Source organism: Mya arenaria, chromosome 8, assembly GCF_026914265.1.
Source record: "Mya arenaria isolate MELC-2E11 chromosome 8, ASM2691426v1".
NCBI classification, from domain to species: Eukaryota; Metazoa; Mollusca; class Bivalvia; order Myida; family Myidae; genus Mya; species Mya arenaria.
In genome coordinates, this window is record NC_069129.1 from 15,494,338 (window position 1) to 15,555,040 (window position 60,703).

Below are 60,703 nucleotides of genomic sequence, written 5' to 3' on the forward strand. Positions count from 1 at the left end.
TTCTGAGGAGAAGATTTTTCCATATAGCAAAAAGTAGCTCCGCACCCTGGAGCAATGTTTTTTATGAATCAATATCCGGTGAAAAAAATTCATACAGGGTATTGAAACATTTTTTTGCTTCAAATGAAGACTTTTAAAAAAGATAACTTAACTAGCTCTTCATCATATTAAATAAAAATTAGCAGTCTATGCCGCACACGGAGCCCCGCATTTGATCTTTTACCATAGTTTGATTGAGAGTTAAGTTTCACATCGACAAGTCTTTACAGGTCTATTAAAGCTGCACTCTCACAGATTGAACGTTTTGAAAAAGGTTATAATTTTTATCTTGGAATGAACCAATGTATGCAAAATGCATGGAAACCTGTGATATAAGACGGCTGACAAAAAATGTCTTTGAATTCCCGTCAAACATGTCCGAACCAAATTCAAACTTTGGATAATCACTGTGATTCACGATGAAATTCAGCACTTCTTGCCCAGTATATATACGTTTACTTTAAGCGGAAGGCAAATTAAAACAAACACATTTGTCCGAAAATTAATCAAACTTTAAATGGTAGTAGAATTGTCATTTGTTCATGTAATTTTCAAGAATCAGGAAGGGAAATAAATGTTCTCATGTTGCCAATTTAGTCTCGATCATCTAGACGCTTGTATCCAGATTTATATCGTTCATTGACTCTAATTAGAGCGGCTTCATGATTGACACTAGCCGGTTCTTTGATAATTGTTACGATCGAACAGTGGTTGAAAATGTAAAGTGAGACCAGTTTTTTACCTATTATTGAACAAACTGTTATGTTGGCAGGACTGTCCTCCTCAGCAATGCAAAGAACAACAATGACTGGCTGGCACTCTGTAAAATGGCGATTAAAACATTATGTCCAATTAAAACTGTCCCATTCTAAACAATCCATCAGCAATATATATAAATGAGCTGCGCCATGTGGAAATGTGTCTTGGGAAGTTGACATCATTCCATGTAATGATGTCATAAAGATGAGCAGAAGACATTACTTACTATGCAGTAAAAGTTCTTACTTTAACAGTAAAGATATCTTTTTTTGAGAAAATTAATCAAAGTGAGCTCTTTTATGTCATGTTTCTACAGTACCGTAGGTCTTGTACACATCTATGTTACATATATAAATAATAAACAGGAATAAAATGAGGAGTTGTGTACACACTAATTCCTCCTTATGTACTGTGTAACTCAAGAAAAACAATTCATAATTCTAGTAAAAACAATCCATAATTCTAGTAAATCTCTAGAATTCCCTTACTTTTCTCGCTGTACAAAAATGAATGAGGAGTTGCAAACAAGCAGGGCCATAAAACTTTTGCCATTTAAACTGTACCACAACAGCAATTTAAAGACAGTGATACTCATTGATGGAATAGGCACTTAGACAGCTACATTTTCTGAGAAATGGAGATCAGACTAAATTCTCCAGAGATAATTTATAGCTTTATTGGAAATAAAGAACATGTTACAGTGTTTATGTTAAACCTGTTACTTATCCCTGATTTAACACAATCATTACCTTCAAAATGGTGATAAAATAAAAACAAATATACCTTATTAAACACTGTTTACTATCACATCTGTACCCCCCCCCCCCCTCCCCCCTTCTTACATACCTAAGCGGCTCTTACCAAAGTAAAGAATGAAAGGTCCACAAGGCCAATTATAAACCATGAACCATGAGAATCCTGTTTACTAATTTGATTTTAAATCACCCAAAAGGCTTTCTACACATAATGGTTCCTTAATTTAAATCTAGCCTCCAAAGTTGTGATTTCATTGAAAGACTTGAGATACCTTATTTAAAAAAATGACGAAAGGAAAGCTTAAACGCAGAAGTCTGGACGGGTATACGAGCCTGGAAATAAATACACAAAAGCTCACCATGCTGCTAAGGATTCTTATATAATTCCAGGCCCAAGTTCAGCTGGAGATGTTGATTCCACACGGCTGGATAACCGGCCCAGTGCACCCAAGCTTGGCAGTATATCTGCAAGAGGAGGGTGTATATCTGGGAAAACGCATTTATAATCAATTTGCGAAAGTTCTTATCCGCCATAAGTAGTGAACATGTATGTGGCTTATAGATCATCTGAAATGAAGTTTAATAAAGGAGACAAGGTTCGGTCTGGGATCTAAACCTGGATTTTGATGCTGAAATTGTAAGTTTTGTTCAAATGAAGTATAAACTTAAAGTGAGTACAGAGATATCTTGAAGCCCAGATTTATCACTTACCTGAAGTTTGTAGGGCTACAATTTGCTGTAAACTGCAGGAACTGTCCCCATGAGCCTTTTGTCTGTTAGGGGAATGGTGGCTTAGGTGATTGGTGGTACCACTCTGCATTTCTTATCCACACACAACACAGTGTATCTGAAAATGACAGAGAATGGCCATGCACTTATGAAAGCTATGCTAGAAATACGCCGTTATGAGTGTATCAGATGACATTTCCACACAGAAATTGTGAGGCCACCAATACAGCAGTACTGACATCAATGACGAAAACATATATATCTGTCATGGAGCTGTGCTGGTTCTGTGGCGTCAAAACCACTGCAACTTGGCAATTCACTAGAAACATCTTTTCAGAAAAAAGAAACAACCAATACTGGGTAGCCTTTGTCACCCAGTGAACACCCAGAGCATCTTGTTACTTTGAGCATCTATTTACTTAGAAGTACAATGTAGCGTCATTAAGATCTCAAATTAACAAAAAAGTGTATCCGAAAGCTTTAAATACTGAACGAAGTGTAACTTTGAGGCGGGCTGCGAGCAAATACTTTAAAGGGCAGAAATCTCCCAGAAGTTTGAAAAGATTATGCAAAGCTCTAGCTTGATGAATTTGGCCCAATTTCAAATTGTTACTCAGTAACACGACGTTGTAAATTTAATCAAACATCAATATAGTTACACAGGAAAATAAGAAATAGCTTTAAACTCTCTCACATTCAAGGCAGAGCGAAACACGAATTGTATTGCGTGTCCAGGGGGGGGGTCCCAAGGATATCTTGACGCAACTTACCATAGCCGCCTTGCGTTTTTGTTCACAAAGCCCGCACACACAGTTCATTCTCAGTTTGCATGTTGTGTACTGAAAAGTTCCAGCTTTCCATGACACTCGCAATAAACCTATCCATGAATTAAAACAAATAAACAAATAACTACCAGGTAATTATGGAAATATAAATGTCATTTTTTACTTAAATTATTGATAAATACAAATTATATTGCAGTCAAACTGGATAAAATATCAGGAAAATGTGTCCTGTTCCAAAAAGTGTGTTTTGAAGTTGCAGACAATAGTCCAAAGACCACGAATTTAAGTGTTCAAACAGGGGCAGGCAAATCTTAAAAAAAAATCAATATTTTAAAACTTAAATAAAACTAAAATTATACAAACCTTATATAAATCATGTGTTAACTTGAAAATACATACAAGAATACAATGTACACATAATCAAATGCTACCTCAGAGAAAAAAATTTTTTCAAGAACTACTTAAAGGGGTACTGCAACCCGCAAGCCTTTCGTTGTGGGCCGACACCTTTAAACCTCTTTCCCGCACATTAATTAAACACGTCTTATGTTTTGTCAGTGCCGGTTTTGATGACCAGTATAAATCCAAAAGCAGTTTTTCCGCCAAAATTTACCCAAATGATTTGGATGAATGCTTAACAACAAAGTGCAGTGTACACAATCAAATAAAGTATTTAGTGTTCCAGAAATAATGAGCAATCTGAAATCTGACCCCTTACATTCCTTAAATATTCACAAAGTGTTAAGTTCTTGTGTTTGTTATCTTTTTATGATTCAAATGGTAAAAAAATGGTGCAAATGTGAGAAGCCCTGAAGAAGAAAACTGTTATTTTAATAGAAATAGTGATGAAACCACTGACATTATGTTTACTTAGCAACTAAAGCAACAGACCAACCAGACCTACCAGTATGCTAATCTATATTTAACTGCTAAATTTTAAAAACCCAAAACATACAGATAAGATCTGTGGCACAGTTGTTTACATTGTGTGATTTAAATGCATATATTTTTGTTGGTGATTAGTTTAAATCCAACTGAAGCAATCTCTTATCAATATAAACCTTAGTTCATCCAACAAATAAAATATTTGAATGTTAGAAGATTTGTTTTCAGAAGATCAGCAATAATGTTTTTTCTTTAATTGTCTCAATGAAAAATGTAATGTTCAAGTTTATAGGCGCTGTTTTATCTGAGAATTTCCCTGGGTGTGAACCGCTTACTGTGTCCAAGTTATCCAAGCTGGATCTAAGACATTACTACAATATGGGCAATTTGCTCTGCCATTTTTATAGATAATACCCGGTAGTGTATTCCAAAGGTATTCTTTTGGTACATTGAACTCACAACAATATTTGAACTTCTGACGTCCAGCACCGCTGTCAGATTATCTAATACAACCACTATGCCATTGCATGCTCTTTACTGAACGAAAGATAAATGAATACTCACAATTTTGAACAGTATTTTTTTGGTCACAGCTCTGATAGCAACCTTTTAACCCCACTTAAACCTGTCTTCCCTATTTGGCAAACAGAGAATTTTTAGAAAATTTGTTATCTGATGATCCTGTAAATTTTGTGTGGATTGACTAAATACTGTTCAAATTTAGCAAATCAAAACTAACATTTTGGGTTTATTCAGTGTAGACCCTAAAATATAAATTTTGATTTATAAGTATGTAGGTTTGTTTAAAAGCTCAGTACAGTTTACTTTACTTGCTAAGTTATCCAATTTCTGTAAAAAAATATTACTAAACTTGACTATAAAATACTGTAGGGGGGCGTGTCGTAAAGTTAAGAAAAAATCCAAATAATGCAACAGTCAATTGCAGCATGGGCCCCCAAGGTCCTGCTAATAGCGGGGACTTGACTTTCGGTCCAGCCAATCCCAGGTAAAATTCCCGCTCTGCACAGACAAACAGCTGGTAAAAGCCCTGTCAAATGAATTATGATCATTTCGTAACCGCTCATTGTTGGTCATTTTGTAACCATTGTGTTAGTCAATTTGTAACCGTTAAGAAATCGAATGGTCATATCTTAACCGTTGACTCCTATAATTATGAGGAATTAATTTAATACCATTTGAATTTACAAAATAAGTTTACTGTAAGTATAAGACATAAAAATAACAACATAAACAAAGTTAAATCTAGTAGTTGTATTCCTTCTTTATTCCTAATAGTGTAGTGTAGTGAAAAAAAATAGGGTGGGTAGGTCGGAATATTTTTTATATTTTTTTATTATTTTTTTTTGATATATTATTGATTTCAGTAACTGTTGACTCAGAAAGTAAACAAAAATAAAAGTCATCAATTTTCAGGTTTATAAGTAGTTTTTAAACATGTTACATGCTTCAAAGGAAACATTCTTTATTTGTCTGGTTAAATACTTTTGACAATGATGGTTGGATTTCAACTAAGTTATGGTACACCACTCTGCTATTATTTGAGACTTTCCAGGAACGGTTTTACTTTTCTTTATGCACCCGTTTGCTTTCAATCACCCTCTGTAGAATACTAACCTCCCTGAAACATAATTACATGAAGAGTGGGACAGCAAATTTACCATATAAGCCATCAGCCAAGGAAACCTCAATGCTGTCAAGAGGACCTGGGGGTTCAGGTTTGAAGAACAAGTAACATGCAGGTTTTATTGCCAAAATTGCACACTTAAGTCTGACATATCAATCCGAAAGTCAGTATCTGACACATTTGTATCTGACAAGAAAATATAGTTCAAGAATTGAAATATACCTGCCACACAAGCACAAACGTAATTCACCTTAAGAGTTCGGACATTCTATAAATTCGGACATCCATTATTATTTTCAAAAATAATTTATTTTAGGTACCTAATTTTCGGACACCCAAAGGACATCGACTGAACTTTTACAGTTACTAAGTCTCACAGACAAAAATTATTGATCTTTATCGTTACAATGCCTGGCTAGATTACCTAACCGTATACATCACTGTGATAAGTTAGTTGGTTACTACCCATCCTAAACGATGTATTGCCTGGTGAAAAGGATGTGTGATATATTCAATGGAGGATTAAAGAAACAACAAGGGCAATGCAGAGATTAAGAAAACACAGACATGACATGTTTGTAAAACGATCTGCCAATTAACTTTGAAACTTGTATCACACTTTAAATATAGACTTTATGAAGCAATAATCGTACAGTAATACTCATTGAAACATCAATCATGCCAAGAAATACCAGCCAATTTTTCCACTTTTCATTTCTACACAAGAGCCAATTTCAGCTACACATTAACCCCTAATTGACCGAGAATCTGACCATGTGTTTAATCATGTTTTCATATCTAGGGAGTTGCTGTAGTTTGGGTCAAGATTTGGAAGAATGTATTTAATTTTGCCCAGAAAGACGTGAAGAAGTATCAAGTGTTAACTACAATTAATTAAAATTACAGAGTACTTAATTTAGTAAAACTTATTATTTACTTATTCTTAAACAAAAATATGATGTTTTTAATGAGTAACATTATCATTTTAGACATATGACAGAAGTTAATGAAAATGGTATGCTTAACCAACCGTTTTATTTGGAATGAAAATGTAACCTATATTACATTATATATGAATCTGGCCGTCTCGTAGGTCGAATTATATTTAAGGGCATGCTTTACTAAGCGTATGGATATTGATTTTAAAATGTCAGATTTATTGGGTTCACATTTTTTAACAAAAACACACACTCTTATTGTTCATTTTTAAAGCTTTGTTGTTGTTTTTTTCACTGTAAAAAATATTGAGTTCGTAAGTATATACGTATACACCATGGAAAATGGGAAATACAAACGAAACTTGAAATATATCACATTGGCGAATCTGAATCTCCGAATGTTAAATTTACTTCAATTTTGTTCATATTATCATGAACACATGAGGCGGTTAAAATGCATTTTCGTATAACTGATTGGGATTTGTTTTTGCAATGTTTCAATCTAAAAAAAAGCTTAGTTTTGTGTTCATCTGGCATTGTCTTCAAACCGTGACCTGTGAAAGAACATGTTTTGACCGACATAAACTCACAACAATGGTCGCTGTCCTTGAGTGACTCCTTTTCATTAAAATATTGACCCACCCCCACCCCAAATAATAACATGACTCAGAACGATCGTTACTGTAAATAGGTATTTAACCCCACCGAACAGAACCGACTATGTTGGTCATTTAATATGTGTGCTCTTAAGTCTTAGTAATACAGGTGGTAATGCTGCAGCTATTGTTGTTGATACTACCACTACTGCTTCTGCTATTGCCAATGTCAACACCACCGCCACAACACCACCGTCAGCACCACCACAACCACCACCACCACCACCGATGATGATGATGATGATGATGATGATAATGATGATGATGATGATGATGATACCCCTAAAACTACTGCCGCTCCTGCTGAATTGTTGTTGTTGCCACTTCTACAACAACAGCTTCTACTATTCCTTCTACTAACTATCATATAACTTCTACTGATGCTGCTCATCTTGCGTTAATCAATTATATGTTGCTGTGAATGAAGGAACTAAGCTTTTTGTATCAATGCGAAGACCCTTCATTTATCTATTTATAATGAGCGCAAAGTACAATGAACCCTTAAAGGGACTGTACACCAGATTCGCACCAAAAAAGTTTTCTTCTGTAACGAATCTCAGGACAATTATCTAATGGACTGTGTTACGCTTTATCATAATTGTAAAAAAAAAGTACCAAAATGTAAAAAAAAACTGTGTCGGAGACCGGGTTCTTCAGTTAGTAAGTTTCAATGCATTGTACACATCGATGCCAAGTTTATGTCAGTTTTCGAAAATTTTCTCTTTTTTCCGCTATTTTATCATACGGAGTATAGCCCCTTTAAGCAGATTTTCAACATCCACAGATAAACAACTCCCCGGTATCATTTTATTAAATATGCATGAGTCATAACATTTTGAGCCGGAAGTTGATAAGTTCGACTGGGGTTTGTGATTCTATTTGTTTCCAAAAACTTCCTCACGCCGGCCAAATCCTAAGAGCCTCTTATAGAACAATACCGTACTCAAGTTGTTAAATTAAACGACTTGATTACGGTATTGTTCTATAAGAGGCTATTAGGATTTGGCCGGCGTGAGGAAAATATTTAGCTGTCGGGGAACTAAGAAATACAGTTAGTACATTTGTACTTGATGTTTTCAATCTTTAAACATAATTAAACATAATAACAAGAGTGTGGTTTAGATAGTTAAATATTGTTATCAAGGAGATTGTTCATAAACAATATCAAAGATGTAATGCTTAGCTTAGTTAATTAATAATTATACTTTTTATAGTTAAGAAAATCATGTCAATACTTAATAATAAACTATTATTGAATTTTTATTTTTATTTTTGACAAGTGTCGTAATAAACACAATGAGAAGAAGCGTTAAATCTAAGAACCATGCACTATAGAAAGATTTTTCCGAAAAATGACCAAAATTATTGCTCCCCTGAATTTCATGCTGGTCGTAATGGCCATTAAATGAAATGAATTAGCTGTAATAGCAGATAACTGATAAAAATTTCATGGAGAACCAAGTCAGTCCTTTAACCCTTAGCACAAAACCACTGAATGGAACATAATGCATATGCTGCTAAAATCCAGGTATATGCTGGCATACAGGGGTTTCCTTCTTAATCGAAAATTGGATAGGATTTCTTGGCATGAAAACAATAAAGTCAACACATTCAATGATACAGGTAACTATTAAATGTGATGAATTAAAGTTATAAATGCAATACTCAAGTTACAATAAAAAAACACCAGACACATTAATCCTGAATAACAATCTCCATGAGATCCTTGTGGGTATAACTGAGTTATGTGACGTCACACAATGGGACTGTTTGATCTGAAGCCGATAAAAGGTGTTTATTCATTTCAATGCATGTATAAAATGGTGTTGAATGGGATTTTAACTATCTTGATGAAGGAGCTACAGTGACTTATAGGCGTAATAACCATTGATAACTACGGATAAATTAATAAGTGGTAAAATGCAGACATGAAGAAAAAAGGCAGGTTTACCATACATGTAAATAAAATGTAAAAATGGTTATTTTCTATGAATTCGTAGAGCGAAAAATTAATTATTTTAAGGTGTCCGAACTCTAAGGTGAAGTACGGTAAATACATTCAAAAAATCCAACTCTAATATTGTCAACTTTACGTACATACATTTCGTAACAAATGCTTTTCGTACCCAAATCACATTCTTTTCAGGGAAAAAAAGGTTAGGGTCGGCGGGAAAAAATAGGGTCGGTCGGGTAACCTGAAACAGACCTATTTTTTTTATTTGGCCTAACTAATAATTTAAGGTTGTTTTTTGTCGGTTTCTGATATAAAGTATGCAGAATATGAATCAATTGAGAAAAAAACAGAACAAAATTTTGTTCGTTTTAAACAATTCAAACAAATATAGTCAATGAAATAGGTCGAGAATGATCATTTGTGTAAATGTAATTTTACTCAAAAATACATCACGATCAGTCTTTAATTATTGTTTATAAGTAAGCAAAATGTAAGAAAATAATTAACATATTTTGGTAGTATAACAAATCATTTCTAATTTAGCATGATATATATATATCTAATAACTATTGAGTAACATAAATTATTGGCTTGTTACTAGTGAGAATTTGAGTAATGTCTCCCAATTGGTGTCTTGGTTGCTGTGCCATATACATCCAGGTTCGAACAATACACTTAACGAGGTGCTAAGTGTACTATTTATCACCTTGTTAACTGGTGGTTATTATATGAGCAATTGATTACTTGACGGTTACGAATTGACTAACAGAATGGTTACCAAATAACCAAGATCAGCAGTTACGAAATGGTAAGGTTACGAAATGACCAGATCCCCGTCAAATGCCCCTGGGGACATCCTAGGTTAGGCCCATTCCCTGTTATCAGCGCAAAAACAATAACACCGCATTCACTCAGCACTGCCGGTCAACCTGGAAGGTAAAAACATGGCCAATTTCCCCTGCTATCCCCGATAACAAGACCTGGGCGCCATTGTTACAATTGACTGGTGCATAACTGTGGCAGAATAAGGGAAATATTTTATTGTTGCATTTATTATCAAATATGAGAATTTAAGACACATGCAAAAAGCCACAATACGAATTGGTGATAGTGTTGACAGTTCGTTCTGTTCTGCTATTCAAAGGTGATGAGAATGACTAATGACATGACATTGACAAACAAAATGTAAGGCATTTGTATCCTTTCGTCTTTTATTTATTAAAATCTGAGATGTTAAGGGAGCAAATCACTTTTTAGATTGGAACATACCAAATAATAATAAGCGACGATGTAGTGGTAAACCAAGTTTGCTAGAAATCAATCGAGTTTCTCCAAAATACAAGCAAAAATTACACCGGATGTTGATACTAGTGATTTAGTTTCGGATGAACAAAATCCGGATAAATCATTTGCTTTACATCCAAAGGGTGGACGATTTATACAACTGTACAAAAGTCATAAAAATAAACGAAAAAACGTTGAATATGTATTTTAAACACTAACCAAGTTACCATATTCTTTCCGTAAGAGATAAACGCCATACTGCATAATTGCACGGAGATGGTACCACGGAGATACCCGAAAATTTCCGTTATATTTCGGAAAGTTAAATTTCTGTAATTATACTTGAAAATTTGGATGCTGATGGTACACGAAATATCGAATTTCCTCATTTCTGTTTTTATGGAATGAAACTCCGGGATAATATACAATGAGCTTTAAATAAAGTAAAACAAATAAAAAATGCTTAGTATATAGCTATTTTTGACAAAAATTATGATTTTTTCCCTGGTCGCCTTAATAGCTATTTTTATGGATACACAAATATACTAACACAAAAGTTTAAGAATATTTTTTTTGATATTAAAAGAGAATAATATTTAAAACAATGAAATGATCTCGTAAATAAACATTCAAGCTTATCAACTTACTGTCAATGGACATTTTTATTGACATTTGATACATCAAATCTTGACTGAAAATATTAAGGAGACCAATTTTTGTCGCCTTAATCCAGCGGTCCCCATAATGCCTAGATTAAAATATATATGGTCACCTTAATATCTGTAGTATATATATATATAAGGGTTATTTATCAAGCACTGTTATAGGTACCGCCTTGGAACGGTCAGTAAAATGTAAATTTACTGGGGGTTTAAACCAGTTTATGTGCATAAACCTGCTTTGATTATCGCTGTACATTACAGGAAATCAATCATATGCGCTGTATATCTTGTCGAATTTGGTAATTGTGTTACTTTTATTTTGCTAGTATATCATTCTAACAATGAACCGCGTCTCCCAAAAAAAAATACTGTATTTTATCAGAAATCCTGTCATCGAAGTGGGTAGTGGATTTCGGATAGTTTCTCGACTTTTCTTTTCCATTTGGATTTTATCGAAATTAATTGAATAATTTTGAGTGAAGCGGGTTTTGTTGTTAAAGAATATGTTAAACACATTTGTTTTATGTACCAAACAATGCCATTCACTACCTTTATCCATGTTTAATTTTACAGCCATGATGCTAGCCTGTACTACATTGCAACGCAGAACCACAAGGCTGCAGGGTGGAATGTTGCAAAATTATTGTAACACTGAATAATCATATTATGCACCGGTGATGTTACCAAGATTTTGCATTTAATTTAGAACCATGACAGATGCATGTATATGAGAAAATGCACTTGCTCAAATCAGCTATTCCGGCAAATGAATAACTTATATAGAATAATAATTTTAATGAATAGCTGGTTAAAAATGATCACTTCTGTTGTTCTGGTTTAACAATGTTTGATCTGTGTGTGATATAAAAAGTTCACTGAAATCTAATGTACTGTTTTTATTTTACTTAAATGTCTAAGTGTGGTTTTTATTTTACTAAAATTATATGTTCTGTAGTTGTTTCTCTGAAATATGTATTTTCGATTACTATTTTACTGTCAGTGCTCCTGTCTGCTCATTGAATTGTCTTGTTGTTTTTTTAAGTTAAAAGTTTTTGATCCTGGATTTGGAATATATATTTATGTGTATGTGGTTCATAGTACCAATTTAAAAAAAATCCCTCATATTCATAATACGTAGTTTTGCTTCTTTTTGAAATTTTGATTAAATATATTTACATGAATTACAACTGTAATCACGATAATGCATTTCAATGTTTTCATGCTGTGCTTATAATAAACTCGTGTTCATATACCTTTTATTTTAGTTCTAAGTAACAATCAATTTTCACTTAAAAAGACTGTGTTGCCAAAGTTCTTTGATACAAGTTCCATTTAAAGTGTTTGTTTTTTGTTTATTTATTATTTGTTTAGAATTCATTTCCAATCGGTTTTATTAATAAATGCATTGGCTATGCATGTTTTTTTTATATGATTTAATGATATCATGAAAAGTGTCAACGCTAAATGGCCCTATGCCAATAAACAAACACAAAGGAAAAAGCTTCTCTGACACCAGTGTTATAAACAGGAGATGCACAGAAGGGGATTATCCTGCCCAACATTCTTTAAACTAGGCCTTTAAATTTATCAATTGCTCTTTCCACATTAATTATTACAGCTGCAATACTTTGGACCCTTTTTCCTTCAATGTCAGTAATTTTGGCAGGTATTTCATCCTAGCACGTTATATGGCTCTCAGGAAAACGACATATATTCTGACAAGGCCCTAACCTGGGTACATTAGGTATTTAAACAACCTATACACACGGAATGTAATGGGTGTTATTCTGTACACGGCCTTGACCTGGGTACATCATGAACTTAAAGAACCTCTAAACAGAGAAATTAAAGGGGTGTAATTTTGTAAAAGGCCCCGACCTTGGTACATCAGGTACTTAATCAACCTGTGAACAGTGAAGATATTTGATGTAAAAAAGAGGAGAGGTAAACCTGACGAACAACTGTTGATATTGCCTAAATAATCCATATACACCAGCGGCGTTAAACCAAACTAGCTATTTGTTTCCCAATGTCAATATCAAATATATTATAATGATGTTTATCAAACACTTATTTCATTAAACAAATAATCAGAGAGCAATTCCTTTCTATTCTTAGTAAGCGTTACGCTCAAAACCAACCCTTGATAGGAAAGTGGCTGTGAGCTGACAATAGCATATATGAAACCTCACCTTTTATAGTAAAGCGTTTGTGAAGTTTTCAATGAAATATATGAAACCTCATTATGTATAGGCAAGTGGCTGTGAGGTAAACACTGACATATATACGGAACATAAACTTTCCTTGGCAAGTTAATGTAAGGTGAAAAATTAGAGACATAAAACGTCACCTTTTCTAGAAAAGCAGCTCTGATGTGAATATTAGCCAATACTTAACTCTACCATTTCTAGGCAAGCAGCTGTGATGTGAACAAAAAACAATACTTAACTCTACCACTTCTAAGCAAGCAGCTGTGATGTGAACAATAGCCAATACTAAACTTTACCATTTCTAAGCAAGCAGCTGTGATGTGAACAATAAAGGATATAGCTGGGCAGTAAACAAACAAATCAATGAAACCTCACCATTTCTAGGCAAGTGACTGAAGGTTGAACAATGTTCTTTTCGAGGAGGATACCACACATTCTACAATAGAATGAAGAAATTTATTGAATGAACAGTTTAGAACCAATCTACATCTTATCGAAACCGATTGATGGGGCCTACTTGATGTCACCCGCTTAATGAAATGGTCAAAATACAGCGATTATATTCGATTTAGCTGAAATAAATGAAACGAAAATTTAGAACTGATGTAATCGGGTAAGCGTGAATGTATTAATCATGAGCACTCGCCTGAGAGAAAATAGTTTCTTTCTAACATTTGTTTACAACTTTTAACTGCTTTCCCATAAATAGTGGTACTCGCTCATGTTTTGGCACCATTTTGTTCCCCGGTAATGCATCTAAAAACAAGTAGATTATAACTGTTCTACTCTTTGATACCGAATTGCAGAAAACAATACCCTTAGAATACAAAACAGTTGAAGAGGGGTGCTTACCAACGCTGGTCCAGTCAAGATTTAGAAAAGTGACAATAAAACCTTTTGCTAACTCGTGTTACTTACGCTAAGTATTCAAAATCGTGGACTTGAAACATAAAATATCTGATCGTAAACACCATTTGTTGAATGATCTTAGTTTCATCACTCCTTATGATTTGCCAAACTTTATTTCGTCATAAAAAGTGCAATTTGCAAAAACATGAGCGAGTCTCTTAAAGGCGTATCTTTGTTGCTTGAATAAAGCTTCTATGTTGACATTGTACATGCATTCGATAGATATACCTTCTACATAGACATGTTTTATAAGCTTAACCTTTCTTGTCGCCTTCAAAATCGATATTCATAATTTACAGAATAGTTTATCAGAATAGATCAATTAACTAAATGAATGAGGCTATCTTTGGGTGTTTGTTTGAAGATATATGCCGCATGCCGTCTGTATGCCAAAATAATAGTTATGGATTCACTTAAAGGATAGATATATAAATTAGAAAAAGGTATGTTTTATTGTGTATCAATTGTTTAATTATTTTTGTTATTTTTAAGTCTTGTAGCGCGTTACAGAAACTGCTTTACTGTTACGACATATTTTTGAACACTTTTAAGCAATATATCGTGTTAGCATTCAATTAACCATTTAACAGAATGTTTTAATAACATTTTAAATGTGAGCAACATTGTTACGAATTAATTAACATTAAGCTTCAAACTTCCAGACCCGGTATTTATAAAACAGCGTATGATACTTAAGTTAAGTATCATACTGCTCATATGATATAATAACTTAAAAAATACTTAATCACTTTATTTTTTATGTATATATATATTTATGTATCACGTTGAACTGTTCTTTAAAATGAACAACTCAGCCAATCGATTTAAGTTAGGAACTCACTCAAGATGTGATATGAATACCGGCCCCGACCTCTTGCATTGTGGTCATAAGGCCACAACAAATTGATCATTTGTTCGTCGGACTTGCCGCACCTAAAATCCGGAAAACGAAAAAAACAATAAAAAAACTTTTTTTTTTTTGCGCCCGCACCTACTTTTTGGCCGCGCATATTATTTTTTTGTTTACTGCTGAATTTCCTCTATTTTCTGAACTTCTTTTACATAGAATTTAAACCTGCAACGTCGACTTCGTCTTTTTTTGAAGGTATTTCCAAGCTTTACATTCTTCGCGAGCAAAATTTCCTCGTGTCAGGACAAAATCAGGTCCGGGTAACCGCAAAACAGCCTATTTGTTGACAGTCTTTTTTGTCGGGAATATTTTGCAGGACGACCTGTTGTTATTTATTTCCGGTATTAATTTTCAGGTTACTGGTTACACACCACCATTGTTATTCCCTATATAATTCAATGTAAAGTTATAATTTTTAGACAACATTTAAAGGCATTTTGAGCGAATGCAGGCTATGATAACCACATATATTCTTAAAGTACAAGCTTTAAATTACCTTTTAAGCCAATAAAAAAGGGGGGTCAAGTTATTCCTAAGAAAAATCACTCCACTTGAAAAACAAACTCTAAAAATTGCACCGTCCGCCATGACAGTTCTTCCAAAATGACCTTTAACTATAGGGCAGCGGTTTATGCTTAAATCTCTACTCTAAATGATAAATCAAGCAAGAATAGATACTTAAGGTATAAAAGTTTCAGGAATAATGATAGTTTTGATTTACAGTGTATTGAGCATGTGAAAACATGTCTATCAATCATAAGAACATTTTTTTTTATTGAGAATTTTCCACACAACGGAAGTACATATGACGTAATGGTGACGTCATTCCTATAACTAAACCCGTCCCTGCATTTTTATGAAAAACACTTTCGATTAGTCCTTCATACATAAATACACCCAAAGCTAGCTCAATCTGATAGTCTGTGTCAGGTTTTCCAGTTTCACTGCCTGTCACCCAAGTGCCTGTGCGTCTGTATTTTCTAAGGCGTTTTGGCCCAAAATGCCATACTTTGAGGTTATTCAACTGAACCTTGACTCAAATGGCATTATAGGCATCAAATGGGGCAGTTCTACACATCTTTGCACACATTTCAAGTTCTCGCAGTCAAATTTTCACCAAATTTGGACATTTTCAGTGCTCGTAAGATTGCAGACGACTCATTTTTAAAAAAAAAAAAAAGGCGAAAGTTGTGAAAACCAGGAAATAGCATATTTTGATCAACCGGACAAGATAAATGCATTTAATTGTGAAAATTTTCCAGAAATAGTGAAGTGCAATACATTTCTTACCAAAAATAACACTTTTTAAACAAAGCAGTTTGGTCCCTTTTAACTAAACCCGTCCCGGCATTTTTTTATGAAAAACGCTTTCGATTAGTCCTTCATACATAAATACACCCAAAGCTAGCTCAATCTGATAGTCTGTGTCAGGTTTTCCAGTTTCACTGCCTGTCACCCAAGTGCCTGTGCGTCTGTATTTTCTAAGGCGTTTTGGCCCAAAATGCCATATTTTGAGGTTATTCAACTGAACCTTGACTCAAATGGCATTATAAGCATCAAATGGGGCAGTTCAACACATCTTTGCACACATTTCAAGTTCTCGCAGTCAAATTTTCACCACATTTGGACATTTTCAGTGCTCGTAAGATTGCAGACGACTCATTTTTTTAAAAAAAAATAGGCGAAAGTTCTGAAAACCAGGAAATAGCATATTTTGATCAACCGGACAAGATAAATGCATTTAATTGTGAAAATTTTCCAGAAATAGTGAAATGCAATACATTTCTTACCAAAAATAACACTTTTTAAACAAAGCAGTTTGGTCCCTTTTAACTAAACCCGTCCCTGCATTTTTTATGAAAAACACTTTCGATTAGTCCTTCATACATAAATACAACCAAAGCTAGCTCAATCTGATAGTCTGTGTCAGGTTTTCCAGTTTCACTGCCTGTCACCCAAGGGCCTGTGCGTCTGTATTTTCTAAGGCGTTTTGGCCCAAAATGCCATACTTTGAGGTAATTCAACTGAACCTTGACTCAAATGGCATTATAAGCATCAAATGGGGGCAGTTCTACACATCTTTGCACACATTTCAAGTTCTCGCAGTCAAATTTTCACCAAATTTGGACATTTTCAGTGCTCGTAAGATTGCAGACGACTCATTTAAAAAAAATAGGCGAAAGTTGTGAAAACCAGGAAATAGCATATTTTGATCAACCGGACAAGATAAATGCATTTAATTGTGAAAATTTTCCAGAAATAGTGAAATGCAATACATTTCTTACCAAAAATAACACTTTTCAAACAAAGCAGTTTGGTCCCTTTTAGGTTACACACCACCATTGTTATTCCCTATATAATTCAATGTAAAGTTATAATTTTTAGACAACATTTAAAGGCATTTCAAGCGAATGCAGGCTATGATAACCACATATATTCTTAATATAAATAAACACACTCACCGGTCTGAAAACAATCATTGAAAGTTTTTTGTTCAATTTAAGTTCCATTTGGGAGACTGTTTAAAGCGTTTTTATTTGAGAAGACCATGGTTCCTTCCTCAGTAGAGATATTTTTCTGGACTTTTAAAAACCGATAATTATTTAATAGGCCTTTATAAATACATGTAGGTGTCTTTACAGTAGCAGCAGTAAAACGTTGCTACTTTTTATAATGGGATACAAACTATGACAAACGCACGCACGAACATACACTAAACAACCTTTGTTGCAACCAAAAAGAGATAACGCACACTAACTTTTGAACTATATGGTGTTTTATTTGGTGTATAGATAATTTACATTGATTTTCCCCTTGTGTGGCCAACGCCACAGTTACTTAAATTCAAAGGCTGCTTAATATCTCCCTTTATCAATGATGTTTTAACAATATAGTTTGGTATCATAGTATGGAGCAAGCTCATGTCGAGGTTAGAATAATGGTTTAAGGGACAAGGTCACTAATGATTATTTTATGAACGCAGTTTCCCCTCAATAACTTTCAAAATAACCAGTGTGTAGTGGGGGGGGGGAGGACTTCTTGTTAAACAAAACCACGTGGAGAAGTACCACGAAATGTCTTTGTGGGCAATAAATGGTGCGATCTTGTGCATTAAAGGGGCAATTTTAACCAAATGCTGGTAACTAAATTCTTGTGACATTTTCTTTCCTTCCATAAATAAGTTTAGTCAGAAATGATACATATTGTCGAAAACCAAAATAATATTAAAATTACAAGCTCGTCAAGATATGAACATTGTATTTGGAATTCTTACTACCAAGGTCAAAGGCGCTGCTTGCATTTTCAAGGAAACTCAAAAGTTAAAGTTGTCACAATAGTCTGATTGCTCGAATATGAACTATTTGTGTTTGAAAATTTGATACACACAAGCTTAAATGAACATAAAACAAAGATGAGATAATTATTTATGTTTTTTATTCAAGTAATTAAAAACAATGTTACACTTTTTGTGTTGAATAACATAAAAACGTAAAAACAATTCTGTTGCAAAGTTAAGAAATTAATGTGAAAATCAGTAACGATTTTATGAAAAATGACAAGAAACAAATTCAAAGATGTTGATGAACAAATCCTGAAATCATTGTAAACGAAAAGTGTCAGTTTCGATTTTAGAGTCAGTGGTTCCATCAATTTTATTGCTTTTTTGTATCAAGCAATGTCAATATAAAATAATCTATTTTTCTTCTCAATACAATTGTTTATCCATTTGTACAAAAAAAAATCTTTAATATTTTGAGTCCTCAGTCACCAGCCACTTGCCAACAAATTGCGACTTTAATAGGACGGATGATTGCCGATAGGAAAAGCGATGAGATTTTCCAAGGACATTATTTTTATATACAGTCTTGATCAGATAGTATGTCGAAACAATTTAATGTTCAGAACAACTATGTCCTTTTGGATCCCACTTCAGGATTGTGACCTGACACAGGCCAATACAATATGTACAGTTGAGAAAAAAAAAAAACACTATAATACAAACATTTCAGTGTATCATTGACCAGAGAAAAACTCCAAAAGACGAGAAAAAAGAAAAAAAACGTTTTCAAATACCTATTCCTAAACCTGGCTAAAACATCTGCCTAAAAAAGAACATTTTTTGTTAGTTATCACAAAAACAATCACCGACATGATTTTCAAAGCTGTACTGTGTTTTAACAGATCATTGTACAAAATTACAATTCATTGCTGATGAAAGCCAAAGTTTTTTTAAAATTTATAATGTTAACAAAAGTGCAACACAGTTGAACGCAAGGCTCATCCGTTGTTTCAAGGCGAAAAGAGTTATAGGCATTGCTGTACATGTGGTTATTGTTTCTGGCAAAACTTGTTCAGGTTTCATTTGATAATCCTGAACGGTCAATAATATAATGTCAGGGCAATTTTGTAAGCACGCAAACTCAATACTTCAAAGCCATGAAAATAATCAAACGAGCACAAAAGATGTAAGCAGTAGGCATAAGTCTTAACTATGGTTAAATGCTTTTACAACCAAAGAAATTATGAATAGCACGATTACCCACTTCCTACTGCAAAGGTGGATGAAAACACGTGTCCAGCTGTTTGACACAGTTAGACAAGGAGCAAAACTCAACCTTTTTTACAATGGAACTAGCCACGCATGAGGCAATTGCCATTGTGAGCATGGTTATAAAAAATACTATAACATTTCATTGGCGGGAATAATGTCCCCTGCTTTAACCTTAAATCAGATCGATGGCCCATTTATGAAAACGTCTATGGTTGGAGCATTAGAGTAAATCAATACGAACCACCTTTACAATCACTTTCTGTCACGAAGAAGTTAGTGATAATGTCTGTTTGGCAATTTGTCGAATTGGCTATTGGTTTTTCCAACCAAATCTCGATCCACAATCACTTTCAGTCTCAGCTAGGTTGTGACGTCAGTGTGCTTGTCAAAGTCGTTCATGTTTTCAAATTGGGTTTTGGTAGGCAATGCTGTTAAAATCGTAGTCAGTGCGGTTATCAAAGTCATCCATGTTTTCGAGGCTGTCGCTTGTGTCCGTTTCCGTATCCTCGGGTTCGCGAACCTGAACCGTTGACTGCTTCATCCCTCGGAACATGGCTTTTTTCTTCTTTCCCTCTGTAATTGGAGAGACTTTTCATTAATTAGATGTATGTCTGGAGAGAAAAAAAATCTTACGTATTCCATCCATCAGCGTTGATTTTTATGTAAATTGACGAAACAAATTATATTTAGGGCTAAAATACTAATCGTACACCAGAGCGAAAATGCTTTCCGTATTTACTTTGATGAATGAGAATGTTCAAACCAATGGGAATTATTTAATTTTAATAAAACATTTATATGGCGTAATAAAACTAAAGCACTGGGAGAATCGCCTAAATTTGTTTGTTGCTGTTTTTCCTGATGCACAAGTTGCAAAACTCGACATTAATTAGACCAAGAGTTATGTTTCTGGCAATATGTAAACCTTGCTTCATTTAAACATCCTTGAACAGTTTGTGATTCATTGTAAAGGTGACGATAACATGACTATCACAATACCTCAACTTAATTCCTTCTAAAATGGTTTTTGTCTTTGAAAACAGTTCAGCTAAAAATCAAACTAATTGTTGGTTCCATATATGTTCATATAACATACAATACTACAAGGGCAAAGCTGATTTGCATTAGCCAAAATAACAATAGATGGATTTCTTCCAAAGAAAAGGCTTTTGTTATATATGTAAGAAATATTAGAAAATAACAGCACACTAATGCAACTGAACAACAGTGTTTTACTTGAAAGAAGGAAGGGTCTCTGATCATCTTTCTCTTCTGAGTCGGAACTGTCCAGAATATGCTCGCAATCGGCCACCACATTCCCATGCTGAAGCGAATACAAATACATACATACATACATATTATTGTTTGCATTAGGGTGGTATCAGTTTTATTTCATGGAGAAGTAATTTGTTGATAGGAAGCTCAGCTAAATCTCAAATGAAATTGGTATCTCTATGAAACTAACCATTTACTAAACACATGTATGCAGGAGTAAAATAGTGGTTTAAACATTTGTTAATAAACTTTCATGGAAATATATGATTTTTCGACATTTGAGTCACTTGCACACACTTAAAGTTTATGTATAAATTCCTCTAAGCGTATGTTTTCAATATTAATTAATAGCAGATGATATTGAAACAATTCAAACTAATCCTAAATAATGTAATCACGGCACAAATCTGAGAAGCAACAATCTTTCAATTCAATCATAAGATTATTTCATCCAGTCAGATAAAACGCAAAATATATTTCAACCTATTAAGCATGATCATGTCACTCAAAATAAAGTTTTGTCTTAATGAACATTAGAATGAAATTAATGCTATCTTTAATGGTTTCCAGGTTACACCAAAACATAAGTTTGGCTTTGGGCTATAAACATCCGTTTTCAAATCTTCTTGAAAAAAAAATCAAGCTTTAATTTATATAAATCCCTTAAAGCGTTGTGTTCCAAGGAAGGGGCATGGATTTCCAAAATAAATTCTACGAACCTTCACAGTGACAGCAGAAGTCATATTCAGTATTGACAAAAAAGCAAAAACTTCTTTCAAAAATGTTTAACCCTTGTATCACACTAACCTTGATCTTGTCATGAAGAGGTCGACTCCACATGCCCTTTTCCTGTTTCTTGAGTGACACAAGGACCTCCCGTTGTTTTACATGCCACGTACACTTTTCAACACACACTCGGTCATACAGCCGGTAGGTGAACCCGTAGTTGACACCCCTGGATAGGGCCCTGTCAGGGAAATGGAAGTGGAAACACTCTTAGTTACATAGTTGATAGTTAAAGCTGTAGTTGACGCCACTGGATGTGGCTTTGTCAGTGAAATAGAAGTTATATAGTCGGAAGGTAGAGATTTACAAGCAAAAAAGTTATAGAAACGACCTTAACACACCTGAATGAGATCGTATCCTCAGTGAAGGTGACAAGATCATGGGCTGCAGGGTTGACATCACAAACCTTTATCACCAACAGCATAACAAAGGAGTTCTGATTCCAGCGGACCTCTGGAGCAACCAAACTGAAAAACAAGTTGGTATCAATTTCATGCAACAAAACATTATTTCATTTTAACATTTTAACCTTATCCCATCCTCCAAAACTCTCTTCTTTTAAGTTATACACCCCTATTTACCAACACCCCTTGCTTATTATATCAAGCAGTTCAAGAATTTACTATAAAATTTAAGTCTTAATTGTTTGTGATTTTTAAGGTTACTTAATTAATAAAACCTAAAAATCAATAAAGATTAAAAGTAAAAACAAAATAAGTAGTTATTAAGAATATCAGGTAACTCTAAGTAATTTTGCGTTACATAAAAACTTTTAAAGGTTAAAACTGAAAACAAAGTTGATAGTCATAAAGAATAGTGGAGCCTTTACCAGAAGTCAAACAAGAAAAGCAATACCTGTCTGACATGGGACCCATATGTTGCATTCCTGGTTTCAAGAGAAGCCCTCTGATCGGCTCAGAAGGGACCTTGAAGTCAAGGGAAGTCTTAAGGTCTTTACAAAGCTGTTTTGTTGCAGGAGGCATCTCTAGGTCTAAGATTCTGTAAAATACACACATATTCAAAGGCTTTTAAAGCTTAAAATGTTGATTTGTGACTGGTGGCAGATCCTCTGAAAAACAACAACACCAACAACAACATTTGAAATCAAGGTAAGGCTTCTTTATGGCTGGTGGTAACTCTTGGTATAAGAGCATTTGAAATATACTCTTTAAAGACATTAAAAGTCGATGGAAGTATGTGAGCCCCTAAATAGCTGCTTTGTGGCTGGTTGTAGCTCCATGTCTAAGATCATGTACAAAATACTCCCGTATTTGAAATGAAGGGAAGTATAAGAGGCCGATACCAAACTGCTTGTAGCTTGTGGTAGATCATAGTCGGTCAACAAACATTTTAAGTCAATGGAAGTATGCCAACCCATACATAGGTGCTGTGTGATATAGGGCAGGCCTTCATCTGAGATCAGTGCAAACATGAGGGTTGCAATCATGTGGTGCTCTTTAAGGAGGTTCTTGCGTTAACACAAGGCGTACTACCCTTACCATATGGCAGTGATTAAGTGTGCCTTATGAGGAAGGCCATGTGTGTTTACATTATTTGTGTTACCCGTACCTCCTGAGAATATATCTAGTGATCATGTAGAGCTCAATGAGGAGGGTCTAGGAATCATGTCAGATGTGTTTACTTGACCTGTTGAGAGTTGTGACCATGTGATGCTCTATAAAGAATGTCTTGTATTTAAACCAGGTGTGTTACATTGATCTGTTGAGAATGGTGATTATGTGTTGCTCTAGGAGGGATGTCTTGTGTTCCCACTAGGTGTTGTATCTTGATCTGTTGAGACTTATTATATTGTGTTCTTTAAGGAATGTCTTGTGTTTACAGCATGTGTGTTATCCTTACCTGTTGAGAATGGTTATCATGTGGTGCTCTATGAGGAAGGTCTTGTGTTTCCGACGGTTTGAGGCAAAGTGGTCACATTGCTGTACACAAAACGCAATACACTGAAATTAAATTAATAAAATTTTATTTCAGTCTTTAATTCAATAAAGGTTTATGTTTCCTTAAAGCAAAATGTTTGTGCTGGTAGGATATTCCACAAGAGCACCTTGTAGTAAACGCCAAAGCGTGTCTGTTTTTTTCTTTTCCAGTCTAAGAAGGGCCATGACCAGAAAATCATTGAAGCCTAAGTTATGTGTCTTGCTATGTATGTGGGCATTGTCACCGAAAACATGCATAACAAGAATCTTTTGAATACCTAAAGCAGTTCTAAATTATGACCAAAGTTAATGATTTGCACATGTTAATCTCTTACTTCAGCCTAGTCTATGACCTTGACCTTTTTCTTTGAAAAACAGACAAGCTTAAAACCTTTGATTAAACCTGTGTTATTTCTGTTTTAAGATATTTTAATAGATACTTAGAATATTGGCATATATATGAAAAACATTCTAGTATTATGTGTTAAATAAAGGTGATGCATAATTACCAGATCATCATCATATATAGTCTGACATAATATCAAAGTTTGATAATTTAATCCTTAGGTTTCTCACAATAAACATTGCTACATGTATGGAACACCTACCTTAGGACAATCAGTTTTCTGGAGATTCTTAACAATGGCTTCCATTAATGATTCTTTCTTGAAATCATCATGACCACTATAATATTTTACAAAAATAAAGTTGTAAGTTGAAGTACAATTCTTCACAGTAGGCATATACATCAATATCAAGTCTCATTTACATATATCAAGTCTCATTTACATAACATTTGTTTTTCATTACACACAGTCTGCCTTATAAAATAAAAGGTTTAAATCTGTGTGATTATAGAGTTTCATAATAAAAAGCATCATTGTACTAAAACTTTAAAAAAGAAACTATTGTTTCATTAGTTGCCCATAAGTTTAATTAATTTCCTAAAGAAGAACAAGAATAGTTTGCTAACCTATCATGTTGACTAAGAGCTGCAATAAGAGACAGAACTCCTTCAGAAACCGAGTGATCTGTAGCCTTTGACAGGAACGAGACGATCTTTTGAACAAGGCCATGTCCTGGGTACATCAGGTACTTAAACAGTCTATGAATGTAAAATTTCATTATGTTCCAGTTAATTGAATCAACAAAAACTAAAACATCAACACTAACAGTAATTTGTGTATTTCAAGGCGGCACATGTACAAACGTTTCAAGCAAGAACTCCTGCAAAATATTTTCAATCATGTACTGACCAATAATTAAGCACGATTAAGTAAGCTTACACAAAACAGCAAGGATAGCATTGGATATGGAGCCCACCAACTGTTGTTAAAGAAAGGTGTTATTTAACTCTTTGAAAATATAATCATGTCTTAATCTAAAAGCAATGGACTTTACCCGTCTGATCCTGAGGTCAGAGAAGCAAACGCCTGGCACACAGCTCCCTGCACCTGCAAATATAAGGCTTCATATATTAGAACATTAGATGTGTGCATGTTGATGACATATAAAACAAACGGAAATATGAGACTTACAGCGATCTAGTTTAATTATTTTGCCATTTTGCTAGTGCCATTTTTTCAACAAGCAGAATGGTGGGTTCCTCTAGCAATTATTTAAAGGTTGTTTTACTTCCAGTAGTTTGACAAATCAATAATTTGATATATTGTTGCATTATGTACATTATCATTTGAATACAGCGACAAGCCTCTACACGCAGTCACGTTATTTTTTTTTATAAACTACCTTAAAGAAGTTTTTAAAGAGAAAAGGACAGTTTGAGCAAATACGCCAATTTACTTCACATTCGCAAAAATATTCGAGTGCCAGGAATTTCTGCTCGCATTTTTTTATATTCTACTTGCGTTTTGAAATTAGCAACCGTAAAATTCGATCCCCGACTTGTATGTAACAAGCGTGCACAAGTTGATATCAAATAAAGATGAAAATATGCGACTCACATGGTACAATAATGCAAAGGTTTGTGACAAATAATGAATATAGGAGACTAATAAAATTAACTAGACATTTTGAACCTCATACAATGTAATGAATGTTGTGCTTGTTGTGCCAAGTAAAGCCCGTAATTTTGATATAATATGTTATATGTTTGCTCCAGTATTTAACTCGTTGTACAGCAACCATATTCGGTGAAAACAATGTAAACCTCAAATGACAAGAGCAACTAATATCATAATGCTAGCTTTTTAAATTAAAAAAATCAATTCTACTACTTTTAACTAGTGTTTGGATTGAATGTATCTAAAACAGCTTCCCATATGGCACAAAACAAGACAATTGGTTGACCAATAATTAACAATTTTGTTTAAAGTTTTGATTGTTTATAGACCCTTGTTAGCACATCTAATGATAATGCTTCTATATTTTCAAACCTGCTGACACATGGTGGATTCCAGTAGTTCAAATAGAACATCAGTTAAGTCCTGACCTCTGAAGGCTTCCTGCAGTCTGAAGCAAAAAATAAACAAAAAATGTTATGTTAACACATGTATGCTGAAACAGATTAAACATATAGGCTGAAGTAGAAAAGGTTCACTGGCTTCCAACCTAGGTGACCCGGGTAAAAATCCCGTCCTGGTCACATTTGAATTTGGTATGTGGTCATAAAGCCCGACAGGTGGGTTTTTTCGGAACTCCGGTCACAGAGACGCAGAGAAATGAAATTCTGGAAACTTCTAGAGACCTATCATGCACAAAATTTCGAATTTTGTCCACAACCAACTTACATTGATAATTAGATATTTGCACATGAAAAAACTAAACCGACCCTTTCAATTTAATAAATATGATAATATATAACATCATTATAGGCAGAAAACACAATGTCGTGTAGAAAGGCGTGAAAAACATGAATTTGAAATAAGTATCACAGATGATACTTTTCACCTAAAAATTACACAAGTTCTAGGTTTCATATATTACCTGACTGAGATATTAGCAGCCTGGGTGATAAAGTCTGCAGCCTGGCGCTGGTAAATTGAAGAAGAATTCTGGAAACAAACAACAGCATAGTGATTAGTCATTGCATTTTTTAAAATCAAATTCTATACTTTTTCAAAAAATGAATTTGTACAATAGTATACATGTAGTTCTGTGGACACATCAAATTAATCTTTTCTTTACAGATTTTCAAGGGGAAAATGGGTGAATGAGCTAAAATTATAATTCCATTTCTATTTCAAAGATAAACGAAGTGGCAAAAGCGATTTTGATGAAATTAAAAAATGCATTCTGAAGTTGTATATACATATTACCATTACATTTGTAATGAATAACACATTTTGCTTTGATGTGTTCAAGTTTTGTGAGCATATTGTCATTATTTATACAGGTTTAGCATGAAATCAAATCAATTGTAATGAAACGAGTATCGAATACAATCGAAAATTCCTGATGTGTTCATTTTAACAAGGGATTGTATTTAACATATTTCACAAAACTTCAATAATCTGTCTCTATAGTGTAGTGGGTCCGGTCTTAACTACAATTATCGAGCATCCTGCTTCGATGCATTCTGTTTTTCAAACCTTTTTTGGTATGGTTCGTTATAAACAAATTTACTTTTTTTGTGAAGTATTATGATATTAATATATTTTAATAAAATCTTCAATATAACAGGTTATTGAATCTTAAGCTGGATAACAATTATTTAATATGCTTTTACATGGATAACATGCTAAGATAACTTACTTCATGTGGTGTGCATCATTTTGCAATTTTGATGTGCAATTATTTTCATGAAGTATATGTTTTTGTGCTATTTTTTAATAAACAGACAAAGGTTATAGAAATTTACTTACTGTTGCATAAAGCATGACAATAGCATATAAAGAATGTATTCCTAAATTATATTATGAACTTTCGATTATTGTCCGATAGAAAATTGAAATACTTGGTCCGATTAGATTTCGCTTTTCGATAGGAAATGGAGTCCGATTTTCAAACATTACAAATCGCCATAGCGGTAGCTTAACATGAAATTTGAAATTGAAAGTACATTTTCTCATGGTACTATTTTGCTGTAGAGTAAGGTGATAAACAAACAAAAATAATGAAACCTCACCATTTCTAGGCAAGAAGTTGAAAGTTGAACAATGTTCTCTTCCAAAAGGATGTCACACATTCTACAATAGAATGAAGATATTGATTGAACAGTCTAGAAACAATCTGACACTTATTTCTAAATAATTCCAGGAGACAAGATATATCTTTGGAAAAACTACAATGCACTTTCCAACTGCTTAAAAAATTATATTGTACGCATTCATAAGTGCATGTTCTCCACTAACAGGCACAATAGCAAGTACGATTCATACGTTGTCTTATGTACTCTGTATGCAATCAACAATGGATTACCTGTCACCCGCTTTGACATAACACAGTAGACACTCAAAGATGGTTTTGTGGATTTCCGGCTGTGTTACCCTGCCCACCATCTTTACCAAGCTCACAAGTCCTTCTTTTGCAACTGACTCCTGAGTTGTGCTTAAACTGAAATACACATGATGTACATAGGTATTTATGAAAGATAATCTACCTCATTGTCTACTTTATTGATTGGATCAACTAACTCTGCAGCTGACTTGGAAACAATGTCACAAAATATGTATTTCATTTCATAAAGGTATGGCCAAGTCTTTGTAAAACAACGCCATTTCAAAATTGATGCTGCCAACAGGGCAACCAGATACATGTACCTCAAAATATTATCTTCAATAAAACAGATATGCAAAAGAACTGCCTATATAGGACGTTTTATTATTATCACTATATATGTTCACCAAAATTTCGCAAATTGGTTGCTGCACCCGACCTCTTGACTCGAAATCAATAACGGTCTTCTACTGATCATGACAAATGAATATATCCAAATTCAAATCTTTTTAACAAGCTATTCAACAAACTAACGTTAGAGATCAAACACAAACGTTTGACACCACAGACAAAGGCTGTTATCCAGACTTAACAGGTGAAACGAAAATTGGAGAACTTACCTTCCAAGACATTCTGAAAGGATGTTGTAAAGCTCTTCGGCAACTTTGGTAGCCTTACATAGGTCCTTAAACACACATTTATAGACATACATTAACAAAACTTACTACACTCATATACTTTTCTTACCTGCATCATATTGCATATAACTAATTACAGTCGCCAGATGTGATTTAAAATCTTTAAAAAGAAATACTAGCTTTCTTGGGATTCAACAAGTAATGTTTGGTAGAAGACATATAATAAAGTAAAAGCTATGAAAGTATATGCAGTACTTCAACTCTATTCTTGAAATCACCCTAAATAACCAGTTTTACCTTTTCCCAATACACAGCAGAACAGAGGCCAGGAATCTTGTTGAGTCTTGAAGGGAACACCCTCTTTCCCGGGGTGGACCGGGGTAACAAGGGCTGTAGACAAAAAAGAATGTAAACTTTAATAGGAAACAAGTGGTTGTGTGTATCACTCAAATTGTAAATTTGAACAAAAACATTGTTGAGCAATGTAAATTGACAATTTGGCACAAATTTACCTACAGTTCAGAATACATCCTATTTTTTCAGCCAATTAAATTGCATATAGACAATCATTAAGTACTAGCTAAATCATTAAGAATGTCAACTTAAGCGGGTGTTGAACGTTGTAATTAGTAATTGCAAAAAGGTTAGAAAAAAAGAGAAGTTTGCTTTAAAAGTTTCTCAAAATAGAGCAAATTTTTATTATATGTTCCAAGGATGAATACAAAGGCTTCCACAACCAGCTTTTAAAAACATGAGAAATTAAGCAATGATATTAACAAAAAAAGGTTGTTTCCTCTTAAAACATGCCTTCGCAATGTGATTATGTATTTGTACTTCTAATGGTGATTTTGTACCTTGGAGGTAAGCTTTCTTACCAAATTTTTGTACAACAAGACATATGCCTCTCACTAAATATTTTGTATTTTGTACAGCCTGGTGCTTGTTTGGCAAGCTGTCTCCACACAAGTTCCTGACCAAGATCCCTCTGTGTTGTTCTAAGCTCTACCACAAACTTCTGGCGTCCAGCGTATTTGGTCTCTTCTTTGGCCTGTACTACCGTGGCAACAAGCGGTCGAAGGTCCTTTTCATTCACAAAGTGTGACATGTCCCATAATGCATCTCCTGCCCAAATTTCCCAGGTGTCTTCTGTTGTATAAGTAGTAGTTGATTTATGAAATGTAAGCGAACCACTTCCATGAAAACTTCAAAAATACACTTGGAAATATGCGCTCACTAGGTACAGTTAAATGCAAGCTGTGTATGTATACATGTTTTAAGCATTCGTCCCCTTTTGTACATTTTAAGTTCAATAATTTTAAAAGGTATAAATAAAACAAGGAAAGTTTTTGCACAGTATGTTTCATTCAATAATCAAACAAAACACTTATCAAAATGTAAACAACTAATATGGGTTCAAATAGTTTGCAATACAAACTCGTTTTGAAACTCATTTGGGTGTAAAAAAATGCCAAAAATTGTGCAAAAGTTCATCCCAACAAATAAACTCAGAAAGAGGAATGTTTTCTATTGTCAAATGAAATGGACACATAATAAAAAGACATATTTAACACATAACATACCTATTTTCTCTATGTTGGCCAGCTGGCATTCAATTGCCTGTAATGGGAGCTCAAAGAATTTGTCAACTGGAAATTCGCGCACCTTATCCCGTGGGACAAAGTCAAGGTCGCCGTAGTCAGGGAAAAATATCTCTACTGTGTCATCCTTCACTGTCTGTATATGGCCCCGGTACCATCTGATACAGAATGATAAAACGTGTAAGTTTTCTAACATATTTCAATAAAACTTTCATCAGTGACAATTGATATAGAAAAGACATGTTCTATTTTCTAATAATTTTCAGAAATTTTCCATATAACTGGCCTAATTGCAATCTGATATAGGTAAGAAGAAAATCATGTAGCTTTTCATGTGACGTTCATAATATTACCATATGAATGGCCACATTGCCATCTGATATAGGTAAGAAGAAACACATGTAGTTGTTCAAAGGACTTTCAGACTATTTCCACATAACTGGCCTTATTGCCATCTGATATAGGTAATAAGAAACAGATGTAGTTGTTCAAAGGACTTTCAGAATATTTCCACATAAATGGCCTTATTGCTATCTGATATAGGTAAGAAGAAAATCATGTAACTTTTCATGTGACTTTCACAATATTTCCATATAACTGCCATCATTGCCATCTGATATAGGTACGACATATGTAGTTCATCACATATGCCTTTCAGAACATATCTATTTAAATGGCCTCATTGCCATCTATTTAGGTAAGACATATGCAGTTCCTATTAATATGACTTTGAGAACATATGATTTGAATGGCCTCATTACCATCTGATATAGGTTCGACATATGTAGTTCATCACATATGCCTTTCAGAACATATCTATTTAAATGGCCTCATTGCCATCTATTTAGGTAAGACCTATGCAGTTCTTAATATGACTTTGAGAACATATGATTTGAATGGCCTTATTACCATCTGATATAGGTTAGACATATGCAGTTCATAATATGCCATTCAGAACATATCTATTTACTTGAAAATTTCCATATAACTAGCCTCATTGTCATCTGATATAGATAAGACAAAACATATGCAGATTCACATACGTCTTACATGCCTAATATAGTGATATATCTCTACATGCTTACAGTAGTGGCCTTTAATACTTACAATAGTGACCTACCTTTCCATGCTAAAATAGTGACCTACCTCTCCATCCTAACAATTATGACTACCTCTACATGCTTACAATAGAGGCCTACCACTCCATGTTAACAACTGTGGCCTATCTCTCCATGATACTAACAATAGTGGCCTACCTGTCCATGCTTACAATAGTGACCTACCTCTCCATGCTTACAAAAGTGATCTACCTCCAAATGTTTTCAATTGTATTCTACCTGTTCATGCATACAATATTAGCCTACCAGTTTATGCTTGCAATCATGACAAACCCCTTAATGCTAACAAAAGTGACCTACCTCTCCAGGTGACAAAAGTGACCTACATCTCATGCTTATTAAAGTGGCCTAACTCTCCATGCTTACAATAGTGACCTACTTCTCCATGCTAACAATAGTGACCTACATCTCGATGCTTACAAGTTTGATCTACCTACCACTCCATGCTGACAAAAGTGACTTACTTCTTCATCCTAACAATAGTGACCTACCTCTCCATGCTGACAATAGTGACCTACCTCTCCATGCTTACAATAGTGACCTACCTCTCCATGCTAACAATAGAGACCTAATTCTTCATCCTAACAATAGTGACCTACCTCTCCATGCTAACAATAGTGACCTACCTCTCCATGCTTACAATAGTGACCTACCTCTCCATGCTAACAATAGTGACCTACCTCTCCATCCTAACAATAGTGATATACCTCTCCATGCTTACAATAGTGACCTACTTCTCCATGCTAACAATAGTGACCTAACTCTCCATGCTAACAATAGAGACCTAATTCTTCATCCTAACAATAGTGACCTTACTCTCCATGCTGACAATAGTGACCTACCTCTCCATGCTTACAATAGTGACCTACCTCTCCATGCTAACAATAGAGACCTAATTCTTCATCCTAACAATAGTGACCTACCTCTCCATGCTAACAATAGTGACCTACCTCTCCATTATTACAATAGTGACCTTCCTCTCCATGCTAACAATAGTGACCTACCTCTCCATGCTAACAATAGTGACCTACCTCTCCATGCTAACAATAGTGACCTACCTCTCCATGCTAACAATAGTGACCTAACTCTCCATGCTAATAATAGAGACATAATTCTTCATCCTAACAATAGTGACCTAACTCTCCATGCTTACAATAGTGACCTACCTCTCCATGCTTACAATAGTGACCTACCTCTCCATCCTAACAATTGTGATCTACCTCACCATGCCTACAATAGTGAACTACCTCACCATGCTTACAATGACCTACAGCTCCATGCTTACAATTGTGGCCTACCTATACAAGCTTACAATAGTGACCTACCTCTCCATCCTTACAATGACCTCTTCATGCTTACACTGGTGACCTTCCTCTTCATGCTTACACTGGTGACCTACCCCTTCATGCTTACAATGGTGACCTACCTCTCCTTCTTTACAATAGTGACATACCTCTTCATCCTTACAATAGTGGCCTACCACTCAAAGCTTACAATAGTGACCTACCTTTTCATGCTTACAATGATGCTTACAATGGTGATCTACCTCTCCATGCTGAAAATAGTGACCTACCACTCCATGCTTACAATGGTGGCCTACCTCTCCATGCTTACAATAGTGGCCCACCTCTCCATGTTGAAAATAGTGACCTACCACTCCATGCTTACAATAGTGACCTACCACTCCATGCGTACAATAGTGGCCTACCTCTCCATGCTTACAATAGTGGCCTACCTCTCCATGCTTACAATAGTGGCCTACCTCTCCATGCTTACAATGGTAACCTACCTCTCCATGCTTCCAATAATGACCTACCTCTCCATGCTTCCAATAATGACCTACCTCTCCATGCTTCCAATGGTAACCTACCTCTCCATGCTTACAATAGTGACATACCTCTAACTGCTTATAATGTTGGTGTACCTTTTCATGTTAACAATAGGGACTTACCTACTGGTAACAATCGTGACCTACCTCTCATCGAAGGAGGCATACTGGGCTAGACAGTATTTTCCAACTTGTGGTTCCTGTAGGACATCATCCTCCTCCTGTCTCTCAACATACGCCCCTATCTCGACCATAAGACTTTCCAGCCTGGAATACAATACAATGTCAAGAGCTGGGACTCATTTTTAATAAAATACACCAATGCGACAGCTCCGCATTGAAGACGGATGTTTTATTTAAAGATGCAATTTTTCAAACCTAAGATTTGAGCTAGTGACCTAGTTTTTTTAACAAAGAAGACCCATATTAATACTTATCACAGATATACAACACATATAAATAACCTGATCAGATTTCAACAGAAACTATTCAATTTGTGTATGGAAAAAATCACAAAAGGGCAAATTATAAAGATCCTGAAAATACAATAATTGACTTTGATGCTGACGTGTCAATAGTGTTTGTGCTAGGGTGAAAGCTTGCGTGCGTGTGTGTTTATATGTATGTAAACTTATTAAATGTAATGAAAATTGGATATTTTTTTGAATATCCTGCAGAGAAAAAACTGCATTTATTTCTTGAGATTTGTGATTAGTGACCTAGTTTTTGACCTGGCACACACACACAAACACACACACACACACACACACGTACACACACAAAGACAACAATGATAGTATGTGTTCAACTATATTTACAAACGTTCAAGACTACATGTACAGAAGTATTCTTACAAAGTTTAAGAACACTTGGATAAAAACAATTGAATTCATGACAGGTGAAAATATTTCCGAAGATTTTTGTGACCTTATTTTTGACGTGATTTGACCTATATTCACAAATGTTCATTACAGCATGTTAACAAGTAATTTGAGAAATTTATAACAATTGAACATGACTGTTGACTTTATGACATTGAATTAAAACTTATAACGCAGAAATGTTAACACCCGCCCGCCCGCACAATCACGATACAAAAGCATTTCTCTTAATTTTAAACTTAAATTGGCATTTTTGATACATATTTCTATCAATGCATTATCAGCATCAAAGAGAAATCACATGTTATTGCAGGAATAAGGACACGACACAGATGTGCTTCACATTTACATTCAATGACTTTTACTTCAATGACTTTTACTTTTGAGTCTCAATGACTTGTTTTGTCTGCATTTATTTCATTAGTCAATGAAAAACAGTAATATAATAGTGGAGTTAAATAAGAAGAAATCCATTAATTGTGCTTACTCTTCCAATTTCTCATGTCTCTGTATATATAGATGATCTGGGGTGTGGACAGATGAGATCACTACCTTATGGGAGGGCCTGCAGGCTGGTAACACATCAGTCAACAGCTCCTGGCTCATCCTGTGTATGGAAAATGAGATCATCATCATCATCATCATCATCATCATCATCATCATAACCACCACCACCATAAAGTATCACCACCACAACCACCACCACCACCACCATCATCAGTATCACCACCACCAATACAGCCACAATCATCAGAAAGATCATCATTGTCACCACCACCACCACCATCATCATCATCATCATGTACACCAACACACTTAAATCTTTAAACAACCTGAAGTTTTGTAAGTGTACATTAAATGTGTTTAAAATTGAAAACCAGTTTTGGAAAATATATAGAATGTACAGTAAAATGAATTAGAAGCATATTATACTACACATTATACATATTGTATATATATATATAAAGTCAATTGCTTGATCAAAGCCACAGTTGATTGTCACTAGACATAATTATTACATGAACCAAACGTCCTATTGCATGGATCTATTTAAAGAATGATAAACCTGATATCACTGCTTATTTTCAAAACAGGAAGTTAGATCAGTGTTATATTCACCTCTAAATGGCTGAGAGAAAAATATCTTGAAGGGATTTTTTGTTAAGACAGGTAACAAGATAGTTATGTTTAAATTCACTTAGGTGCATGTTATTTAATTAAAGTAAATATTATGAAGCAATTTTGTGTCAAATTGCCTTCGTAATATTTGTTATCTTTAAATTACATTTCTTAATGATTCTGTCCCATAAGCCATATGTACATATTGTCTCTTCTGTTTTTCAGATGTAAATCTTTAATTAATATGAAATATATGATATTTGGTATGAAAACAATTGTCATTTTATAAGGAATTCATTTATATTCTTTATAATGTAGAACCTTTAAATTATATGCAATATTTCATACATTTTATTTATTTCCTTTTACATCTGAAGGGTTTCATAAAGGTTCCTTATTCTTAAACGAACTGTTATGTCTTGTGGCTACATGTTGTCTATGATTTTAACACCTTTATTATTTTATGTTCTAGATAATCTTTAAGCAACAGGCTTTGCTAGACAAAAATTGATAAGCCTGAGTGAGACATTTCAAAGTTTCCTGTTATTTTTTAACCTTTTAAAACAACAATATGCTGGATATAAAAGCCTATAAGAGTCACTTTAATTCCGGACTTTGAATTGTATGGTGTTCCATTACATTAGTTTAGACATTGTGTTACAAAAATTATTTTATACTTTGTGTGTGTTACCAAAGTAAGGACATTGTGTTACAAATATATATTTTTAGGAACAGTTTAATAAGTGTGTTTAATAATTTGTGTTACAAATTTAAAATACTTCAACACTTATGCTACAAGAATTATTGATGACACTGTATAAATTATTTCTATGGGTGTTCCATAGAACTGTATACATGTGTTTATATTGTGGAGATAATTAAAAATTTAGAACATTCATTGTGAGTTGTGTCAGGAATTTTATCCACACATTCACGTCATAATATAAACACCAGACTTACTATGCAAATGACATGTTAAGGTTACTAAATGTAAAGCATTTTTAACATGTATGTATATTAAACTTCTAACATTTTTCTCTTGTAAAAATGTTGCTCCTAATATTGTTAACATATAATGTTTAATTTGAATTATAAGTTAAATCAACCAAATAATAATAATAATAATAATAATAATAATAATGATTGTGTTTTATCAATATTATTATATATTTACATTCTCCCAGTTCTTTGTGTAGATTACACTTGATTTTCATATTGTACAACACACAAAGAGTTACGACGTCATTGTTTATTTCAATATTGCACTCCGATTGGATAAGCATGACATCATTTAACCAATGATATATGACGTTACAAAAATCAGGTTTTCTTTAATACAAACATATGTTGTCAGTTACACTTTTTAAAGAACAAATACTCAGAGCATACGGCTTATTTCTAGTGGCAATGAAAATATTTTGTACATGTAAAAATAAGTATTGATCACATTTATTCTTCTTATGCTGTATAAACGCAGTAATGCAAGCGAGCAAATGACCAAAAAGCGCTGGTGCGTTCATACAGCATAAACTCAAGAAAAAATGCGATCAATCATTAATTAATAATAATAGTTAATGTATTTATTGAAACACATTAAACATGGCAGTTTGAGCCAACAGGGTTTGACTCTACTTGACTTTTGAACACATACATGCAATGAAATGTAAACATACACATACTAAAAAGTTAATGTATGTTAATATTAAAAGAAGCACACATCAATAATTATATAAAACAATATAAGTTTATTATACATTTTGGTTTTTAAGATGGAGCAACAAGCGGAACAATTGCTGTCTCTACGTTTGTCCCGTGTTTTGGAGGACATCGGGGTGAACAGGTACATGATCGCCAGGAGGAGGAGGACGTTTCTGATGATGGAGACAAACATGAAAATCAAAAATACATTAAGCAATGCTAAATTGTTAAGCAGCGCTAAATGTTATCATTTTGGCAGCCAGAGTGAAGGAACTACAACCTTTGGCATGCAATCAGACTTAGATACATTGTTATGCTCTGATTTCCCTGTCATATTGGACTGGGATGAGTGGCAGCAGGGAAAGCCTCAACTCCTTGTTGTCAAGACAGACCAGTTCCCACCCCAGCACTGTTGGCTGCAATGGCTGAGACCTGACATTCCATTACCAGAGACACAGGTCATACTTCCCAGTGAGGTGATAGACAATGAAGGCAGAGTGCTGCATACAAACTATCAGGTGGAATTACATGAGACTATCAGACAACTTAGCTCAAAAGGCGAAGTAGTGCAACATGGGCCATCTAGAAGCTGGAATGAAAATGATTTTGTAATTGCCCATCATTGTTGCAGTCTCCCAAACGATTGTCAGTTCCTGTTCCACAGACCCCGGCCTGGATACTGGCCCAGAGCTGACACACTTGCCAGGGCCAGACAAGTTGGAGTGTTTCTGGTGCCACAGGGATATTCCGAGTGTCCTTCAAGACCAACCAGATGTGGCTCTACTGCACTTCATGTCACCCCAAATAACCTATACTATCCACAGTCAAGATGGGAATGGAGGTTTTCTACATCAATGATGGAAAGATTACTGATGTTTGACATGAACACTGTGCAGTACAAGACATATGTATTCATTAAAATATTGAGAAAAACTTTCTTAAAGCCTGTTGTTGGAGACCGTCTCAGTACATTTCACATGAAGACTGCAATGCTGTTCACAATAGAGACCTATCCACCAGAGATATGGAGAGAAGAAAACCTTGTACAGTGTGTGATCTACTGTCTGACCACACTTCGCAGGTGGCTTAAGTTGAAACACTGCCCACACTACACTATAGCTAGAGTGAATCTTTTAACAGGGAAACTATTCAAACATGAACTCCCAAGATTGTCTGAAGAGCTTTCCTCCTTAATGGAATCCAATATGCCCTACATTCCACAGATAGACATGGATTTACTTGGAGACAAGATGCTGGCTATAAGCAGAAGCCTTGTTCCTGGAAGTAACGAAAGGAAGAAAAACAATCAACGGATCCTATTTAATCTGAATGGAGCCTACAAAGAAACAAGAGTAATATGGCATACACCTGTCATAACTTACTTTTCTATGTACACTTGGGATGAGATCAATGCACTCATTATACAACATCTTCACACTTTACAACAAATATCCCAAAATGGGACAGCCTTGGAACAAGAAACAGCTACAATGAACATGCCTCTGTTGTATAGTCTATTTGCCTCCCTCCTAGCCTCAATGTCTATCCACATAGGACAATCAATTACACAGGACATTCTCCACCTATACCACCTGTCCTTTGACTCTGACCTTCTGTCCAGTAGACTAAAGTTTGCCTCCATGTTGTACTGCAATGGGCAGTATGATGCAGCAGCAAACTGTCTGGTCTACTGTGAGGGACTGCTGGGGCCAGAAGTGTGGCAATCATGCAGATGTAAAGGCAGAATTCCCCCCATACCCAGCAGTAAGTTCCTAGACAAGACTGAACAGTCCTCTAATAAAGACATACTACAGAAGTTTACTGCCATGTGTGTATGTTTCATGCCTCAAGAAATGTGCTGTGTACCAGAACACCTGGTGTATGAAATGTTCAGAACTGTAGGAGATGAAGACAGGAAACAGAGACGCCCAGCAAGTTTTTATGAGTGGATGGACCTAGTCATGATTGACTGTATCCCTTTCCTCTACTATCTGCAGTACCTCACATACAGGCAACTGAACATGCGTTATAGGAAACATGCAGCCCAAGAAAAGCTTCACCACTATATACATACGGACAGTCAAGGCCATGGTCACATAGACACAGCATTAAACATGCTGGGCAACTGCTATGAACTTGAAAACAGACTGGATGTTGCATGGAAATGCTACTCAAAATCTCAAGAAATCTACCCAAGAAATAATGCAGCCAATTGGCATGTGGCCAGAATAGTGCATCAGCTAGTCGACAGCTCATACATGCCATATCCCCCGGCGGGGGAAAAAATCCCCCGGAATTTCGATCCATCCCCCGGTCTCCCAGCGGGAGATAAAAATCCCCTGATATTTAAAATTATTTTTATTTTATTTATTGTTCATTATATTTGTTTAATTTTTTATTTTATTTTTTTTTTTAGAACTTTTACATGAGGCAATAATGACAAAGTAAGTGAAACCACAGTATGTGGGTGAAACTGAATGTAAAGAAACAACTCCACAAGGGTGAAATGCCAAAAGGAAACTTTTACAACAAGTGATCAATTAATTTGTAGTAATTATCAAAGGCAAAGAAATATTACTATTTTGGAAGGAAGAAATTAATAATTTTTATTCTATTCTCTTATTGTCTGAAAGTCATCAAGCTGATAGAATTAAGCACAATTTTTTAAAAGACTTTGGAGGAAGGTAAATTTAATTTATTTGTCTCGAAAACATATTTTTCTAATGACATATTTTGTTCTGCAAGTGCATTACAGTATGACATGTGACAGTGAGTGTATCATAAGAATATGATAAATCATGACATAAAATAATTCTGTATAATGAAAAAGTTAAGAGGTTTTCAAAGCAAACTATATGTGAATACATTTTTTCGTACTTGCGTCTAAAAATACTTTAAAATTTCGCCAACTTAGACCTGCTAAAAAAATCCCCCTGAATACAACCAAAATCCCCCTGAATTTTCAGCCTTTTGAACAAATCCCCCTGAATGGTCTCCAGAAAATATGGCATGTATGACAGCTTAATACTACAATATTGATGTTTATAACATAACTTATGGCGCAGGAGTGATATAACCCCATGCAATTATTTTTATATATAACTAGTGTAATAACTATGCAAATTAGGTAACTGCAACACAGAAAAATGTATTCCTACGTGCTGTCAAAAAATGTAAACAAACATAAGAAACAATGTTTCAAAAGAGAAATCATGTCGGTGTCAGCAAACCAAATTCCACAAAGAAACCAATGGTGAAGAAGGCTGGGCTTAAATCAAACAAACACCTCCCTGATCACAGCGCTAGAGATGATAGCAATGTTCATGGGAAACAGATTATTTATGCAAACATCGGTACAAAAAACATTGCATCTGTAAACAACTATGGCCACATAAATCCAAATCAACACAAGGAAATGTCAAGCATTCTGTAATCCAGTCAAAATATCCGTCTACTTTATTGCAAAATGCTCATTTTAGGCAGTTCACCAGCAATGCTCAAGTTCACACATTGTCACATTCACTGATTCCACATCAAATCCCACTTTTTCTGGTGGATTTTACAACATTTATGGTGCTCCAATTAACTGAGGTAATGTCCTTGTGCACATCCATCAAAATCCATGCTGTAATCGACCACTCAGCCTATGAGTCAGCGTCACAGTAGTTTTCAATAGTGCGAATTTGACTGTGACGCTGACTCATGTTCTTTTTAAACTTAACCGCCGAATGACATGTACACAATCACGTGATTACTAATGACGTCTCCCAGTTATGACATTGCTCTTTTGATCGTTTTGCTTGATTTAAATGGACTGAAATATGTATTTTTGTTCTTTTTAAGTAAATCCTTTGAGACCTGATTTAATTTTTTTATTTTTCATAAATAGTTTCTATGTCGGGCTATTTTCTTTCCTGCGGATGAAGCATTCTAATAACACACAATGTAAATACTTCGCACTATGACAAGAGAAGTGTATTGAAGAAACTTTGACCTAGATTTCTACCATAAATGAGTTATGTTATAAATAGAATCTTAAATTCTTGTTTATTTTGTATCAAATTCATTAAACTCGTCATTTAAAACGATAAAAACTCAGCAAAGCCTCGTTTAATAAATTGGATATAAAATAAACACTCATTTGAGATCCTCTGTATAACATTGAAGCATTCAAGTATTGAAGATATCCTGACATGTGAATATGCAACATATTAAATTGAAAACAAGAGCTGTCACAGTATGTGACAAATGCCCCCGAATGTGACATTGACCTACGAACAAGGTCAGTACATGAAAAGTTGATCTTGCCTTTACGTGTCAAATACATATGGCAAGTTATTTCAAATTGCCTCTGAACATAAAAAAATACCACCCATACTTGACAACCTACACTGTTATGTCCTTATATTCAGAATTCCCTTGTGAATAAACACTTAGTGTACCTTTCACCTTAGAGGTAGGGACATGGGTCTTGCACACGACACGCCGTCTTCGTATGTGGAACACATGTAGCAAGTTATTTTAAAATCTGTCCATACAAGAGAAAGTTACAGCCCGGACACGACAACCTATACCCTATGTCCTTGTATGCAGCACTCCATTGTGAATAAACACTAAGTGTGACCTTGACCTTTGAGGTAGGGACACGGGTCTTGCACGCGACACGTCGTCTTGGTATGTGGAACACATGTGGCAAGTTAATTAAAAATATGTCCATACAAGGGAAATTTACAGCCCGGACACGACAACCTATACTCTATGTCCTTATATGCAGCACTCCATTGTGAATAAACACTATGTGTGACCTTGACCTTTGAGGCAGGGACACGGGTCTTGCACGCGACACGTCGTCTTGGTATGTGGAACACATGTGGCAAGTTATTTTAAAATCTGTCCATACAAGAGAAAGTTACAGCCCGGACACGACAACCTATACTCTATGTCCTTATATGCAGCACTCCATTGGGAATAAACACTAAGTTTGACCTTGACCTTTAAGGTAGGGACACAGGTCTTGCACGCAACACGTCGTCTTGGTATGTGGAACACATGTTGCAAGTTATTTTAAAATCTGTCCATACAAGAGAAAGTAACAGCCCGGACACGACAACCTATACTCTATGTCCTTATATGCAGCACTCAATTGTGAATAAACACTAAGTGTGACCTTGACCTTTAAGGTAGGGACACGGGTCTTGCACGCGACACGTCGTCTTGGTATGTGGAACACATGTGGCAAGTTAATTTAAAATCTGTCCATACAAGAGAAAGTTACAGCCCGGACACGACAACCTATACTCTATGTCCTTATATGCAGCACTCCATTGTGAATAAACACTATGTGTGACCTTGACCTTTGAGGTAGGGACACGGGTCTTGCACGCGACACGTCGTCTTGGTATGTGGAACACATTTGGCAAGTTATTTTAAAATCTGTCCATACAAGAGAAAGTTACAGCCCGGACACGACAACCTATACTCTATGTCCTTATATGCAGCACTCCATTGTAAATAAACACTAAGTGTGACCTTGACCTTTGAGGAAGGGACACAGGTCTTGCACGCGACACGTCGTCTTGGTATGTGGAACACATATGGCAAGTTATTTTAAAATCTGTCCATACAAGAGAAAGTTACAGCCCGGACACGACAACCTATACTCTTTGTCCTTATATGAAGCACTCCATTGTGAATAAACACTATGTGTGACCTTGACCTTTGAGGTAGGGACACGGGTCTTGCACGCGACACGTCGTCTTGGTATGTGGAACACATGTGGCAAGTTATTTGAAAATATGTCCATACAAGAGAAAGTTACAGCCCGCACAAGACAACCTATACTCTATGTCCTTATATGCAGCACTCCATTGTGATTATCACTAAGTGTGACCTTGACCTTTGAGGTAGGGACACGGATCTTGCACGCGACACGTCGTCTTGGTATGTGGAACACATGTGGCAAGTTATTTTAAAATCTGTCCATACAAGAGAAAGTTACAGCCCGGACACGACAACCTATACTCTATGTCCTTATATGCAGCATTCCATTGTGAATAAACACTAAGTGTGACCTTGACCTTTGAGGTAGGGACACGAGTCTTACACGCCACACGTCATCTTGGTATGTGGAACACATGTGGCAAGTTATTTTAAAATCTGTCCTGTCGTGTCCGGGCTGTAGCTTTCCCTTGTATGGATAGATTTTAAAATAACTTGCCAAATGTGTTCCATATAACAAGATGACGTGTCGCAGGCAAGACCCGTGTCCCTACTTCATAGGTCAAGGTCACACGTAGTGCTTATTCACAATGGAGTGCTGCATATAAGGACATAGAGTATAGGTTGTCGTGTCCAGGCTGTAACTTTCCCTTGTATGGACAGTTTTTAAAATAACTTGCCACATGTGTTCCACATACCAAGACGACGTGTGGCGTGCAAGTCTCGTGTCCCTATCTCAAAGGTCAAGGTCACACTTAGTGTTTATTAACAATGGAGTGCTGCATATAAGGACATAGACAATAGGTTGTCGTGTCCGGGCTGTAACTTTCTCTTGTATGGACAGATTTTAAATAACTTGCCACATGTGTTCCACATACCAAGACGACGTGTCGCGTGCAAGACCCGTGTCCCTACCTCAAAGGTCAAGGTCACACTTAGTGTTTATTCACCATAGAGTGCTGCATTTAAGCATAGAGTATAGGTGGTCGTGTCCGGGCTGTAACTTTCCCTTGTATGGACAGATTTTAAAATAACTTGCCACATGTGTTCCACATACCAAGACGACGTGTCGCGTGCAAGAACCGTGTCCCTACTTCAAAGGTCAAGGTCACACTTAGTGTTTATTCACAATAGAGTGCTGCATAAAGGACATAGAGTATAGGTTGTCGTGTCCGGGCTGTAACTTTTTCTTGAATGGTCAGATTTTAAAATAACTTGCCACATGTGTTCCACATACCAAGACGACGTGTCCTGTGCAAGACCCGTGTCCCTACCTCAAAGGTCAAGGTCACACTTAGTGTTTATTCACCATAGAGTGCTGCACATAAGCATAGAGTATAGGTTGTCGTGTCCGGGCTGTAACTTTCCCTTGTATGGACAGATTTTAAAATAACTTGCCACATGTGTTCCACATACCAAGACGACGTGTCGCGTGCAAGAACCGTGTCCCTACCTCAAAGGTCAAGGTCACACTTAGTGTTTATTCACAATGGAGTGCTGCATATAAGGACATAGAGTATAGGTTGTCGTGTCCGGGCTGTAACTTTCTCTTGAATGATCAGATTTTAAAATAACTTGCCACATGTGTTCCACATACCAAGACGACATGTTGCCTGCAAGACCCGTGTCCCTACCTCAAAGGTCAAGGTCACACTTAGTGTTTATTCACAATTGAGTGCTGCATATAAGGACATAGAGTATAGGTTGTCGTGTCCGGGCTGTAGCTTTCCCTTGTATGGACAGATTTTAAAATAACTTGCCAAATGTGTTCCATATAACAAGATGACGTGTCGCAGGCAAGAGCCGTGTCCCTACTTCAAAGGTCAAGGTCACACGTAGTGTTTATTCACAATGGAGTGCTGCATATAAGGACATAGAGTATAGGTTGTCGTGTCCAGGCTGTAACTTTCCCTTGTATGGACAGATTTTAAAATAACTTGCCAAATGTGTTCCACATACCAAGACGACGTGTGGCGTGCAAGTCTCGTGTCCCTATCTTAAAGGTCAAGGTCACACTTAGTGTTTATTTACAATGCAGTGCTGCATATAAGGACATAGAGAATAGGTTGTCGTGTCCGGGCTGTAACTTTCTCTTGAATGATCAGATTTTAAAATAACTTGCCACATGTGTTCCACATACCAAGACGACATGTTGCCTGCAAGACCCGTGTCCCTACCTCAAAGGTCAAGGTCACACTTAGTGTTTTTTCATAATAGAGTGCTGCATATAAGGACATAGAGTATAGGTTGTCGTGTCCGGGCTGTAACTTTCTCTTGAATGGTCAGATTTTAAAATAACTTGCCACATGTGTTCCACATACCAAGACGACGTGTCGCGTGCAAGACCCGTGTCCCTACCTCAAAGGTCAAGGTCACACTTAGTGTTTATTCACAATGGAGTGCTGCATATAAGGACATAGAGTATAGGTTGTTGTGTCCGGGCTGTAACTTTCCCTTGTATGGACAGATTTTAAAATAACTTGCCAAATGTGTTCCACATACCAAGACGACGTGTCGCGTGCAAGACCCGTGTCCCTACCTCAAAGGTCAAGGTCACACATAGTGTTTATTCACAATGGAGTGCTGCATATAAGGACATAGAGTATAGGTTGTCGTGTCCGGGCTGTAACTTTCCCTTGTATGGACAGATTTTAAAATAACTTGCCACATGTGTTCCACATACCAAGACGACGTGTCGCGTGCAAGACCCGTGTCCCTACCTCAAAGGTCAAGGTCACACGTAGTGTTTATTCACCATAGAGTGCTACACATAAGCATAGAGTATAGGTTGTCGTGTCCGGGCTGTAACTTTCCCTTGTATGGACAGATTTTAAAATAACTTGCCACATGTGTTCCACATACCAAGACGACGTGTCGCGTGCAAGAACCGTGTCCCTACCTCAAACGTCAAGGTCACACTTAGTGTTTATTCACAATGGAGTGCTGCATATAAGGACATAGAGTATAGGTTGTCGTGTCCGGGCTGTAACTTTCTCTTGAATGATCAGATTTTAAAATAACTTGCCACATGTGTTCCACATACCAAGACGACATGTTGCCTGCAAGACCCGTGTCCCTACCTCAAAGGTCAAGGTCACACTTAGTGTTTATTCACAATTGAGTGCTGCATATAAGGACATAGAGTATAGGTTGTCGTGTCCAGGCTGTAGCTTTCCTTTGTATGGACAGATTTTAAAATAACTTGCCAAATGTGTTTCACATAACAAGATGACGTGTCGCAGGCAAGACCCGTGTCCCTACTTCAAAGGTCAAGGTCACACGTAGTGTTTATTCACAATGGAGTGCTGCATATAAGGACATAGAGTATAGGTTGTCGTGTCAAGGCTGTAACTTTCCCTTGTATGGACAGATTTTAAAATAACTTGCCATAAGTGTTCCACATACCAAGACGACGTGTGGCGTGCAAGTCTCGTGTCCCTACTTCAAAGGTCAAGGTCACATTTAGTGTTTATTTACAATGGAGTGCTGCATATAAGGACATAGAGTATAGGTTGTCGTGTCCGGGCTGTAACTTTCTCTTGAATGGTCAGATTTTAAAATAACTTGCCACATGTGTTCCACATACCAAGACGACGTGTTGCGTGCAAGACCTGTGTCCCTACCTTAAAGGTCAAGGTCACACTTAGTGTTCATTCACAATGGAGTGCTGCATATAAGGACATAAAGTATAGGTTGTCGTGTCCGGGCTGTAACTTTCTCTTGTATGGACAGATTTTAAAATAACTTGCCACATGTGTTCCACATACCAAGACGACGTGTTGCCTGCAAGACCCGTGTCCCTACCTCAAAGGTGAAGGTCACACGTAGTGTTTATTCACAATGGAGTGCTGTATATAAAGACATAGAGTATAGGTTGTCGTGTCCGGGCTGTAACTTTTTCTTGTATGGACAGATTTTAAAATAACTTGCCACATGTGTTCCACATACCAAGACGACGTGTCGCGTGCAAGACCCGTGTCCCTACCTCAAAGGTCAAGGTCACACTTAGTGTTTATTCACCATAGAGTGCTGCACATAAGCATAGAGTATAGGTTGTCGTGTCAGGGCTGTAACTTTCCCTTGTATGGACAGATTTTAAAATAACTTGCCACATGTGTTCCACATACCAAGACGACGTGTCGCGTGCAAGAACCGTGTCCCTACCTCAAAGGTCAAGGTCACACTTAGTGTTTATTCACAATGGAGTGCTGCATATAAGGACATAGAGTATAGGTTGTCGTGTCCTGGCTGTAACTTTCTCTTGAATGGTCAGATTTTAAAATAACTTGCCACATGTGTTCCACATACCAAGACGACGTGTTGCGTGCAAGACCCGTGTCCCTACCTCAAAGGTCAAGGTCACACTTAGTGTTTATTCACAATTGAGTGCTGCATATAAGGACATAGAGTATAGGTTGTCGTGTCCGGGCTGTAGCTTTCCCTTGTATGGACAGATTTTAAAATAACTTGCCAAATGTGTTCCACATACCAAGATGACGTGTCGCAGGCAAGACCCGTGTCCCTACTTCAAAGGTCAAGGTCACACGTAGTGTTTATTCACAATGGAGTGCTGCATATAAGGACATAGAGTATAGGTTGTCGTGTCCGGGCTGTAACTTTCCCTTGTATGGACAGATTTTAAAATAACTTGCCACATGTGTTCCACATACCAAGACGACGTGTCGCGTGCAAGACCCGTGTCCCTACCTCAAAGGTCAAGGTCACACTTAGTGTTTATTCACCATAGAGTGCTGCACATAAGCATAGAGTATAGGTTGTCGTGTCTGAGCTGTAACTTTCCCTTGTATGGACAGATTTTAAAATAACTTGCCACATGTGTTCCACATACCAAGACGACGTGTCGCGTGCATAAACCGTGTCCCTACCTCAAAGGTCAAGGTCACACTTAGTGTTTATTCACAATGGAGTGCTGCATATTAGGACATAGAGTATAGGTTGTCGTGTCCGGGCTGTAACTTTCTCTTGAATGGTCAGATTTTAAAATAACTTGCCACATGTGTTCCACATACCAAGACGACGTGTTGCCTGCAAGACCCGTGTCCCTACCTCAAAGGTCAAGGTCACACTTAGTGTTTATTCACAATTGAGTGCTGCATATAAGGACATAGAGTATAGGTTGTCGTGTCCGGGCGGTAGCTTTCCCTTGTATGGACAGATTTTAAAATAACTTGCCAAATGTGTTCCACATAACAAGATGTCGTGTCGCAGGCAAGACCTGTGTCCCTACTTCAAAGGTCAAGGTCACACGTAGTGTTTATTCACAATGGAGTGCTGCATATAAGGACATAGAGAATAGGTTGTCGTGTCCAGGCTGTAACTTTCCCTTGTATGGACAGATTTTAAAATAACTTGCCACATGTGTTCCACATACCAAGACGACGTGTTGTGTGCAAGACCTGTGTCCCTACCTCAAAGGTCAAGGTCACACTTAGTGTTTATTCACAATGGAGTGCTGCATACAAGGACATAGGGTATAGGTTGTCGTGTCTGAGCTGTAACTTTCCCTTGTAAGGACAGATTTTAAAATAACTTGCTACATGTGTTCCACATACGAAGACGTCGTGTCCTGTGCAAGACCCATGTCCCTACCTCTAAGGTGAAAGATACACTAAGTGTTTATTCACAAGGGAATTCTGAATATAAGGATATAACAGTGTAGGTTGTCAAGTATGGGTGGTATTTTTTATGTTCAGAGGAAATTTAAAATAACTTGCCATATGTATTTGACACATAAAGGCAAGATCAACTTTTCATGTACTGACCTTGTTCGTAGGTCAATGTCACATTCGGGGGCATACGTCACATACTAATATCTTGTTAATACTAATTCAGATTTACAAATTTATAAATTGTACAAAATATTGTTTCAATTGTCTTCACTCAATTGTCTATCGCCTTGGTCACGATATAATGACAATTTCCTTTTTGCTGTTGTTACGTTGTAATTTTCTTAACATGTTACAATGTACGTTAAAATTGTTTTTTTTATGTCTCATGATATGTAGAATATATATGTCGACTCAACATTTACAGACTTCCATCGCTTGATTTGACGTGTTTTCTAATTTCAGACTCCAAATAGCCAAAATGTGGCTAAAAACTGTTGTTACGATGTTTCATTTCAAAATTACCCCTTTTTTAACATAAAAAATACAAAAAAATACTGGAAAATAATTGTATCAGATATCTTGAGCATTGAGTAAGCAATTTAGTCTTCTTTCTGTAGCTGGTTATTTCATTTGAATTGCATAAAAACTGACGGAGTACTACTAAAATAACTGAACCCACCATTTCGTTACCAAAATCTAGCTTTTTCAATTCAGGGATACAAAATGGCCAAAATTTCTTAGCAATATGGTATTTTGTGAAAATATGAACATCAAATGGAAGAACTATAACTCATTTATCAATAGCAATAAGAAATTTATACATAATACCTACATTACCAAATTTATTATACGCCTAAGTATGCACCCAAAAATACAGAAAATTTTGTCCCATCCGTAGACGCATGTTTTTCCCAGCAAGGAATATGCTTAGCATATAACCAACCAGGCAGATTTTGCATTTCCATTCAGTGACCAAATATATTATTTGTTGCATCAATATCTGATTGTAATTCGTAAATATGAAGCTCAACATGTCAATGTCCCATCCGTAGACACCATGTCCAATCCGTAGACACACATAAAATGCTCAGAATTTGCATATATTAAGCTCATTTTAGGCAGTTCACCAGCAATGCTCAAGTTCACACATTGTCACATTCACTGATTCCACATCAAATCCCACTTTTTCTGGTGGATTTTACAACATTTATGGTGCTCCAATTAACGGAGGTAATGTCCTTGTGCACATCCATCAAAATCCATGCTGTAATCGACCACTCAGCCTATGAGTCAACGTCACAGTAGTTTTCAATAGTGCGAATTTGACTGTGACGCTGACTCATGTTCTTTTTAAACTTAACCGCCGAATGACATGTACACAATCACGTGATTACTAATGATGTCTCCCAGTTATGACATTGCTCTTTTGATCGTTTTGCTTGATTTAAATGGACTGAAATATGTATTTTTGTTCTTTTTAAGTAAATCCTTTGAGACCTGATTTAAATTTTTTATTTTTCATAAATAGTTTCTATGTCGGGCTATTTTCTTTCCTGCGGATGAAGCATTCTAATAACACACAATGTAAATACTTCGCACTATGACAAGAGAAGTGTATTGAAGAAACTTTGACCTAGATTTCTACCATAAATGAGTTATGTTATAAATAGAATCTTAAATTCTTGTTTATTTTGTATCAAATTCATTAAACTCGTCATTTAAAACGATAAAAACTCAGCAAAGCCTCGTTTAATAAATTGGATATAAAATAAACACTCATTTGAGATCCTCTGTATAACATTGAAGCATTCAAGTATTGAAGATATCCTGACATGTGAATATGCAACATATTAAATTGAAAACAAGAGCTGTCACAGTATGTGACAAATGCCCCCGAATGTGACATTGACCTACGAACAAGGTCAGTACATGAAAAGTTGATCTTGCCTTTACGTGTCAAATACATATGGCAAGTTATTTCAAATTGCCTCTGAACATAAAAAATACCACCCATACTTGACAACCTACACTGTTATGTCCTTATATTCAGAATTCCCTTGTGAATAAACACTTAGTGTACCTTTCACCTTAGAGGTAGGGACATGGGTCTTGCACACGACACGCCGTCTTCGTATGTGGAACACATGTAGCAAGTTATTTTAAAATCTGTCCATACAAGAGAAAGTTACAGCCCGGACACGACAACCTATACCCTATGTCCTTGTATGCAGCACTCCATTGTGAATAAACACTAAGTGTGACCTTGACCTTTGAGGTAGAGACACGGGTCTTGCACGCGACACGTCGTCTTGGTATGTGGAACACATGTGGCAAGTTAATTAAAAATATGTCCATACAAGGGAAATTTACAGCCCGGACACGACAACCTATACTCTATGTCCTTATATGCAGCACTCCATTGTGAATAAACACTATGTGTGACCTTGACCTTTGAGGCAGGGACACGGGTCTTGCACGCGACACGTCGTCTTGGTATGTGGAACACATGTGGCAAGTTATTTTAAAATCTGTCCATACAAGAGAAAGTTACAGCCCGGACACGACAACCTATACTCTATGTCCTTATATGCAGCACTCAATTGTGAATAAACACTAAGTTTGACCTTGACCTTTAAGGTAGGGACACAGGTCTTGCACGCAACACGTCGTCTTGGTATGTGGAACACATGTGGCAAGTTATTTTAAAATCTGTCCATACAAGAGAAAGTAACAGCCCGGACACGACAACCTATACTCTATGTCCTTATATGCAGCACTCCATTGTGAATAAACACTAAGTGTGACCTTGACCTTTGAGGTAGGGACACGGGTCTTGCACGCGACACGTCGTCTTGGTATGTGGAACACATGTGGCAAGTTATTTTAAAATCTGTCCATACAAGAGAAATTTACAGCCCGGACACGACAACCTATACTCTATGTCCTTATATGCAGCACTCCATTGTGAATAAACACTATGTGTGACCTTGACCTTTGAGGCAGGGACACGGGTCTTGCACGCGACACGTCGCCTTGGTATGTGGAACACATGTGGCAAGTTATTTTAAAATCTGTCCATACAAGAGAAAGTTACAGCCCGGACACGACAACCTATACTCTATGTCCTTATATGCAGCACTCCATTGTGAATGAACACTAAGTGTGACCTTGACCTTTAAGGTAGGGACACAGGTCTTGCACGCGACACGTCGTCTTGGTATGTGGAACACATGTGGCAAGTTATTTTAAAATCTGTCCATACAAGAGAAAGTAACAGCCCGGACACGACAACCTATACTCTATGTCCTTATATGCAGCACTCCATTGTGAATAAACACTAAGTGTGACCTTGACCTTTAAGGTAGGGACACGGGTTTTGCACGCGACACGTCGTCTTGGTATGTGGAACACATGTGGCAAGTTATTTTAAAATCTGTAAATACAAAGGAAAGTTACAGCCCGGACACGACAACCTATACTCTATGTCCTTATATGCAGCACTCCATTGTAAATAAACACTAAGTGTGACCTTGACCTTTGAGGAAGGGACACGGGTCTTGCACGCGACACGTCGTCTTGGTATGTGGAACACATGTGGCAAGTTATTTTAAAATCTGTCCATACAAGAGAAAGTTACAGCCCGGACACGACAACCTATACTCTTTGTCCTTATATGAAGCACTCCATTGTGAATAAACACTAAGTGTGACCTTGACCTTTGAGGTAGGGACACGGGTCTTGCACGCGACACGTCGTCTTGGTATGTGGAACACATGTGGCTAGTTATTTTAAAATATGTCCATACAAGAGAAAGTTACAGCCCGGACACGACAACCTATACTCTATGTCCTTATATGCAGCACTCCATTGTGATTAACACTAAGTGTGACCTTGACCTTTGAGGTAGGGACACGAGTCTTACACGCCACACGTCATCTTGGTATGTGGAACACATGTGGCAAGTTATTTTAAAATCTGTCCATACAAGGGAAAGTTACAGAGCCGGCCGGACAGACGGACGCACGGACGGATTTTAATATGCCCACCTTCGGAGGCATAAAAAATAATGAGACTTACTCTGTTTTGAGCATCAGTGCTCTGGGAATGTGGACGTTCCCTTGAATCATCTTGAACAGTCGCTCCAAGTGCTGAAACAAGAGGCATACACAACTGTTTGAGCGCAAAGAGAAAAAAGACTTTCCTTGAATCAATTTTTATGCGCCGAAGGTGGGCATATTAAAATCGCACTGTCTGTCAGTCCGTCCGTCCGGCTCTGTAACTTTCCCTTGTATGGACAGATTTTAAAATAACTTGCCACATGTGTTCCACATACCAAGACGACGTGTCGCGTGCAAGAACCGTGTCCCTACCTCAAAGGTCAAGGTCACACTTAGTGTTTATTCACAATGGAGTGCTGCATATAAGGACATAGAGTATAGGTTGTCATGTCCGGGCTGTAACTTTCCCTTGTATGGACAGATTTTAAAATAACTTGCCACATGTGTTCCACATACCAAGACGACGTGTCGCATGCAAGAACCGTGTCCCTACCTCAAAGGTCAAGGTCACACATAGTGTTTATTCACAATGGAGTGCTGCATATAAGGACATAGAGTATAGGTTGTCGTGTCCGGGCTGTAACTTTCTCTTGAATGATCAGATTTTAAAATAACTTGCCACATGTGTTCCACATACCAAGACGACATGTTGCCTGCAAGACCCGTGTCCCTACCTCAAAGGTCAAGGTCACACTTAGTGTTTATTCACAATTGAGTGCTGCATATAAGGACATAGAGTATAGGTTGTCGTGTCCGGGCTGTAGCTTTCCCTTGTATGGATAGATTTTAAAATAACTTGCCAAATGTGTTCCATATAACAAGATGACGTGTCGCAGGCAAGAGCCGTGTCCCTACTTCAAAGGTCAAGGTCACACGTAGTGTTTATTCACAATGGAGTGCTGCATATAAGGACATAGAGTATAGGTTGTCGTGTCCAGGCTGTAACTTTCCCTTGTATGGACAGATTTTAAAATAACTTGCCACATGTGTTCCACATACCAAGACGACGTGTGGCGTGCAAGTCTCGTGTCCCTATCTCAAAGGTCAAGGTCACACTTAGTGTTTATTTACAATGGAGTGCTGCATATAAGGACATAGAGAATAGGTTGTCGTGTCCGGGCTGTAACTTTCTCTTGTATGGACAGATTTTAAAATAACTTGCCACATGTGTTCCACATACCAAGACGACGTGTCGCGTGCATAAACCGTGTCCCTACCTCAAAGGTCAAGGTCACACTTAGTGTTTATTCACCATAGAGTGCTGCATATAAGCATAGAGTATAGGTGGTCGTGTCCGGGCTGTAACTTTCCCTTGTATGGACAGATTTTAAAATAACTTGCCACATGTGTTCCACATACCAAGACGACGTGTCGCGTGCAAGAACCGTGTCCCTACTTCAAAGGTCAAGGTCACACTTAGTGTTTTTTCATAATAGAGTGCTGCATATAAGGACATAGAGTATAGGTTGTCGTGTCCGGGCTGTAACTTTCTCTTGAATGGTCAGATTTTAAAATAACTTGCCACATGTGTTCCACATACCAAGACGACGTGTCCTGTGCAAGACCCGTGTCCCTACCTCAAAGGTCAAGGTCACACTTAGTGTTTATTCACAATGGAGTGCTGCATATAAGGACATAGAGTATAGGTTGTTGTGTCCGGGCTGTAACTTTCCCTTGTATGGACAGATTTTAAAATAACTTGCCAAATGTGTTCCACATACCAAGACGACGTGTCGCGTGCAAGACCCGTGTCCCTACCTCAAAGGTCAAGGTCACACATAGTGTTTATTCACAATGGAGTGCTGCATATAAGGACATAGAGTATAGGTTGTCGTGTCCGGGCTGTAACTTTCCCTTGTATGGACAGATTTTAAAATAACTTGCCACATGTGTTCCACATACCAAGACGACGTGTCGCGTGCAAGACCCGTGTCCCTACCTCAAAGGTCAAGGTCACACGTAGTGTTTATTCACCATAGAGTGCTGCACATAAGCATAGAGTATAGGTTGTCGTGTCCGGGCTGTAACTTTCCCTTGTATGGACAGATTTTAAAATAACTTGCCACATGTGTTCCACATACCAAGACGACGTGTCGCGTGCAAGAAACGTGTCCCTACCTCAAAGGTCAAGGTCACACTTAGTGTTTATTCACAATGGAGTGGTGCATATAAGGACATAGAGTATAGGTTGTCGTGTCCGGGCTGTAACTTTCTCTTGAATGATCAGATTTTAAAATAACTTGCCACATGTGTTCCACATACCAAGACGACATGTTGCCTGCAAGACCCGTGTCCCTACCTCAAAGGTCAAGGTCACACTTAGTGTTTATTCACAATTGAGTGCTGCATATAAGGACATAGAGTATAGGTTGTCGTGTCCGGGCTGTAGCTTTCCCTTGTATGGATAGATTTTAAAATAACTTGCCAAATGTGTTCCATATAACAAGATGACGTGTCGCAGGCAAGAGCCGTGTCCCTACTTCAAAGGTCAAGGTCACACGTAGTGTTTATTCACAATGGAGTGCTGCATATAAGGACATAGAGTATAGGTTGTCGTGTCCAGGCTGTAACTTTCCCTTGTATGGACAGATTTTAAAATAACTTGCCACATGTGTTCCACATACCAAGACGACGTGTGGCGTGCAAGTCTCGTGTCCCTATCTCAAAGGTCAAGGTCACACTTAGTGTTTATTTACAATGGAGTGGTGCATATAAGGACATAGAGAATAGGTTGTCGTGTCCGGGCTGTAACTTTCTCTTGTATGGACAGATTTTAAAATAACTTGCCACATGTGTTCCACATACCAAGACGTCGTGTCGCGTGCATAAACCGTGTCCCTACCTCAAAGGTCAAGGTCACACTTAGTGTTTATTCACCATAGAGTGCTGCATATAAGCATAGAGTATAGGTGGTCGTGTCCGGGCTGTAACTTTCCCTTGTATGGACAGATTTTAAAATAACTTGCCACATGTGTTCCACATACCAAGACGACGTGTCGCGTGCAAGAACCGTGTCCCTACTTCAAAGGTCAAGGTCACACTTAGTGTTTTTTCATAATAGAGTGCTGCATATAAGGACATAGAGTATAGGTTGTCGTGTCCGGGCTGTAACTTTCTCTTGAATGGTCAGATTTTAAAATAACTTGCCACATGTGTTCCACATACCAAGACGACGTGTCCTGTGCAAGACCCGTGTCCCTACCTCAAAGGTCAAGGTCACACTTAGTGTTTATTCACAATGGAGTGCTGCATATAAGGACATAGAGTATAGGTTGTCGTGTCCGGGCTGTAACTTTCCCTTGTATGGACAGATTTTAAAATAACTTGCCAAATGTGTTCCACATACCAAGACGACGTGTCGCGTGCAAGACCCGTGTCCCTACCTCAAAGGTCAAGGTCACACATAGTGTTTATTCACAATGGAGTGCTGCATATAAGGACATAGAGTATAGGTTGTCGTGTCCGGGCTGTAACTTTCCCTTGTATGGACAGATTTTAAAATAACTTGCCACATGTGTTCCACATAACAAGACGACGTGTCGCGTGCAAGACCCGTGTCCCTACCTCAAAGGTCAAGGTCACACGTAGTGTTTATTCACCATAGAGTGCTGCACATAAGCATAGAGTATAGGTTGTCGTGTCCGGGCTGTAACTTTCCCTTGTATGGACAGATTTTAAAATAACTTGCCACATGTGTTCCACATACCAAGACGACGTGTCGCGTGCAAGAACCGTGTCCCTACCTCAAAGGTCAAGGTCACACTTAGTGTTTATTCACAATGGAGTGCTGCATATAAGGACATAGAGTATAGGTTGTCGTGTCCGGGCTGTAACTTTCTCTTGAATGATCAGATTTTAAAATAACTTGCCACATGTGTTCAACATACCAAGACGACATGTTGCCTGCAAGACCCGTGTCCCTACCTCAAAGGTCAAGGTCACACTTAGTGTTTATTCACAATTGAGTGCTGCATATAAGGACATAGAGTATAGGTTGTCGTGTCCAGGCTGTAGCTTTCCCTTGTATGGACAGATTTTAAAATAACTTGCCAAATGTGTTTCACATAACAAGATGACGTGTCGCAGGCAAGACCCGTGTCCCTACTTCAAAGGTCAAGGTCACACGTAGTGTTTATTCACAATGGAGTGCTGCATATAAGGACATAGAGTATAGGTTGTCGTGTCCAGGCTGTAACTTTCCCTTGTATGGACAGATTTTAAAATAACTTGCCACATGTGTTCCACATACCAAGACGACGTGTCGCGTGCAAGTCTCGTGTCCCTACTTCAAAGGACAAGGTCACATTTAGTGTTTATTTACAATGGAGTGCTGCATATAAGGACATAGAGTATAGGTTGTCGTGTCCGGGCTGTAACTTTCTCTTGAATGGTCAGATTTTAAAATAACTCGCCACATGTGTTCCACATACCAAGACGACGTGTTGCCTACAAGACCCGTGTCCCTACCTCAAAGGTGAAGGTCACACATAGTGTTTATTCACAATTGAGTGCTGTATATAAAGACATAGAGTATAGGTTGTCGTGTCCGGGCTGTAACTTTCCCTTGTATGGACAGATTTTAAAATAACTTGCCACATGTGTTCCACATACCAAGACGACGTGTCGCGTGCAAGACCCGTGTCCCTACCTCAAAGGTCAAGGTCACACTTAGTGTTTATTCACCATAGAGTGCTGCACATAAGCATAGAGTATAGGTTGTCGTGTCCGGGCTGTAACTTTCCCTTGTATGGACAGATTTTAAAATAACTTGCCACATGTGTTCCACATACCAAGACGACGTGTCGCGTGCAAGAACCGTGTCCCTACCTCAAAGGTCAAGGTCACACTTAGTGTTTATTCACAATGGAGTGGTGCATATAAGGACATAGAGTATAGGTTGTCGTGTCCGGGCTGTAACTTTCTCTTGAATGGTCAGATTTTAAAATAACTTGCCACATGTGTTCCACATACCAAGACGACGTGTTGCGTGCAAGACCCGTGTCCCTACCTCAAAGGTCAAGGTCACACTAAGTGTTTATTCACAATTGAGTGCTGCATATAAGGACATAGAGTATAGGTTGTCGTGTCCGGGCTGTAGCTTTCCCTTGTATGGACAGATTTTAAAATAACTTGCCAAATGTGTTCCACATACCAAGATGACGTGTCGCAGGCAAGACCCGTGTCCCTACTTCAAAGGTCAAGGTCACACGTAGTGTTTATTCACAATGGAGTGCTGCATATAAGGACATAGAGTATAGGTTGTCGTGTCCGGGCTGTAACTTTCCCTTGTATGGACAGATTTTAAAATAACTTGCCACATGTGTTCCACATACCAAGACGACGTGTCGCGTGCAGGACCCGTGTCCCTACCTCAAAGCTCAAGGTCACACTTAGTGTTTATTCACCATAGAGTGCTGCACATAAGCATAGAGTATAGGTTGTCGTGTCCGGGCTGTAACTTTCCCTTGTATGGACAGATTTTAAAATAACTTGCCACATGTGTTCCACATACCAAGACGACGTGTCGCGTGCATAAACCGTGTCCCTACCTCAAAGGTCAAGGTCACACTTAGTGTTTATTCACAATGGAGTGCTGCATATAAGGACATAGAGTATAGGTTGTCGTGTCCGGGCTGTAACTTTCTCTTGAATGGTCAGATTTTAAAATAACTTGCCACATGTGTTCCACATACCAAGACGACGTGTTGCCTGCAAGACCCGTGTCCCTACTTCAAAGGTCAAGGTCACACTTAGTGTTTATTCACAATTGAGTGCTGCATATAAGGACATAGAGTATAGGTTGTCGTGTCCGGGCTGTATCTTTCCCTTGTATGGACAGATTTTAAAATAACTTGCCAAATGTGTTCCACATAACAAGATGACGTGTCGCAGGCAAGACCCGTGTCCCTACTTCAAAGGTCAAGGTCACACGTAGTGTTTATTCACAATGGAGTGCTGCATATAAGGACATAGAGAATAGGTTGTCGTGTCCAGGCTGTAACTTTCCCTTGTATGGACAGATTTTAAAATAACTTGCCACATGTGTTCCACATACCAAGACGACGTGTTGTGTGCAAGACCCGTGTCCCTACCTCAAAGGTCAAGGTCACACTTAGTGTTTATTCACAATGGAGTGCTGCATACAAGGACATAGGGTATAGGTTGTCGTGTCTGGGCTGTAACTTTCCCTTGTAAGGACAGATTTTAAAATAACTTGCTACATGTGTTCCACATACGAAGACGTCGTGTCCTGTGCAAGACCCATGTCCCTATCTCTAAGGTGAAAGATACACTAAGTGTTTATTCACAAGGGAATTCTGAATATAAGGATATAACAGTGTAGGTTGTCAAGTATGGGTGGTATTTTTTATGTTCAGAGGAAATTTAAAATAACTTGCCATATGTATTTGACACATAAAGGCAAGATCAACTTTTCATGTACTGACCTTGTTCGTAGGTCAATGTCACATTCGGGGGCATACGTCACATACTAATATCTTGTTAATACTAATTCAGATTTACAAATTTATAAATTGTACAAAATATTGTTTCAATTGTCTTCACTTAATTGTCTATCGCCTTGGTCACGATATAATGACAATTTCCTTTTTGCTGTTGTTACGTTGTAATTTTCTTAACATGTTACAATGTACGTTAAAATTGTTTTTTTTTTATGTCTCATGATATGTAGAATATATATGTCGACTCAACATTTACAGACTTCCATCGCTTGATTTGACGTGTTTTCTAATTTCAGACTCCAAATAGCCAAAATGTGGCTAAAAACTGTTGTTACGATGTTTCATTTCAAAATTACCCCTTTTTTAACATAAAAAATAAAAAAAATACTGGAAAATAATTGTATCAGATATCTTGAGCATTGAGTAAGCAATTTAGTCTTCTTTCTGTAGCTGGTTATTTCATTTAAATTGCATAAAAACTGACGGAGTACTACTAAAATAACTGAACCCACCATTTCGTTACCAAAATCTAGCTTTTTCAATTCAGGGATACACAATGGCCAAAATTTCTTAGCAATATGGTATTTTGTGAAAATATGAACATCAAATGGAAGAACTACAACTCATTTATCAATAGCAATAAGAAATTTATACATAATACCTACATTACCAAATTTATTATACGCCTAAGTATGCACCCAAAAATACAGAAAATTTTGTCCCATCCGTAGACGCATGTTTTTCCCAGCAAGGAATATGCTTAGCATATAACCAACCAGGCAGATTTTGCATTTCCATTCAGTGACCAAATATATTATTTGTTGCATCAATATCTGATTGTTATTCGTAAATATGAAGCTCAACATGTCAATGTCCCATCCGTAGACACCATGTCCAATCCGTAGACACACATAAAATGCTCAGAATTTGCATATATTAAGCGAAAAGAACCACTTTCCTTTGACAGAAATGTAGCACATATTCAAAACTAGGCAATGGATTACCAAAAAACAACTTATTACCTTTGTATTTTCATTTTTCCACTTCTATATGTTGCTAAAAACATTGAAATTCATGCCTTAACTTATTTTTTTTATAGTGTGTATGTTTGGGAATTAAAATAAGTAGCCAAAATACAGGATGGTTTATGCTGTTTTAGCCAGACATAAAGAGGCCTATTAGAAATTTATTTATGGTTAAGAAAATGAAGTACAGTAAAGCTGGTAAATGTCTACGGATGGGACATTTAAATCACGCTATGTACGAAATGTCCATTTATAAATTAAGGTGTGACTAGAATTAACATTAATACAAAAATGGACAAGCAGAGAAATAAAAACCATTCAAATATACCTGAAATTGACAATAATGTGAGTGCAAAAGCCCTTAGAATGAGAAGATACAGGGGAAAACTGAAAAATGAAAGAAATGAAAGAAATGAAAATATGATGAAACGAAGAGGAAAGATGCTGAAAGGAAAAACACATGATAGGCAAATTGACAAAGGGAGAAGAGAAAGTGATCCAAGAGAAACCAAAAAACAATATTAAATAAATATGGAGAGAAAAGAAAATGAAACAGCTTGCCAAAAAGAAAGAAGGTGCAGACAATATCACAAACAAAACTAATGGAGAAAACCAGACTGCTTGACAAACACTGTGTAACAATAAGAATAGAGAAATGAAAGAAAATGAAAGCCTATAAAAAGAAGAAGAAGATGCTTAAAGTACAGAATTGGACGATGGGGATAAAACTTACAGTGTGCAAAATAGTCTTTCAACAGACCAAGATACTACAAACATTGATCAAACAAGAACAGATGGTACAATAGAAAACGATGATATTAACAGATCCAGAACAGCTACAAATTCAGCTGAAATATAAGTAA

At 36.7% G+C, this 60,703-nt stretch overlaps 1 protein-coding gene and 1 long non-coding RNA gene across 2 annotated transcripts in view; both read right to left on the reverse strand.

The window, feature by feature from the left end:
* The window catches only part of LOC128244589 (uncharacterized), a 3,384-nt gene extending 2,560 nt beyond the window's left edge, over nt 1-824 (reverse strand). The window contains exon 1 of the long non-coding RNA XR_008262954.1: nt 782-824. This is a non-coding gene — a long non-coding RNA (uncharacterized LOC128244589). The remainder of the gene's footprint in view (nt 1-781) is intronic.
* Nucleotides 825-18,538: 17,714 nt separating this feature from the next.
* Nucleotides 18,539-37,136, reverse strand: LOC128242301 (uncharacterized). The gene is made up of 16 exons (XM_052959399.1): nt 37,005-37,136; nt 34,619-34,738; nt 33,398-33,517; nt 28,051-28,185; nt 27,758-27,818; nt 26,617-26,684; nt 26,067-26,142; nt 25,072-25,124; nt 24,644-24,775; nt 24,279-24,354; nt 23,594-23,694; nt 22,589-22,732; nt 22,075-22,200; nt 21,755-21,914; nt 20,909-20,996; nt 18,539-20,245 (listed from the first exon to the last, which is right to left on the reverse strand). Exons 1-16 carry the CDS (start codon nt 37,094-37,096, stop codon nt 20,076-20,078), a joined length of 1,722 nt encoding a protein of 573 aa, XP_052815359.1. The 5' UTR covers nt 37,097-37,136; the 3' UTR covers nt 18,539-20,075.
* Between the last annotated feature and the right edge of the window lie 23,567 nt (nt 37,137-60,703).

Bases quoted from the DNA above. Each gene is read 5' to 3' on its own strand.
- LOC128242301 (XM_052959399.1), bottom strand. From the start codon at position 37,096: ATGTACCTGTTCACCCCGATGTCCTCCAAAACACGGGACAAACGTAGA. The intron at 26,143-26,616 runs GTAATATATGAA...TTTTTGCTTCAG, and splicing joins GCTGCTAATATCTCAGTCAG to ACTGCAGGAAGCCTTCAGAG. The intron at 20,997-21,754 runs GTTAGTGTGATA...TATTCGCTTCAG, and splicing joins CTCTTCATGACAAGATCAAG to CATGGGAATGTGGTGGCCGA.